This window comes from Larus michahellis, chromosome 24 (genome assembly GCF_964199755.1).
Source record: "Larus michahellis chromosome 24, bLarMic1.1, whole genome shotgun sequence".
Taxonomy (NCBI): Eukaryota; Metazoa; Chordata; class Aves; order Charadriiformes; family Laridae; genus Larus; species Larus michahellis.
The window spans coordinates 566020-633852 of NC_133919.1; the positions used below are offsets into that span (position 1 = coordinate 566020).

The 67833-nt window shown below is 57.6% G+C and overlaps 3 protein-coding genes across 6 annotated transcripts in view; 2 read left to right on the top strand and 1 right to left on the bottom strand.

Annotated features, from left to right (window-relative positions):
* LOC141734754 (sperm-associated antigen 4 protein-like) overlaps positions 1-7252 on the top strand; it is an 8219-nt gene extending 967 nt beyond the window's left edge. Inside the window, exons 2-9 of the mRNA XM_074566898.1 lie at positions 48-112; positions 706-751; positions 1005-1101; positions 1614-1698; positions 2271-2383; positions 2788-2955; positions 3325-3414; positions 4209-7252. Of these exons, the coding sequence (XP_074422999.1) occupies positions 48-112; positions 706-751; positions 1005-1101; positions 1614-1698; positions 2271-2383; positions 2788-2955; positions 3325-3414; positions 4209-4340 (796 nt within the window). The 3' untranslated portion in view covers positions 4341-7252. The remainder of the gene's footprint in view (positions 1-47; positions 113-705; positions 752-1004; positions 1102-1613; positions 1699-2270; positions 2384-2787; positions 2956-3324; positions 3415-4208) is intronic.
* A 3711-nt stretch (positions 7253-10963) lies between these two features.
* Positions 10964-32837, top strand: LOC141734576 (sperm-associated antigen 4 protein-like). 2 transcript variants are annotated; one of them, XM_074566471.1, is made up of 12 exons: positions 11450-11509; positions 11943-12096; positions 23573-23673; positions 24820-24904; positions 25635-25699; positions 26293-26338; positions 26592-26688; positions 27201-27285; positions 27858-27970; positions 28375-28542; positions 28912-29001; positions 29796-32837. In XM_074566471.1, exons 3-12 carry the CDS (start codon positions 23601-23603, stop codon positions 29925-29927), a joined length of 954 nt encoding a protein of 317 aa, XP_074422572.1. In that variant the 5' UTR covers positions 11450-11509; positions 11943-12096; positions 23573-23600; the 3' UTR covers positions 29928-32837. The 2 variants fall into 2 exon arrangements, with proteins under 2 accessions (XP_074422571.1, XP_074422572.1); XM_074566470.1 differs by lacking the exon at positions 23573-23673 and having other exon boundaries at positions 10964-11509.
* A 28215-nt stretch (positions 32838-61052) lies between these two features.
* LOC141734730 (sperm-associated antigen 4 protein-like) lies at positions 61053-66677 on the bottom strand. 3 transcript variants are annotated; one of them, XM_074566833.1, is made up of 9 exons: positions 66204-66352; positions 65409-65473; positions 64770-64815; positions 64420-64516; positions 63823-63907; positions 63138-63250; positions 62566-62733; positions 62107-62196; positions 61053-61312 (listed from the first exon to the last, which is right to left on the bottom strand). In XM_074566833.1, exons 1-9 carry the CDS (start codon positions 66218-66220, stop codon positions 61181-61183), a joined length of 813 nt encoding a protein of 270 aa, XP_074422934.1. In that variant the 5' UTR covers positions 66221-66352; the 3' UTR covers positions 61053-61180. The 3 variants fall into 3 exon arrangements, with proteins under 3 accessions (XP_074422934.1, XP_074422932.1, XP_074422933.1); XM_074566831.1 differs by lacking the exon at positions 64770-64815 and having other exon boundaries at positions 66204-66677; XM_074566832.1 differs by lacking the exons at positions 64420-64516; positions 64770-64815 and having other exon boundaries at positions 65409-66339.
* Positions 66678-67833: the final 1156 nt, after the last annotated feature.

Consider the following 67833-nt stretch of genomic DNA (forward strand, 5'->3'; position numbering starts at 1 on the left):
TGTCCAAGGCTTGGATCATGACAGCACCAGGACTCCCTCTTTTTCAGGCAAAAGATGGCCCTGCAGAAGAAGGCGTTCTTGCAAGTCTTCTTGTTGCTCCCCCTGGCTCTTGGTGAGTTTTCATGAGCAACCATCTGAGAGCGACAGCCTGGCTGGGCTGGACGCCACCTTTCCTTTTGGGCCAGTATGTGCGGAAACTCCCGTGGCCCAAGTGCTTCCCAAGCAAGTCCTTGAGTGGGACTGCCTTCTGGGCTCCCAGTAAGACTGGTAGCCTCCCAGTCACACTGCTGCCCTGCCTACCGGACCACAGGGCTCACTTAGTCGGCACCTCTGCGAGAGACGGGGGTAGCTCTTTGCAAGCCTGACCTGGGGATTCCCAGAGGGCAGGGGCCATGCAGGGGGACCGATGGAGAGGTACCTCTCCTCGCCCAGCAGCCTGGTCTCGGTGCTCACTGGGGCAGTGAGGGGAAATGGGGAATAGCTCTGGGGCACCGAGCACACCTGAAGATCACGGCTGCGCAGTCCGCTCAAGCCCGGGCTGATGGCCCCCGGTCAGAGGTGTGTCCTCTCCCTGCACCCCACGTCCCCCCGCCTCCTCAGCTCACCTGCTGCCCCAGCCCCAAGGCAACAGGGACAGACAACGCCACTGCAGGCATCGCCAGCACCCCCGGTAAAATAACTGTCTCTTGCTGATGTGAATTGCAGCTGCTGTTCACTGCGGGACCTCGCTGCCAGGCCTGAAGCCCCTGTGGTAAGCGATGTTTCCTGAGCTGGAATTGGGTCTGTGCAGAAGGGTCAGACGACCTCGTGTCCCTGCACCCATTTGCCTGAGAGCCGGGGCTCCCGCACGGCCCTTCCTGCCTTTGCCTCTTGCGCCAGCTGGTGCGGAAGGGAAGCGCTGGCAAAGCAGGGAACGCACGTGTGTCTCTCCTCCTTGCTGAGCTCAGAGGCTCCCAGTGGGGTGGGCAGCTCTCTGACAACATCTGCTTTCCTGGTTCCTGCAGGAACTGCCCGGTTTTAATGGCGCAGCAAACTCAAAAGATGCAGCTAATGCTGGAGGAGGTGGCTCGGCTGAGGGCAGAGATCAGCAGCATGAAGCAGGTGCTGCGGCGTGTTGGGGAAGGAGGCTTGGCTGGGCAGAAGCCCTTGGGGCTGTGGGTGTGTGGGACTGCTGACTGCAGTCAGCCAGCCTTTGCCCCAGGGGCCTCCTGGGCTGCACAGGCCCTTCTCCGGCCCCACTTTCACCGGCCGCTTCAGGCAGCGCAGGACTCCCTTGGCACGCCAGCACCTCTGGCTGCTCTGGCTGGGTTCCTCAGGCAGGGGTGGGACCCAGGCACGCTCACGGGGGGCCAGCCATCGCTGGCAGGGCTTGAGTCCACCTTCCACCTGCCCTGGAGAGTGTGGAGGATGGGGACGAGGGTGTGGGGACCCTCATCAACCCACCTCGGGGCCGTGGCCATGGCTGTGGACACAGACACTGTTCCTCAGTCCTGCAGCTCCGTGGAGAGGGTTTGCCTTGCCTTTCTGACAGTGGCCCTTTGCCGCTCCGGGCGCTAGTAGCCACGCTGAACGTTGATGTGCTCCTTTTCTCTGTTTGTTTATGGCGTTCCCAGGAAGTCGAGGAAATGAAGCAGGCAGCATCTGAGAGGGCTTTGGAAGCTTACGTGGAGATGTCTGACTGGGCCCTGCAAAGCTCTGGTATGGACACAAGCAGCCCCGTCTCCTTGCCCTGCGCTTGTCTGCAGCCCTCCCCAAAGGCGCCTGCGCTCCAGGCGCTGCTCTCCAAAGTGGGGGAGCTGAAATGCTTGGGGGGTCCCAGGGCAAGGCTGTGGCAGAGCAGCTCTCTCAGACTCCCTCCCAACCCTGCCCTCGGCATCCTCACGCTGCCTCTGGCGCTGCCCCCGCACGTGTTCCTGTGCGGACGGAGGGGCTCTCTTCCTCTCCTCAGCACTGGAAAAGGAGATGGCCGGGCCGTCCTTGGCTGCCCACGCAGCAAGCCCTCAGCTTGGGTCTGCTGCCATTCACATGGGCACCGTCTGTCTCCCAGAACCCTCAGACCTTCTCCTGCTGGCGCTGGGAGTGCAGCAGTCACCAGGCACGTGGCCGCTGTCATTCCCCTGCGCGGCTGGGCAGCTGGGCAGCCCACCAGCCTGGGACGAGGACAGGACTGACAGAGGCGCAGCTGGCCGGCGGTGTCAGAAATAGTGTCTGAGCACCAAGCCCTCCTCGTCTGTGGCCTCTTGCAGTCGTCTGCTTTCCCTTCCCTGCAGGTGCCAGCATTGACCTGCAGAGAACTTCGGAGACCTACACCTGCAAAAACGACTGGTTCTGGAGGTTTATTGAGTTCTTTTGCACTCCCCGCGGTCCCGATCGCATTTTGCAGGTATTGTAGCAGAAATCGAGAGGGAATTCTTTCCTTTCTTCCTGTGAAGTTGGAGACTGACCTCAGGGCTCTCCCTTCGGTCCAGTGTTGCGCCGTCTTGGGGGTGGGAGGCGAGAGGTGGGGGGTGCCCTGCAGAGCCCCTGGGCAGGGATGTGTTTCTGCAAGGCCCTGACTAGAATGGTTTCGTAACCGCTGTTCTCCTCTGCTCCATAATACTGACAGCCCTGGCAAAGGTCGGTCAGGGAAGGAGGCCTCCTGCTTCTGTCCACTTCCTCACACACACCTCATTTTCAAGCTGAAATAGACCCCACAGACACACCGGTGCCTACGCTTCAAGCTACGTGGGCAGTTGTCTTGGCCCCAACACTCTCTCACGCTTCATTGCTCTGGCTTTCTGGTTGCAGCCGGATGTTTCCCCAGGAAACTGCTGGGCTTTCCCAGGGCATCAGGGCCAGGTGGTCATCAGGTTGCCAGCGCGAGTCCACCTGACTGCCATCACTGTGCAGCACATCTCCAAAGAAGTCTCTCCATCTGGGACCGTCACCAGCGCCCCCAGGGACATCGCTGTCTTTGTAAGTCTCTGCTGGGTGCTTCTGGTGCGGATCTGGTCCTGGGGGAAAGCCATGACAGGGTCTTCCTTGCTTTTGTGCCTCCTCTGAGGTTGGAGTCCCGGTCTCCTGCGCACTGCAGGGCCCTGGTGAGGCTCTAGGAGTCTCCTCCTAAGGGCTCTAGAGGTCTCCTCCCTCTTAAGACTTGTTCTGGCCAAGCAGCTCAGGGTTCTTGACTAAAACTCAAGCGGAGCCTGAGCTCCACCGTAACCAGTGCTAGACTAGGGCTAGAGCCCCAGGGGAGGGTGGGTAGGTAACAGGGCTGACCCAGCACCTACGTTCCCTCTTTGTCGGGACGAGTCTGAGCTGCTCTCCTTGTGCTTTGCCCCACAGGGAGTGGATGTGGACGGAGAAGAGGAAACTCTCCTGGTGACCTTCATGTACGATGTGGCAAAAGAGGCCATTCAGACCTTCCCTCTGAAGGTGCGATGCACGCACGGTGTTGGGGGAAGATGCCAGGGAGCAAAGCAGGTTTGCCTGCAGGGCCATGGCAGGAGGAGCGTGAATGCTTTCTCCCTGGGCAGAGGGGGCCTGGGTCACTGCCAGGAGAGAGCTGGTGGGGTTGGGAGGGCTGAGTGGCACGCGGTGGTGCTAGCAAAAGGACAGTGAGGGCAAGGTCAGGCCCGTGGGAGCATGAGTCCCAAGAGATCCCTGGCTGCCTTCAGCAGAGCCCGCTGCACACGCAGCCACTGCACCCGAGCAACGTCTTTGTGCCATGGAGAAACCGAGACGCCCGCTGGAGAAAGCCGTCGGGCAGCACCCTGGCTCCATCCCGTGGCCTGCTGGCAGGCTGGACGGTGTCCTCTCCTCCCAGCATAGCATGCCCCTTCTCTCCCGCTGCTCTCACGCCTGCCCGCAGGAAAGCGGGCAGAGCAGACAGCGGGAGCTCGGGGGGGTGTCACACCAGCTGCCCCACGCAAAGGAGCACCTCCCCGGCCTCTCTGCCGGCACAGAGCGAGGCGCAGAGGGAAGGGGCAGAGGGGAGGGAGGCTGAGCCCCAGCCGGGCCCATGCAGAGGGTGCCAGGTGCCTTCCCCCTCCCCGTGTCCCCAGCCTCCCCAGCACCCCGCTACCAGAGCCAGCCTCAGGTTTCCACAGCCGCTCCCACCCACTGTCAGGAGCTTGTTCCTGAGCAGGAGCAGGGCTGGTGGGGGGAGATACCTTGACTGCATTGTGGCTCTTAACACCTCCGATTCCTCTTCCCTCTTTTCCTCGCAGAACGCCCCGCATCCCAGAGCCTTCTCCTATCTCAAACTCCTTGTGAAGAGCAACTGGGGAAAACCAAAGTACACATGCATTTACCGAGTGCAGGTTCATGGGAAGATGGCAAAACCAAACAGCCTCAACTGAAACCAGAGACAGAAAAAGGACAAACATAAAAAAGAAGAAAAAGAATAATGTTGCTGCGACTCAGATTGGTGTAGAAGATTTGTCTCCTAAGTTGGGTGCACAATAAGGTCCATTGCAGGGAGGGCAGTCGTGGGAAAGCAACAGAAGATCGGCGAGGAGGATTGTTAATACGCTCAAGTGACTCACAGCTGGGTGCTGGAAAACACATATATCACACTAATTGTTATTCAGTCTCGGACGCTTGCAAGAAAAACACTTGCACTTCGATAACATAAACCTGTGATGGACTCAGGGACACCTTATCCAGCCACTTGAGAATCCTGGCCTGGTGCTGAAGAAGATCAAAGCACAGTGGGAAAACGATGCCTGTTTGAACCCTTTAAATGCCAGGCAGAACAGGGAGTCCGTGCGTGCTCTTGCTCACAAGGACTCTCTCGCTGCCAAGGGCTCTTGCTAACAAGGACTCTCTCTCACTCCACGGTGCCCGCAGTCCCTGCTTCCGTGCCTCTGCCCGGGTGTTGCTTCGGAGATTCCCTGGTCTGTGAGGTATCGAGAAGAAACTTGTTCTTTGCCTTTCATCCGTGGTTTTGTGGTTGTTCCTGCGTCCTGCCCGCATCGGCTCACACAGCGGGGTTACAACCAGGGACTGAGTCTGGTAAATAGGTAAACGTAGCTCCTTGTGAAGAACAAACAGCGAAGAATACCACATCCCCGAAGAGACTGGAGGGACCGATAACAAGCTCGCAAAATAAATGGGGGAGTTGCAAAAGCTGCTGCATTTATCTTCCCCAGTCCACACAAAGAGATTCCTCTATTATCAGCTCAAACCAGCCACCGTACACCACTAGGAACCACCCAAGACCTACCATGAAGCCCCTAACAGAGTTAATGTGCATGTGCCAAGGGGATGTGAATATGGAGATGAGTTCTGGAAATGTAATGAACGTGGCAATGAGTGCTGAGACATGTAACGACCACGCATATTCTGTATGGATGTAAGTCTCTGTGAATCTCACATTCAGTGGACATGTCAGGTGGAGAGATCCCCCACGTCCCCGGTGCTGAATAAAAGAATGCCTGCTTCTTAAGACTACATCGGTGTTAAGAAGTTCATTCCCGATTTCGGTGACAGTTTCTGGCGACCCAGATGGGACTCTGCCTCTGAATCTCGACAGATCCTTGGAATTGCAGGGCCTCCATCCGGCACCGAGGGATTCTCAGGGAGAACCTCCGATCCCCGGACCAAAGAGCTCCGAGCAAGGCCCCTGGAAAGGTGAAGGCATTCTTTTCTTTAAGGGATATTAAGGGTTGCCTGTCCATAAGGCGAGGCATAAGCCTCGCAGGGTTGGGCTGTAAAGGTACCTAAGGGAAGGAGTTGGTCTCACTGGATGAAAGCCTGTGAGAAACGCGGCTGATAAGCGTAAAGGTATTGTCCTCAACACCAGGCGGGGAAGGGCCGCACCAAGAGCAAAGGTCTGGTATAAAAGGTTCAGGCCCTAAGGTTTTGTTATTTTGTCTTGTGTAATAAGTGCTATGTTCAGTTGTCATTTTCTTTGTGTTTTGTGTTGTTCGTTCTACTAGTACTATCCTATAATGGGTAGCAAGCCCTTGGCGGAAGGGGGAATTTTGAAAAAGTCTCCTTTAGGTTGTATACTCCTTTAGGTTGTATACTGAAGCGTTGGAAACAAATAGGAGGGGACCCGCTCACGAGAAAGCAGCTGATTGAATATTGTAACAATTGGTGGCCGTTATGTACTTCAGAAGATCAAGAAAAATGGACAAGAAATGGGACTTTAAAATAGAATACAATTTTACAGCTTATGTTATTTTGTAGCAGGGAAAACAAATGGGATGTATGTAGATTTGTTTTTCACTTTAAGAAACCACCCAGAGTGGCAGAAGGATTGTGGGCGATAACCAGATATCAGAGACGGTTATTCGGAATGAGACATGCTACGCCAAAAGCCATTAATTGGTCAAAATCATATGAGGTTAAACAAGAACCAAATGAATCGCCACCTGCATTTATGGAACGAGTAAAGAATACTGCTAGGAAATACACGAACGTGGACCCCGAGAGGAGGCTGGGCAATTGGCCTCTATTTTTATGGGACAATCTGCCCCGGATGTACAAAAGAAACTCCAAAAGTTAGAAGGAGAAGATTCGAGGGACTTGGGAACATTGGTGTAAGTAGCTTGGACCATCTAGAATAACAGAGAAAAGGAGAGGGAGAATCAAAGAGAAGGGAGATTAATTGCCGCATTGACGGGAGTTGCTCCGGGAAGAATGAACGGGGCCCGGGGAAGTAGAGGAGGCTACAGAAGAGTTGGGAAGGAACTCGTTTAGCAGAAGCTCAGTGCGCGATCTGCAAAGAGCGAGGACATTGGAAAAACGCGTGCCCTAGAGTCAGTAACCAAGGCTCGATCCTGCAGCCTGTCAAGGTGATGGCTTTAGGTGATGGTTTAGGGAAGCGTTGCAAAACAGGTAGTAGTAATAAGTCACCTACGTAAACAAATCAATAGCAGGCATGCATCGAGGATTGCTGAAGAGGAAAGTTCATCTGGAGGGCAACTGACGGAGAGGAAGATACGACCACCAGATGAAGTAAACGACCACCAGAACGACTGTGATTCGCGAAATGACTTGCCTCATGATTGTGCAATTGGTTCTGGGAGGGGGCGTGCTTATGTTAATGATTTAGGGAAAACGAATGAATACGTAACAATTTTGTAAATATAAATGGCTCAAAATAAGATCATTGTGGGAGCACTTATGGTGGAAAATCCCCAGTGCGACCGCAGCGCTGCTAATAAAGAATACCTGCTCTACAGGACCATCTGCTGTTGAGTTTATTTCTTTGCTTCAGCTCGTCTCTGTAATCCTGAAAGTTGAAAATATTATAACCATCTGATTTAGGTGAGACCCCCAAAGAGTGACCTTTGGAAGTCTCAAAGAGGGGAACTGTTACACCCAGGGACTGAGCGTCTGGTCAATGGTACTTGACTCCTCCCTGAGGAGGGGTTCAGAAAGCCCGGGGGGTCCTTTCTGAGCCCCGGGACCCAACGGGAAGGTCTCCCTGACGGCTGGTCTGACCCCGGCCCCTGTGCAGTAAATAACCAAGTGTGCCCTTCCAGCGTGTCACAGAGTCATGGAATGTGTTGGGTTGGAAGGGACCCTTAAAGGCCATCTCGTCCAACCCCCGGCAGTGAGCAGGGACGTCTTCAACTAGATCAGGTTGCTCAGAGCCTCATCCAGCCTGGCCTTGGATGTCTCCAGGGATGGGGCCTCCACCCTCTCTCTGGGCAACCTGGGCCGGTGTCTCACCACCCTCAGTGTAAAGAGCTTCTTCCTAATGTCTGATCTAAACCTGCCCTGCTCTAGTTTAAAGCCATTGCCCCTCGTGCTGTGGCTCTGTGCCCTCGCAAACAGCTCCTCCAGCTCTCCTGGAGCCCCTTCAGGGACTGGAAGGGGCTCTAAGGTCTCCCCGGGGCCTTCTCTTCTCCAGGCTGAACCCCCCCAGCTCTCTCAGCCTGTCCCCACAGCAGAGGGGCTCCCGCCCTCGGATCACCTCCGCGGCCTGTCTCGTAAAGCGCTGCCACATTCACCGCTGACTTTGTTAAATCGCTGGTTTATGTTAATAAATATTTCCCCACTTCTCTCCCACAAGTGAAGCCAATGGCTGCGCACGCCACAAATTGGCCCTTGGTGCCGGGCTCCTGAAATGCCCCTAATGCTGCCACCACTCCCGGAACGCTCCCAGTGGCCACTCCTGTGCTAAAGCGCCACCGCGCAGGGAGCGGGGCGCGGCGGGGAGGAGTTGGTGGGATCGGCGGTGTGTGTTTGGGAGACCCCGCTTTCTGCCCCCAGTGGAGGGCGCGGGGCTGGGGCAGCCGGCAGTGTGGGGCCTGCGAGGCTGCCTGCGCCCGGCCGGTGCCACTTCTGCCGGGACGAGCCCAAATTCGGGGGTCAGCAGCATCAGAAGCTCCGCTGGAGGCAGCGCCTGTGCTGGAGCCATGGTGGGTGCACTCCTGCTCTCACCAAACTAGCTTGTTCTGGCATCTCTCCCCATCTACTCTCCTCAAGGATACAACATCCCAAGACTTCCTTGTATCCAACTAAGCCCAGCAGATGTCTAACCCATCCGCTTACAAAGCGTTTCAAACTTAGCTACATTATTCCAGTAAGGAGGAACCAGATGTTCTTTTCAACTGGGTATCAGTAAGGCCTGAGGGGCTTTCCACCCCAGCCTTTTGTGCTGTTCAAGGCTACTGTATCACCAGCGACGGTATCACCCTGGCAGCAGCCATTGGCACCTGCTGTTCTGTAACCTTCAGCAGTCCCACCACAGAAGGGTCAGCTGAAAGACCGGGTAAGGCAGACAGCTGTGTAATGTCCTCAGTCCCTCCAGCTGCTATACCAACAGCCCACCGATACGCTTTCGGGTCTTTGAAATACCCTCTCTTGAGCAAGTCTACGCCAAGGATGCACGGAGCGTCTGGGCCACTCACAATGGAGCGCTTCCGCCATTTATTCCCAGTTCGGCTCACTTTGGCCGAAGTACAGTCAGTTCTTGAGACCTGTCACACCAGAATCAGCAACAGATTTTGTCCCTTTATGAGTCAATGGCAATAGGGTACACTGTGCACCGCTGTCCACCATGTCTTTATGCTTTTGTGGCTCTAATACACGAGGACATCGAATCCACACAGCCCAATAAACTCGGTTATCCCTCTCCCCCTCCTGGCTGGAGGCAGGGCACCTCTAATGTTGAGGACAACATCTACAGTTAGCAGATGAGTTCCGACCCGGACCAGAGAACTGCGCCCTGGGCACTGGAGCAGCCACCCTCCTGGAAGAATTCTTTCTTCTATCTGTTTTACCTTGCAACTAGTGCCTGTAGGGCCAAGGTAGGTCCTTCATCCCACTTACTCAGGTCCTCTCCATAGGCACCGAGGTAAAACCACAAGGTGTCTCGTAGTGTCTTCTTTTCCTTCCAAGTCGGTCTCGTAGGAGGGCATCTTCTCCTAATGGCTGCGACATGGGTCCATGCAGGGGAAAAGCGGGATGTTTCTTCCATCCTAGACAGTTTCTCAAACAGTGTCTCCTTTTTCTCAATCATCTTCTCAGTTTTATCAGCTTCCCCGCTGCTGAGCTGGCCGGGGGCGGCGGCCAGGGAGTGGGGCTGCCGAGGGCAGCAGGGCAGTGCGCGCTGCGGGGCTGAGCGGCACGCGCTCCCTGCCCGGCTGCGGCCCGAGGGCCCTGGGACAGGCGCCCCAGGAAGGACGGGTTTGGGGGTGGATGGAGAGGGCCAGAGGGGCTGGAGACCGTCCAGCAGCAGCCTCAGCAGCATCCTCAGCAGGTCGGCCAGGAGGCTGGGCTCACAGGACAGCGTGTTCCACGTGGCCCTGGCAGTGCTGCAGAGCCAGAGCACACTGTCAGCAGGGCCACCTCGGCCACCACCCCTTCTGCCTGGGCAGGCCCCGGAGGTCCTGAGCTGCCCCTGAGGCTGACGGGCCACGTACTTGTCACAGGGCCGGGAAACCCTCAGCAGGCCAGTGACCACCTCATAACTGTCGATGTCGGCCAGCCAGGGAAGGGTGAACGTCAGGATGTCCTGGAGCAGCATCCTGCTGACGCAGACCAGGTGCCTATCGATGACCTCCACGAGGTCGTTGACCTACTGGAGACAGCGGGCTGGAGCACAGCTACGGCCCCTGCTGACACCAAGAGCTGCTGCCCTCCTGCTGCCCTTTGCTGGCCTCAAGGGATGCCCGTCAGGTGCTGCAAGCCCTGGCCTCGGGGCGGGGGGAACGGCCCCCGCAGGGCACGCGCACAGGGCAACCCGGCTGCACACTGCCTACCCCGTATAGCTCTGAGCACGAACCTCTCAAGACCAGCTCCAGCACCCTGCCAACCAGCAGGGTGTCAGAGACCCTTGGGTCTGCCATGTTTTTCAAGATGGCAAGGACAAAGTCGTTCATCTCAGACGGGAAGAAGGGGCTCCCAAGTAGCTGAGGGAGAGAGGGAGGGAAAAAGCGTCACACTGAGCGCCCTGGCTGCAGGGACCGTGAGCTCTGCCGGCAACCAGAGCTCGCCGGTGGCCAGAATGGCCAGAGCTGCTGTGCTGACGCTGGGCTAAAGCCTTGGACTACTCCCTGCAGAGAGGTGGTGGCTCCCCGCAGCCTGATGGGCGGGAGGCCGTGCCATCCCCCGCCGCGGCTGATGGGCTGGTTCATCCCAAGCCTCCCGCCAGCCCCACGGCCAAGTAGCTGAGGGAGAGAGGGAGGGAAAAGGTGTCGCACTGAGTGCTCTGGCATGGGTAGCGCTGGCTCTGCCCCATCGAGAAGAGATACCATTTGCCTCGCCCTAAAAGAACGGCCCCATTCTCTCTGTCCCCGAAACAGCCTTCTTCGCCTTTGTTATTCAGGAGAGAACTGAAACTTTCTCTTAGAAATGTAGGTCTTTCTTCAGGAAAGATGCAATGTGTCCGGGAGGACTCCAAAGGACAACCATTTTACAGAAGTAAGATGTTCCACCCGTCGTCTTTTCATTTTTTGCTTCTTCCTGTTCTGCTCGTGGCTTTAGGCCGACACGCCTGTACGCAGGGAGGTCAAAGGCCTGGCAGGGGAATGGCCGCCCGCAGCCAAGGCAGACCGTCAGCCCCCGCCCGGACCTAACAGCGCAACCCCCGTCTTTCTGCTCGGGGCCGGCGCCGGGCGGTGCCGTGAGCGGAGCGGGCGGGGCCGGGCCTGGCGGCGGGAAGGGCCTCCCCTCAGGGAACGGCGGGCCCGCGGAGCGTTCTGGGAGCCGTAGTCTCCCCGGGGCCGTAGGCCGGGCGCCATCTTGTGCGCGGCGGCAGGCCCGGCGGCGCGGCTCCCACGCCAGCCCGCACCGGCGGTAGGGAGCGGCAGCATTCCCGGGGGGAGCGGGCGCTGTTCCCCGTCACCTGTCGGGACCGGGTGCCTGGGCAGCGGAGACCCTCCCGCCATGGCGACGCCCGCACGCCCAGCTCCTCCTCGACCTTCCTCCCGTCATGCACCGCGCGTCTCCGCCTGTTCCGGCCCAGCGCCGCGCGGTGATTGGCCTCTCGGGCGTCCTACCCGGAAGCGGGCGCCGCGGCAAGAGATTTGAACGGCAGCGGCCGCCCCGGGAGGCGGCTGCCGAGCCGGTGAGTGTAGCCTCCGGGCCCCGCTGCCCCGCAGCCCGTTAGCGGCTCCCGGCGGGTCTGCTGGCGGCAGGACTCTGGGGGGGCTGGGCGCCTTTCGCCGGGCGCCTTTCGCCGGGCCGCGCGGGCGGGCCCGCGAAAGGAGGCGGCCGCGGCGGCGGCGTCGTCGTCTCCTTGGGTCTCGTTCGTTGCCCCGCGGAGGATACCGCCGGGTCGGGCGTGCTTGCCTCTTCGGCAGCGCAGTCGCCCGCTCTCGCTGGCAAGCGTTAGCCAGGAGCCCCCGTCAGACGGTAGCCGCCTGTGCCCGGGGCCTGCGGGCGCTCGGGCTGCCCCGTCTGGTGAATTTCCCGCTGGGGGTGTAGCGCTTGGTCATCAGCGCAGGTCGCCCCCCGCCCCGGCCCGCGCTGGGCTGCAGTAAATGCGTTTTCCGTTCCAGAGTCTGCTCAGCGTGGAGAAGCCCAAAGGCCGGCTGCAGTTTCTCCTCGCAGGGGCTGAGAAGAATTGCCAGGTCCCCGTTGCTCTCAGAATGGCTTTAGGTGATTATGAGGAAATTCTCAAGTGCTACGAATCACATGAAAGGACTGGGACAGGTAGGCCTGATCCGTGGGCACAACCCGATGCGCGCGCCCTGTCTGACCGCTCTCGTGCTTCCCTAAGCACACGTTAACTGTTGCTGTCGAATGCACGGGGCACGTTTCTGTTGTGTGTTTTGCGTGGCAGAGCTCTGGCAGTGTCACTGGAGGTGGGTGTCAGTGGTCGCTTCTTGCTCTAGTGAAGACGCTGCCCGCTGTGCGCGTGACACATTCGCTGCCCCTGTGAGATTACAGGCAAGAAAACACGTCCTCACGCTGAGCTTTCAAGGTCTCTTTTTCCGGTTCTAGGTGTGTTTGCTGATTATTTCGATGTTCTTCGGTGGCTCGACTCATGGGTGTGTGGGCACCTACGTGATGTACTTTCACCACTAGTTTCCCCAGCGGGTCAGCAATATCTTGCCATACTTGAGCAGCCCAGAGGGGTTTACCTCTGGGTTTGCCTGTGCTGCCAGTTGCTCTGCTTCCAGTGCCTCTGGCCTTCTTGTGGGGCTGCCACCACTGGTGGGGCCACTCTCCACCCCTCCCGGCGCCCCGAGCGTGCCTGGGGGAGGAACTGCCGCTCTGCTCAGCAGCAGAAGGCCCCACTGGGCCTTCCGTGGGGCCCTGCGAGGCCCGGGAGAGGCCCTGGGGCTCTTGGTGGGGACCGCTTGGCCCAGCTCATGCTCCTGAGAGGACCGGAGAAGGCCTGGGGTTGCCTGGAGGGCAGCAGGGTCCTGCCTGTGCCCCAGACAAGCCCGGCTGCTGCGTCCGGGTATGGAATTGGCCATGTCCACCAGCTATCCCCAGGGTGTTCAGCCTCCTGAGCTGGGAGATAAGGATGGAGAGCAGAACAACCCACCCATAACCCAGGAGGAAGTAGCCCATGACCTGCTTCTGCACCCAGACGCACATAAGTGCGTCTATCATAATGATAGAGTTTTCAATTCTGCGAGAAGCAAGGAGAGGGGTCAGCAGAACTGCTACCTTGGACTTCCGGAGGGCGGACTTTGGGCTTTTCAGGAGCCTGGTTGACAAAGTCCCCTGGGAGGCAGTCCTCCAGGGCAAAGGAGCCCAGGAAGCCTGGATGATTTTCAAGAAGGAAGTCTTAAAGGCGCAGGAGCAGGCTGTCCCCATGTGCCAGAAGACAAGCCGTCGGGGAAAAAGGCCGGCCTGGCTAAACAGGGAGCTAGTGTTACAACTTAGGGAAAAAAAGAGGATCTATGGCCTCTGGAAGGAAGGGCAGGCCACTCAAGACGACTACAAAGAGGTAGTTAAGCTATGTAGGGAAAAAATCAGGAGGGCCAAAGCCCAGCTGGAGCTAAACCTGGCATCTGTTGTCAAGGACAACAAAAAAAGCTTCTATAAATATATTAGCAATAGGAAGAGGACTAAGGATTATCTCTGTCCTCTAGTAGATGGGGCCGGCAACATAGTGACCAAGGATGAGGAAAAGGCTGAGGTACTTAATGAAGTCTTTGCCTCGGTCTTCAGCAGTAGGACCAGTTGTTCCCTGAGCACCCAGACCCCTGAACTAGAAGACAGGGATGGGGAGCAGAATGAAGCCCCTCTAATCCAAAGGGAAATGGTGAGGGACCTGCTTCAGCACCTGGATGTGCACAAATCTATGGGGCCGGATGGGATCCACCCAAGGGTATTGAAAGAGCTGGCGGAGGTGCTCGCCAGGCCACTTGGTATCATTTATGAGCAGTCCTGGACAACCGGGGAGGTCCCAGCTGACTGGAGGTTAGCAAATGTGACACCCATCCACAAGAAGGGCCGGAAGGAGGATCCGGGGAACTACAGGCCAGTCAGTCTGACCTCGGTGCCTGGGAAGGTCATGGAACAGATCCTCCTCAGTGCCATTACACAGCACATGCAGGAGAACAGGGTGATCAGGCCCAGTCAGCATGGGTTTGTGAAGGGCAGGTCATGCCTATCAAACCTAATATCCTTCTATGATAAGGTGACCCACTTAGTGGATGAGGGAAAAGCTGTGGATGTTATCTACTTGGATTTTTGCAAAGCTTTTGACACCGTTTCCCACAGCATTCTCCTGGAGAAACTGGCTGCTCATGGCCTGGACAGGTGTACTCTTCGCTGGGTAAAAAACTGGCTGGATGGCCGTGCCCAGAGAGTGGTGGTAAATGGAGTTAAATCCAGTTGGTGTCCAGTCACAAGTGGTGTCCCCCAGGGTTCGGTGCTGGGGCCGGTTCTCTTTAATATCTTTATCAATGATCTGGATGAAGGGATTGAATGCACCCTCAGTAAGTTCGCAGATGACACTAAACTGGGCGGGCGTGTTGATCTGCTTGAGGGTAGGTTGGCTCTGCAGAGGGATCTGGACAGGCTGGACCGATGGGCTGTGACCAATGGTATGAGGTTCAACAAGGCCAAGTGCCGGGTCCTGCACTTGGGTCACAACAACCCCATGCAGTGCTACAGGATTGGGGCAGAATGGCTTGAAAGCAGCTCGACAGAAAAGGACTTGGGAGTGTTGGTTGACAGCCGGCTGAATATGAGCCAGCAGTGTGCCCAGGTGGCCAAGAAGGCCAACAGCATCCTGGCCTGTATCAGGAATAGTGTGGTGAGCCGGACTAGGGAAGTGATCATCCCCCTGTACTCGGCACTGGTGAGGCCCCACCTCGAGTACTGCGTTCAGTTTTGGGCCCCTCGCTACAAGAGGGACATTGAGGTGTTGGAGCGTGTCCAGAGAAGGGCTACAAAGCTGGTGAGGGGCCTGGAGGACAAACCTTATGAGGAACGACTGAGGGAGCTGGGGTTGTTTAGCCTGGAGAAGAGGAGGCTGAGGGGAGACCTTATCACCCTCTACAACTACCTGAAAGGAGGTTGTAGAGAGATGGGGGCTGACCTCTTCTCCCTGGTGACAAGTGATAGGACGAGGGGAAACGGGTTCAAGTTACGTCAGGGGAGGTTTAGATTAGATATTAGGAGACATTTTTTCACTGAAAGGGTTATTAAACATTGGAATAGGCTGCCCAGGGAGGTGGTGGATTCACGATCTCTGGAGGTGTTTAAAAAAAGGGTAGATGGGGCACTGAGGGACATGGTTTAGAAGTGGCTCTTGTCAGGGTAGGCTAAAGGTTGGACTCGATGATCTTAAAGGTCCCTTCCAACCTCAACAATTCTATGATTCTATGATAAGTCTATGGGGCCGGATGGGATTCACCCAAGAGTACTCAGGGAGCTGGCGGGAGAGCTCACCAAGCCTCTCTCCATCATTTATCAACAATCCTGGTCAACAGGGCAGGTACCAGATGCCTGGAGGGTGGCTAATGTGACGCCCATCTACAAGAAGGGTCGGAAGGAGGATCCGGGGAACTACAGGCCTGTCAGCCTGACCTCGGTACCAGGAAAGATCATGGAGAGGATCATCTCGAGTGAGCTCTCACGGCAAGCGCAGGGCAGCCAAGGGATCGGGGCCAGCCAGCATGGCTTTAGGAAAGGGAGGTGCTGCTTAACCAACCTGATCTCTTTCTATGACCATGTCACCCGCCTTCTGGATGCGGGGAAGGCTGTGGACGTTGTCTATCTGGACTTTGGCAAGGCCTTTGACACCGTCCCCCACAGCATTCTCCTGGAGAAGCTGGCGATCCATGGCATAGACGAGTGTACTCTTTGCTGGGTTAAAAACTGTCTGGCTGGCCGTGCCCAGAGAGTTGGGATTAATGGGGTGAAATCCTCTTGGCGGCCGGTCACCAGTGGTGTCCCTCAGGGCTCAGTTTTGGGGCCGGTTTTGTTTAATGTCTTTATCAATGATGTGGATGAGGGGATTGAGTGCACCCTCAGTAAGTTTGCAGATGACACCAGACTGGGTGGGGGTGTTGATCTGCTTGAGGGTAGGAAGGCTCTCCAGAGGGACCTGGACAGGCTGGATCGATGGGCCAAGGCCAACTGTATGAGGTTTAATAAGGCCAAGTGCCGGGTCCTGCATTTCGGTCACAACAACCCACAGCAACGCTACAGGCTTGGGGCAGAGTGGCTGGAAAGCTGCCCGGCAGAAAAGGACCTGGGGGTGCTGGTGGACGGCCAGCTTAACATGAGCCAGCAGTGTGCCCAGGTGGCCAAGAGGGCCAACAGCATTCTGGCTTCTACCAGGAATAGCGTGGCCAGCAGGAGCAGGGAAGTGATGGTGCCTCTGTACTGGGCACTGGTGAGGCCCCACCTCGAGTGCTGTGTTCAGTTCTGGGCCCCTCTGTACAAGAGGGACATTGAGGTGCTGGAGCGTGTCCAGAGGAGAGCGACCAGGCTGGTGAGGGGTCTGGAGACCAGGGCATATGAGGAGAGGCTGCGGGAGCTGGGCATGTTTAGCTTGGAGAAGAGGAGGCTGAGGGGAGACCTCATTGCCCTCTACAACTCCCTGAAAGGAGGGTGCAGAGAGGTGGGGGTTGGCCTCTTCTCCCAGGGGAATAATGACAGGACCAGAGGAAATGGCCTGAAGTTGCGGCAGGGGAGGTTTAGGTTAGATATTAGGAAGAATGACTTTACTGCAAGAGTGGTCAGGCACTGGAACAGCCTGCCCGGGGAGGTGGTTGAGTCACCATCCCTAGAGGTGTTTAAGAAATGTCTAGATGTGGCACTTCAGGGCATGCGCTAGTGTGGAGATTGTAGGTTGTTTGGTTGGACTCGATGATCTACAAGGTCTTTTCCAACCATGAAGATTCTGTGATTCTAAGATCAGGAGGGGGATGCCCTCAGCGTAGGAGCTTCCTTGGGGAATGGAGATCCTCTAGGGGTCGGGCAGCAGATTCGGTGAGCCCTTTTGGGTGAGGGGACACTGCAGGGTTCAAACAGACCCAGAAGTTTCTGTGGGTTCCTGGGGCCGGCTTCTGAGCACAGCTGCCAGATGTGCCAACAGAGGTGATGCTCACCTGGATCTCCTACATGCAATCAGGGAAAAAAGGATCAGGGCTGTGATAACGGAGTGGCAGCCTTGGCTGCAGTGTCCATGAAGTAGTGGGTTCTCAGCTCCCCAGGGGAGCAAGCAAGGAGAGACACAGAGTGCAGACAGCAGGTCTCAGAGGGGAAGACTCTGAAGTAACAACCGAAAGGCCGCAAGAAGGTCTCCCCGGAGCCTTCTCTGCTCCAGACGGAACAGCCCCAACTCTCTCAGCCCGTCCTCACAGCAGAGGGGTTCCATCCCTCCGATCATTTCTGTGGCATTCCTCTGGCCCGTTCTGTGAGGCAGCAGCAGGAATGCAGGGAGCTCTGCCTGGGGACAGACAGACTCGGCTGGGAGCTGAGGCGTCAACAGGAGAGGACAGAACAACCTGGGAAACTGGCAGCTTTGTGGCGGGTGAACGTCTGCTCCAGACTTCATACCAACAAACAAGCAACAGCTAGTCAGGGATGTAAAAGCCAGGGCTAAGAAGGTAGAGTTGAGGCTCCTGAGAGAAAGGAAAAAGGCCGAGAGCAGGAGACGTCTGGAGAGCAGGCTTTGGCCTGCTGGGGGACTGGCTTGGAAGAATCCTGTGGGATACGGCCCTGCGGAGAAGCAGGGTGCGGAGGGCTGCTTGAGGATCTCCTCTTCACGCTCCACAATGGCCCGCCTTGACATTCAGAAAGGACGGCGTGGATGAGAAAGAAGCTGCTGACAAAACCCAAGCCTGAAGAGGAAGCACAGAGGAGGTGGAAGCTGGCTGCCTGCCAGCCTCAGGGGTTTTGTGTTTCCATACCGGAGACAGGCAGTTGTGTGTGCGTGTGCTTGTTTATGTGGGGGGGAACTGAGGGATGAGGAGATCCTGGGGCCGGCTTCTGGATAGAGGATGTAAAACCAGCTCCTGGAGGGATCCATTTTCTCTGTGTGTCTCTACAGGTCTATATTTCCCACTGACGTAGTCTGCCATACAGGCAGCGCACCGTACCAATACCCTCCCTGGTATTTTGGTGATGGTTGTCACGGTACTTCCTACTTGAGTCGGAAATTCTATTGAACTAGTACCTCCTTTAATTGTCTATCGTGGCCTGCAACTCCTCAGGTTATCTTGTGAGAGACAGCACCACCAGGGTGAGCCATCAGCATAGAAACATTGACAGCTGAGCAAATGGATCTTCATTCCAGGGCAATGGAGCTTCACTTCAGGGGAACCGTGAGAAACTCTGGGATATGGCCAAGAGAAACCTCCAGAAGTTTACAAGGAGAAGTGTCCGGTCCTGCACTGAGGGGGAGGAAGGTGCATCAGAGCCCGCTGGGACCTAACGTGCTGAGCAGTGGTCCTGAGGAGAAGGTGCTGGGAACTGGAGTGGCCCCCCAAAGAAAAGTGTCCCCCTGCGTGCAGCTCCCCATTTTGGAGGAGTGGGGAGGAACTGGAGAGTGCCCAGAGGAGGTCTGCCCAGGTGTGGTTCAGCGTATAGTGCACATGCGCTGCGTGGGGAGGCTGAGGAATGTGGGCTTCTTTGCCCCTTTGGCCCCATGGTGGAGAGGCTCTGGGCAGGACAGGGGTTGCTCGAAGGACGGTTTCAGAGATGATGGGGCTTTTCTTCTTCGTGGGAGACCGCATGAGAAAGAAAGAATGCCAGAACTTGTAGCTTGGGAGGTTTAAACAGGAAACGGGAGAAAGAAACGTCACTCCAAGGGCAGTGCTGTGGAAAAGGCGGCCATCCAGAAAGAATGTGGATCAGCCCGTGGCTTTGTGTCTAAAGACATATCCCCGAAGGATGGCGAGACTTCAGAAAGCTTAGTGAGTTGCTCAGGCGAGAGCAAGGTGGAGAAGCAGGGGAGATGTCTGCAGCCTGCAGGGAACATGCCCAGGTGTGGAACACAATAGGACAGCCTGCGGTGGTTTCAACAGTGTGGGGCTGTTGAAATGTGAAAAGCCCCCAAGAGATCCAAGGTCTTAATCTCCGTGTCTGTGACTGTTACCTCTGCCACTGATGCCTATAAGGAGTACAAGAGCCTGATGGCCTCCTCGTCCCCACCTGGGAGCCTGGGAGGTGTCCTGCTGTCATTCTGCACGTGTCATTGCACCTCCCTTCCCACATCATCCGCATGGAAGAGCAACTTGGAAGACATCATCCTGATTATGGAACAGGTCATCCTGAGTGCCATTATGTGGCACATGAAGAACAACCAGGCGATCAGGCACAGTCAGCATGGGTTCATGAAAGGCAGGTCGTGCTTGACAATCCTGATCCCCTTCTAAAACAAGGTGACCCGCTGAGTGGATAAGGGAAAGGCTGTGGATGTTGTTTACCTGGAGTTTAGTAAAGCTTCTTGACACAGTTTCCCACAGCGTTCTCCTGGAGAAATTGGCTGCCCATGGCTTGGATGGGCGTACGCTTCGCTGGGTGAAAAACTGCTGGGACAGCCGGGCCCAATGAGTGGTGGTGAATGGAGCTCAATCCAGTGGGCGGCCGGTCACAAGTGGTGTTCCCCAGGGCTCAGTACGGGGGCCGATTCTCTTTAAAATCTTTATCAATGATCTGGACGATGGGATCGATTGCACCCTCAGTACGACACCAAGTTGGGTGTGAGTGTCGACCTGCCCAAGGGTAGGAAGGCAGGAGAAGAGGAAACGGCATCAAGTTGCACCAGGGGACATTTAGATTGGACGTCAGGAAAATTTTTTACACTGAAAGGGTTATTAAGCATTGGAACAGGCTGCCCAGGGAAGTGGTGGAATCACCATCCCTGGAGGTATTTAAAATTAGACGGGTAGACGTAGTGCTTAGCGACATGGTTTAGTGATGGTTTTTGTCAGTGTTAGGTGGATGGTTGGACTGGATGATGTGAAAGGTCCCTTCTAACCTAAGCAATTCTATGATTCTGTGACCCCCCAGTTTCTCTAGGAGGCGGTCTGGGCTACCTTCTTCCTCCAGTACCCAACTTGCAGACGTTCTGGTCTCTCTAGCGTCCAGTCCAGACTTAGGCCCTCAAAAATGACTTGCTCGCAGGTGTGTTTTACTCTCTGGTTTCTCTTGTTTGGTGTTTGCTTGTGATTAAACCACTACCATACACACCAATCTTAAGTGCACACCCGCCAGTCTCACCAGCTGCTGGTCCCCCAAAGTACAAAAGAACTTAGGACTTGTGGTTCCCACTCCGGTTGCTGGCACTTGAACCTCCATCTGTGCATAGAGCAGAGATCTCCCTTGCCCCACAAAGCTCTTGGAAAGGGAGGTATTAAGAAAACAGGGCAGGCTGCGGTGATCCGTTGCAGGGCACAGCCAGGGAAGTGTCCTGACCAGCCATCTGGTTACACATGACCATCTCCTTTCAGCCCTTTTCTCTCTATTTTCCCATGGTCGTTCGTCTACAAACCTTTGATCCTTTCCTAGACATCCCATGGCAAGTCTTGCACAGTCCCCAAATGCACTTTCTGGCGTCCCAACATGAGTCTCAGACCCCGAAAGAAAAAAAACCCTCTTCCGTTGGCAAGGTCACTGTGCAAGGCTCTCCCATTGGCTCACTTAACTAACTGAATTGATGCAACTATGCCAGGACTTTCTTGGAAGGATTTTTTTTCCTTTTGGGTTTTGAATTTTTCCTCTGAAAACATGGCAACTTCTGTCCTAGAAATGGCAATCCTTTCTTTTTTATCTAAGGGTTGGAGACTAGGTCAGGTGAAAATCCCTATATGGTGTATGTAGGTGTTTGCAGCCTTGTGCAGGAGGAGTTGGGCATATTAGAATCCAAGCATCATAGAATGGTTCAGGTTGGAAGGAACCTAAAAGATCATCTAGTCCAACCCCCTGCCGTGAGGAGGGACGTCTTTCACTAGTTCAGGTTGCTCCAAGCTCCTGACCTTGGACACGTCCAGGGATGGGGCATCCACAACTGCTCTGGGCAACCTGTTCCAAGGTCTCACCACGCTCATCATAAAGCATTTCTTCCTTATGGCCAACCTAAATATAACCTCTTCCAGTGTAAAGCCATTGCCCCTTGTTCTGCTATTAAAGGCCCTGGTAAAAAGTCTCACTCCATCTTTCTTGGCCTATGACCACTGCGATTTCATCTGCAAACACTGTGGAGAGAGCCCAGAGATCTCCCAAGACAGGGTTTGGAGGCCTCAAGCACTTGACCAGTATCTAGAGGCTGAGAGCCCTGGGCTCAGTGGTTTGGAGACTGGGGACGGTATAGGAGGAGCCTGAGCGTGCTGGAAGGGTGCTTTCAGAGCTGGTGGAGCTTTTCTTCCTAGTGGAAAACAGCCTGAGAAAGAAAGAACTCCCCAACATGCAGGTGGGGAGGTGCAGCCTGGCCACGAGGAGAAAGAAACGTCACTCCAAGTGCAGTGCTGTGGTGCAACACGCCACCCAGAAGGAGTCTGGATCAGCCCAAGGCTTTGTGTTTCAAGGAAGAGCCAGGGAGGATGGAGAGATCTCAGCAAAGGAAGGTGACAGCAAGATGGGGCAGCCGGGTGGATGACTGCAGCCTGCAGGGAAAGAGGCAGAGGTGATGGGACACCGTAGGACAGCCTGTGGTGGAGAAGATAGAGGGATGTGGCAAAGCTGGAAGTCCCCTAACAGAGCCAGCCTCTTCATGTCTTGGGCTACGGCTGTTGTCTCTGCCACTGATGCCTCTGAGACAACCAGTCCTTCCAGCACTGGGGTCTCGTTGCCTCCTTGTCCATACTCAGGAGCCTGGGAGGTGTCGTACCATAGTCCTGCCCTTGGCATTGCACATCTCCACATCCCACTGTCCCAGGAAGAGCCCTGAGGAAGGAGTGAGGGAGAGGATCTCCCTTCCTGGGGGCTGGGGGTCAGGCCTTGGCCCTTTGGGCGATGGAGTCAGGGCTTGGCCCTTTGCATTAATGAAACACATCCAGGTTTACCCAGCATCAGAGTCACCTTCAACTTGCTTTTCCCGGCCTGCCATCGCTGCCTCCAGTTTTCTGCTGTAACCGGACCCTGGGGGCAATTCCTCAGTGGTGTCCCTCAGTGGGACCCATCAACACCACAAGAAACTTTGGAGTTTGAACCCGACTTTGACTCCTTGAGAGGTTCCTTCAACTTCCTCGCAGCGTCGGAGGTTCACGGACTGGGCCTCGAACCCACCAGAGGGGTCATTAAAACTCCTTGGGCTGGTCCTCTGCGTCTGAGCTGGGCTGGGCTCCTGGGATGGAGGGAGCTCACGGCAAGCGGGCAGCGCTGCAGAGAGACAGCTCTGCCCGGGAGCAGCTCCTCTGCCAAGCGCAGCAGGGCTGAGGGCACTGCCAGGGTGTCGCAGGGAGATGAGCAAGGCAGAGAGAGAGCTTGAAGGTGTCAGGATTGGGAGGACGACTGAGAGCTCACTGGAGGAGAAATCTTTGCAGCCCTTGACAGGGTAAGTCTGCGGGTGCAGGGCACTGCAGGCGGAGTTGCTGGAGGCATCTCCTAAAGCCGGCACAGCCACAGCTTACGGGATCTGTACATGTGGGAGCTCTTGTCAGGCACTTTGAATAGCTGTGAAGGTGGGTGTGCAGCCAGGGGTGCCCAGGGCTGTCCTTCAGAGCAGGCTCCCTGCACCCCAGGGGTCTGTGTGCCGGGGCAGGGACTCCGCCACCTGCCAGGGTCAGCTCTCAGCCTGCCTGGGAAGCCCACCACATCACTGTGGGGAGAAGTTCTGCATGGAAGGAGCATCCCCCGGCGGGGCAAGGTCCTGCTGCTGAGAGGGTTCTGCGTGGCTGAGGGCTGCTCACAGCTGCAGATCACTGCAGGACATTCCCTGGAGACTTCCAGAAGCACAGCAAGGAGGGGGCCAATGGTGATGATTTTTGGTCTGGTGTCTTCTAACATCTCATTGGATTCTTTTCCAGCCTAAAGGTTTCAGCAAATCCAGCACCTCATGCTAAGTAGAGCTAAGCAAGCAGCACAAATCACACCGAATGATAATCCTAAATCATTTATTCTACTTAAAACGTATGTATTTATGCTGAACAATTAATATCCCGCAAGGAGAAGGAAGGAGCACAGGGTCTCCCCGCCCTGCTCAGCCCTGGGCAGCCCCAGCATGACGTCAGAGGTGACACCACTGTGAGGTCACAGCTGGCTGCCTGCACAGCGCTGTGGCGTGTGGGGCAGGAGCCCACAGTTGCCCTGTGGCTGCGGCCCTGGACAGGCTCCTGCTGGCTGCGGCGAGAGGCTGCTGCTGGAGCTGGTTTTGGGGACAGGACACGCTGCTGGGGCTCAGCGGGGAGCCTGCCTTTGCCCGAGATGGCGAGGAGAAAGGCCCCCCAGACAAGACGCCCAGGGGCCTCCAAAGGCTCCTGGGGGACCAAGGGAAACCAACGGCCGGCAGGGTGAGAACGGGGCTGCGCTGCCGGGCGGGCTTCCCGGGGCGGGGGACTGCTGCTGCCAGCTCGCCTCCTCTTCTCCCGGGGCAGGCCTGTCCCGCAAAGGGTGGGGAAAGGAGGGGGACCCCAGCCCTGCTGCCCGCTCTCGCTGCTGCTGGGACAGCCCTTCCTCTGGCAGGGGCCTCCGCTCAGGCTACTCCTCCCCGCCTCCGCTCCCGCGGCCTGGGGACGGTGGGCAGCCGGCATTTGTCTTTGTCCTCCCACAGGGACCCGAGCGCTGGCGTGGAGCTGGTGATGCGCCCTTCACCTGCCGGCTCAGCCGCTCAAGGGCCTGCCGAGGGGCGCGACAAGGCCACAGAAATCGCAAGTAAGCTCAGCACTGCTGCTTGCTCCAAAGTCCTCCGGGGTGAACGTGGAGAGCTGCGCTGTGCCAGAGCTCGGGCCAGTTGTCACAAGTGGCAGGAGAATCGTAGAATCATAGAATTGCCTAGGTTGGAAGGGACCTTTCAGACCATCTAGTCCAACCATCAACCTAACTGTGACAAAATTCATCACTAAGCACTATGTCTACGCGTCTTTTAAACACCTCCAGGGATGGTGCCTCAACCACTCCCCTGAGCAGCCTGTTCCAATGCTTAATAACCCCTTCTGTGTAAAAATTTTTCCTAATGTCCAGTTTAAACCTCCCTTGGCACAACTTGATGCCGTTTCCTCTTGTCCTATGGCCTGTTACTTGGGAGAAGAGACCGACCCCCACCTCTCTACACCCTCCTTTCAGGGAGTTGCAGAGAGCGAGGTCTCCCCTCAGCCTCCTTTTCTCCAGGCTAAACAGCCCCAGCTCCCTCAGCCGCCCCTCACAAGACTTGTGCTCCAGACCCCTCACCGGCTCCGTTGCCCTTCTCTGTGCCTCAATGTCTTTTTTGTGGGGAGGGGCCCAAAACTGGCCACAGCACTTGAGGTGGGGCCTCACCAGTGCTGAGTACAGGGGAATGTTCACTGCCCTAGTCGTACTCACCACACTGCTCCTGATACAGGCCAGGATGCTGTTGTCCTTCTTGGCCACCTGGGCACACTGCTGGCTCATAGTCAGCCGTCTGTCGACCAACACCCCCAGGTCCTTTTTTGCCGGGCAGCTTTCGAGCCACTCCTCCCCAGGCCTGTAGTGCTGCATGGGGTTGTTGTGACCCAAGTGCAGGACCTGGCACTTGGCCTTGTTGAACCTCATGCCATTGGCCTTCAGCCCATCGATCCAGCCTGTCCAGATCCCTCTGCAACGCCTTTCTACCCTCAAGCAGGTCGACACTCCCCCCCAACTTGGTGTCACCTGCAAACTTAGTGAGGGTGCATTCCATCCCCTTGTCCAGTGTAGGCTGCCCTGCTCTTTGCCCCGGGGAGGGCGTGCCTGGGACTCGGTGCCCACCTCCCCACAGGGAGCTGAAATATGCCTGGCTGGGCATCCTAGAGAAGAGATCTCAAGGGGCAGGCTTAACTTTTCTCTGGTTTCTTTGCCCAGGGACGGTCTTCAGCCTTCCTTGCCTTCTGGCTGTTGCCCTGGTCTCTCTGTGGAGACATCTGCTGAGCATGTGCCTCTTGGCCGCGTACGTACGACATGTTTCTGCTGCGGATGGGGGGTAGAACGGGGGTGTCTGAGGGCCGGTGCCAGCAAAGGGCAGAGCAGAGGGTGCTCCCCAGCCAGCAGCCCGGGGCTCCCAGTGGGGCGCCTCAGCTTGGGCGCTGCTCGTGCTGTGGCCATTCTCAGGGGAGCCAAGAGCAAAGCCCCTCGGCAGCCATTTGCTGCAGCCCCAAGCTTTGGCTGCGGCAGGACAAACTGCCCCGTAGCCAGACGCTCGGGTGCAGAGCCAAGCCTCCGCAGGGCAAGGGTTTTCCCCAGCTCAGGCGAGAGACCACGCCGGTCTGTGGAGGCCTCTGGGAGGAAAGGCGGACAAGGCTCCTGCGCTTCCCAGCTCTGCGGGAAAACACTTGCCCTAAGAGGGATGTGTGTGATGGCAAGGGAGAACAGGCCTGCCTCCTCAGCCAGAGGGAGAGCAAGGTCCGCACCAGAAAGACTGCTGGAAAGCACTCTTCGTGTGCTCGACGTCTTTGCTTCCTGGGATGATCTTCCTGGAGACCTTCCTTTGGGGAAGAGCTGCCGGCAGCGTTGAACGATGTGGACAGAAATCGTGTTCCTGCTGGACGCTGCTCTGTCAGTTCTCTGTCAGCAGCAGGCTTCCAAAACGGTGTCTGTTTGGCCTGAAAAGGGAAATCCGCCTGTGAAGGGGTTTGTCCAAGGCTTGGATCATGACAGCACCAGGACTCCCTCTTTTTCAGGCAAAAGATGGCCCTGCAGAAGAAGGCGTTCTTGCAAGTCTTCTTGTTGCTCCCCCTGGCTCTTGGTGAGTTTTCATGAGCAACCATCTGAGAGCGACAGCCTGGCTGGGCTGGACGCCACCTTTCCTTTTGGGCCAGTATGTGCGGAAACTCCCGTGGCCCAAGTGCTTCCCAAGCAAGTCCTTGAGTGGGACTGCCTTCTGGGCTCCCAGTAAGACTGGTAGCCTCCCAGTCACACTGCTGCCCTGCCTACCGGACCACAGGGCTCACTTAGTCGGCACCTCTGCGAGAGACGGGGGTAGCTCTTTGCAAGCCTGACCTGGGGATTCCCAGAGGGCAGGGGCCATGCAGGGGGACCGATGGAGAGGTACCTCTCCTCGCCCAGCAGCCTGGTCTCGGTGCTCACTGGGGCAGTGAGGGGAAATGGGGAATAGCTCTGGGGCACCGAGCACACCTGAAGATCACGGCTGCGCAGTCCGCTCAAGCCCGGGCTGATGGCCCCCGGTCAGAGGTGTGTCCTCTCCCTGCACCCCACGTCCCCCCGCCTCCTCAGCTCACCTGCTGCCCCAGCCCCAAGGCAACAGGGACAGACAACGCCACTGCAGGCATCGCCAGCACCCCCGGTAAAATAACTGTCTCTTGCTGATGTGAATTGCAGCTGCTGTTCACTGCGGGACCTCGCTGCCAGGCCTGAAGCCCCTGTGGTAAGCGATGTTTCCTGAGCTGGAATTGGGTCTGTGCAGAAGGGTCAGACGACCTCGTGTCCCTGCACCCATTTGCCTGAGAGCCGGGGCTCCCGCACGGCCCTTCCTGCCTTTGCCTCTTGCGCCAGCTGGTGCGGAAGGGAAGCGCTGGCAAAGCAGGGAACGCACGTGTGTCTCTCCTCCTTGCTGAGCTCAGAGGCTCCCAGTGGGGTGGGCAGCTCTCTGACAACATCTGCTTTCCTGGTTCCTGCAGGAACTGCCCGGTTTTAATGGCGCAGCAAACTGAAAAGATGCAGCTAATGCTGGAGGAGGTGGCTCGGCTGAGGGCAGAGATCAGCAGCATGAAGCAGGTGCTGCGGCGTGTTGGGGAAGGAGGCTTGGCTGGGCAGAAGCCCTTGGGGCTGTGGGTGTGTGGGACTGCTGACTGCAGTCAGCCAGCCTTTGCCCCAGGGGCCTCCTGGGCTGCACAGGCCCTTCTCCGGCCCCACTTTCACCGGCCGCTTCAGGCAGCGCAGGACTCCCTTGGCACGCCAGCACCTCTGGCTGCTCTGGCTGGGCTCCTCAGGCAGGGGTGGGACCCAGGCACGCTCACGGGGGGCCAGCCATCGCTGGCAGGGCTTGAGTCCACCTTCCACCTGCCCTGGAGAGTGTGGAGGATGGGGACGAGGGTGTGGGGACCCTCATCAACCCACCTCGGGGCCGTGGCCATGGCTGTGGACACAGACACTGTTCCTCAGTCCTGCAGCTCCGTGGAGAGGGTTTGCCTTGCCTTTCTGACAGTGGCCCTTTGCCGCTCCGGGCGCTAGTAGCCACGCTGAACGTTGATGTGCTCCTTTTCTCTGTTTGTTTATGGCGTTCCCAGGAAGTCGAGGAAATGAAGCAGGCAGCATCTGAGAGGGCTTTGGAAGCCTACGTGGAGATGTCTGACTGGGCCCTGCAAAGCTCTGGTATGGACACAAGCAGCCCCGTCTCCTTGCCCTGCGCTTGTCTGCAGCCCTCCCCAAAGGCGCCTGCGCTCCAGGCGCTGCTCTCCAAAGTGGGGGAGCTGAAATGCTTGGGGGGTCCCAGGGCAAGGCTGTGGCAGAGCAGCTCTCTCAGACTCCCTCCCAACCCTGCCCTCGGCATCCTCACGCTGCCTCTGGCGCTGCCCCCGCACGTGTTCCTGTGCGGACGGAGGGGCTCTCTTCCTCTCCTCAGCATTGGAAAAGGAGATGGCCGGGCCGTCCTTGGCTGCCCACGCAGCAAGCCCTCAGCTTGGGTCTGCTGCCATTCACATGGGCACCGTCTGTCTCCCAGAACCCTCAGACCTTCTCCTGCTGGCGCTGGGAGTGCAGCAGTCACCAGGCACGTGGCCGCCCTCATTCCCCTGCGCGGCTGGGCAGCTGGGCAGCCCACCAGCCTGGGACGAGGACAGGACTGACAGAGGCGCAGCTGGCCGGCGGTGTCAGAAATAGTGTCTGAGCACCAAGCCCTCCTCGTCTGTGGCCTCTTGCAGTCGTCTGCTTTCCCTTCCCTGCAGGTGCCAGCATTGACCTGCAGAGAACTTCGGAGACCTACACCTGCAAAAACGACTGGTTCTGGAGGTTTATTGAGTTCTTTTGCACTCCCCGCGGTCCCGATCGCATTTTGCAGGTATTGTAGCAGAAATCGAGAGGGAATTCTTTCCTTTCTTCCTGTGAAGTTGGAGACTGACCTCAGGGCTCTCCCTTCGGTCCAGTGTTGCGCCGTCTTGGGGGTGGGAGGCGAGAGGTGGGGGGTGCCCTGCAGAGCCCCTGGGCAGGGATGTGTTTCTGCAAGGCCCTGACTAGAATGGTTTCGTAACCGCTGTTCTCCTCTGCTCCATAATACTGACAGCCCTGGCAAAGGTCGGTCAGGGAAGGAGGCCTCCTGCTTCTGTCCACTTCCTCACACACACCTCATTTTCAAGCTGAAATAGACCCCACAGACACACCGGTGCCTACGCTTCAAGCTACGTGGGCAGTTGTCTTGGCCCCAACACTCTCTCACGCTTCATTGCTCTGGCTTTCTGGTTGCAGCCGGATGTTTCCCCAGGAAACTGCTGGGCTTTCCCAGGGCATCAGGGCCAGGTGGTCATCAGGTTGCCAGCGCGAGTCCACCTGACTGCCATCACTGTGCAGCACATCTCCAAAGAAGTCTCTCCATCTGGGACCGTCACCAGCGCCCCCAGGGACATCGCTGTCTTTGTAAGTCTCTGCTGGGTGCTTCTGGTGCGGATCTGGTCCTGGGGGAAAGCCATGACAGGGTCTTCCTTGCTTTTGTGCCTCCTCTGAGGTTGGAGTCCCGGTCTCCTGCGCACTGCAGGGCCCTGGTGAGGCTCTAGGAGTCTCCTCCTAAGGGCTCTAGAGGTCTCCTCCCTCTTAAGACTTGTTCTGGCCAAGCAGCTCAGGGTTCTTGACTAAAACTCAAGCGGAGCCTGAGCTCCACCGTAACCAGTGCTAGACTAGGGCTAGAGCCCCAGGGGAGGGTGGGTAGGTAACAGGGCTGACCCAGCACCTACGTTCCCTCTTTGTCGGGACGAGTCTGAGCTGCTCTCCTTGTGCTTTGCCCCACAGGGAGTGGATGTGGACGGAGAAGAGGAAACTCTCCTGGTGACCTTCATGTACGATGTGGCAAAAGAGGCCATTCAGACCTTCCCTCTGAAGGTGCGATGCACGCACGGTGTTGGGGGAAGATGCCAGGGAGCAAAGCAGGTTTGCCTGCAGGGCCATGGCAGGAGGAGCGTGAATGCTTTCTCCCTGGGCAGAGGGGGCCTGGGTCACCGCCAGGAGAGAGCTGGTGGGGTTGGGAGGGCTGAGTGGCACGCGGTGGTGCTAGCAAAAGGACAGTGAGGGCAAGGTCAGGCCCGTGGGAGCATGAGTCCCAAGAGATCCCTGGCTGCCTTCAGCAGAGCCCGCTGCACACGCAGCCACTGCACCCGAGCAACGTCTTTGTGCCATGGAGAAACCGAGACGCCCGCTGGAGAAAGCCGTCGGGCAGCACCCTGGCTCCATCCCGTGGCCTGCTGGCAGGCTGGACGGTGTCCTCTCCTCCCAGCATAGCATGCCCCTTCTCTCCCGCTGCTCTCACGCCTGCCCGCAGGAAAGCGGGCAGAGCAGACAGCAGGAGCTCGGGGGGGTGTCACACCAGCTGCCCCACGCAAAGGAGCACCTCCCCGGCCTCTCTGCCGGCACAGAGCGAGGCGCAGAGGGAAGGGGCAGAGGGGAGGGAGGCTGAGCCCCAGCCGGGCCCATGCAGAGGGTGCCGGGTGCCTTCCCCCTCCCCGTGTCCCCAGCCTCCCCAGCACCCCGCTACCAGAGCCAGCCTCAGGTTTCCACAGCCGCTCCCACCCACTGTCAGGAGCTTGTTCCTGAGCAGGAGCAGGGCTGGTGGGGGGAGATACCTTGACTGCATTGTGGCTCTTAACACCTCCGATTCCTCTTCCCTCTTTTCCTCGCAGAACGCCCCGCATCCCAGAGCCTTCTCCTATCTCAAACTCCTTGTGAAGAGCAACTGGGGAAAACCAAAGTACACATGCATTTACCGAGTGCAGGTTCATGGGAAGATGGCAAAACCAAACAGCCTCAACTGAAACCAGAGACAGAAAAAGGACAAACATAAAAAAGAAGAAAAAGAATAATGTTGCTGCGACTCAGATTGGTGTAGAAGATTTGTCTCCTAAGTTGGGTGCACAATAAGGTCCATTGCAGGGAGGGCAGTCGTGGGAAAGCAACAGAAGATCGGCGAGGAGGATTGTTAATACGCTCAAGTGACTCACAGCTGGGTGCTGGAAAACACATATATCACACTAATTGTTATTCAGTCTCGGACGCTTGCAAGAAAAACACTTGCACTTCGATAACATAAACCTGTGATGGACTCAGGGACACCTTATCCAGCCACTTGAGAATCCTGGCCTGGTGCTGAAGAAGATCAAAGCACAGTGGGAAAACGATGCCTGTTTGAACCCTTTAAATGCCAGGCAGAACAGGGAGTCCGTGCGTGCTCTTGCTCACAAGGACTCTCTCGCTGCCAAGGGCTCTTGCTAACAAGGACTCTCTCTCACTCCACGGTGCCCGCAGTCCCTGCTTCCGTGCCTCTGCCCGGGTGTTGCTTCGGAGATTCCCTGGTCTGTGAGGTATCGAGAAGAAACTTGTTCTTTGCCTTTCATCCGTGGTTTTGTGGTTGTTCCTGCGTCCTGCCCGCATCGGCTCACACAGCGGGGTTACAACCAGGGACTGAGTCTGGTAAATAGGTAAACGTAGCTCCTTGTGAAGAACAAACAGCGAAGAATACCACATCCCCGAAGAGACTGGAGGGACCGATAACAAGCTCGCAAAATAAATGGGGGAGTTGCAAAAGCTGCTGCATTTATCTTCCCCAGTCCACACAAAGAGATTCCTCTATTATCAGCTCAAACCAGCCACCGTACACCACTAGGAACCACCCAAGACCTACCGTGAAGCCCCTAACAGAGTTAATGTGCATGTGCCAAGGGGATGTGAATATGGAGATGAGTTCTGGAAATGTAATGAACGTGGCAATGAGTGCTGAGACATGTAACGACCACGCATATTCTGTATGGATGTAAGTCTCTGTGAATCTCACATTCAGTGGACATGTCAGGTGGAGAGATCCCCCACGTCCCCGGTGCTGAATAAAAGAATGCCTGCTTCTTAAGACTACATCGGTGTTAAGAAGTTCATTCCCGATTTCGGTGACGGTTTCTGGCGACCCAGATGGGACTCTGCCTCTGAATCTCGACAGATCCTTGGAATTGCAGGGCCTCCATCCGGCACCGAGAGATTCTCAGGGAGAACCTCCGATCCCCGGACCAAAGAGCTCCGAGCAAGGCCCCTGGAAAGGTGAAGGCATTCTTTTCTTTAAGGGATATTAAGGGTTGCCTGTCCATAAGGCGAGGCATAAGCCTCGCAGGGTTGGGCTGTAAAGGTACCTAAGGGAAGGAGTTGGTCTCACTGGATGAAAGCCTGTGAGAAACGCGGCTGATAAGCGTAAAGGTATTGTCCTCAACACCAGGTGGGGAAGGGCCGCACCAAGAGCAAAGGTCTGGTATAAAAGGTTCAGGCCCTAAGGTTTTGTTATTTTGTCTTGTGTAATAAGTGCTATGTTCAGTTGTCATTTTCTTTGTGTTTTGTGTTGTTCGTTCTACTAGTACTATCCTATAATGGGTAGCAAGCCCTTGGCGGAAGGGGGAATTTTGAAAAAGTCTCCTTTAGGTTGTATACTCCTTTAGGTTGTATACTGAAGCGTTGGAAACAAATAGGAGGGGACCCGCTCACGAGAAAGCAGCTGATTGAATATTGTAACAATTGGTGGCCGTTATGTACTTCAGAAGATCAAGAAAAATGGACAAGAAATGGGACTTTAAAATAGAATACAATTTTACAGCTTATGTTATTTTGTAGCAGGGAAAACAAATGGGATGTATGTAGATTTGTTTTTCACTTTAAGAAACCACCCAGAGTGGCAGAAGGATTGTGGGCGATAACCAGATATCAGAGACGGTTATTCGGAATGAGACATGCTACGCCAAAAGCCATTAATTGGTCAAAATCGTATGAGGTTAAACAAGAACCAAATGAATCGCCACCTGCATTTATGGAACGAGTAAAGAATACTGCTAGGAAATACACGAACGTGGACCCCGAGAGGAGGCTGGGCAATTGGCCTCTATTTTTATGGGACAATCTGCCCCGGATGTACAAAAGAAACTCCAAAAGTTAGAAGGAGAAGATTCGAGGGACTTGGGAACATTGGTGTAAGTAGCTTGGACCATCTAGAATAACAGAGAAAAGGTGAGGGAGAATCAAAGAGAAGGGAGATTAATTGCCGCATTGACGGGAGTTGCTCCGGGAAGAATGAACGGGGCCCGGGGAAGTAGAGGAGGCTACAGAAGAGTTGGGAAGGAACTCGTTTAGCAGAAGCTCAGTGCGCGATCTGCAAAGAGCGAGGACATTGGAAAAACGCGTGCCCTAGAGTCAGTAACCAAGGCTCGATCCTGCAGCCTGTCAAGGTGATGGCTTTAGGTGATGGTTTAGGGAAGCGTTGCAAAACAGGTAGTAGTAATAAGTCACCTACGTAAACAAATCAATAGCAGGCATGCATCGAGGATTGCTGAAGAGGAAAGTTCATCTGGAGGGCAACTGACGGAGAGGAAGATACGACCACCAGATGAAGTAAACGACCACCAGAACGACTGTGATTCGCGAAATGACTTGCCTCATGATTGTGCAATTGGTTCTGGGAGGGGGCGTGCTTATGTTAATGATTTAGGGAAAACGAATGAATACGTAACAATTTTGTAAATATAAATGGCTCAAAATAAGATCATTGTGGGAGCACTTATGGTGGAAAATCCCCAGTGCGACCGCAGCGCTGCTAATAAAGAATACCTGCTCTACAGGACCATCTGCTGTTGAGTTTATTTCTTTGCTTCAGCTCGTCTCTGTAATCCTGAAAGTTGAAAATATTATAACCATCTGATTTAGGTGAGACCCCCAAAGAGTGACCTTTGGAAGTCTCAAAGAGGGGAACTGTTACACCCAGGGACTGAGCGTCTGGTCAATGGTACTTGACTCCTCCCTGAGGAGGGGTTCAGAAAGCCCGGGGGGTCCTTTCTGAGCCCCGGGACCCAACGGGAAGGTCTCCCTGACGGCTGGTCTGACCCCGGCCCCTGTGCAGTAAATAACCAAGTGTGCCCTTCCAGCGTGTCACAGAGTCATGGAATGTGTTGGGTTGGAAGGGACCCTTAAAGGCCATCTCGTCCAACCCCCGGCAGTGAGCAGGGACGTCTTCAACTAGATCAGGTTGCTCAGAGCCTCATCCAGCCTGGCCTTGGATGTCTCCAGGGATGGGGCCTCCACCCTCTCTCTGGGCAACCTGGGCCGGTGTCTCACCACCCTCAGTGTAAAGAGCTTCTTCCTAATGTCTGATCTAAACCTGCCCTGCTCTAGTTTAAAGCCATTGCCCCTCGTGCTGTGGCTCTGTGCCCTCGCAAACAGCTCCTCCAGCTCTCCTGGAGCCCCTTCAGGGACTGGAAGGGGCTCTAAGGTCTCCCCAGGGCCTTCTCTTCTCCAGGCTGAACCCCCCCAGCTCTCTCAGCCTGTCCCCACAGCAGAGGGGCTCCCGCCCTCGGATCACCTCCGCGGCCTGTCTCGTAAAGCGCTGCCACATTCACCGCTGACTTTGTTAAATCGCTGGTTTATGTTAATAAATATTTCCCCACTTCTCTCCCACAAGTGAAGCCAATGGCTGCGCGCGCCACAAATTGGCCCTTGGTGCCAGGCTCCTGAAATGCCCCTAATGCTGCCACCACTCCCGGAACGCTCCCAGTGGCCACTCCTGTGCTAAAGCGCCACCGCGCAGGGAGCGGGGCGCGGCGGGGAGGAGTTGGTGGGATCGGCGGTGTGTGTTTGGGAGACCCCGCTTTCTGCCCCCAGTGGAGGGCGCGGGGCTGGGGCAGCCGGCAGTGTGGGGCCTGCGAGGCTGCCTGCGCCCGGCCGGTGCCACTTCTGCCGGGACGAGCCCAAATTCGGGGGTCAGCAGCATCAGAAGCTCCGCTGGAGGCAGCGCCTGTGCTGGAGCCATGGTGGGTGCACTCCTGCTCTCACCAAACTAGCTTGTTCTGGCATCTCTCCCCATCTACTCTCCTCAAGGATACAACATCCCAAGACTTCCTTGTATCCAACTAAGCCCAGCAGATGTCTAACCCATCCGCTTACAAAGCGTTTCAAACTTAGCTACATTATTCCAGTAAGGAGGAACCAGATGTTCTTTTCAACTGGGTATCAGTAAGGCCTGAGGGGCTTTCCACCCCAGCCTTTTGTGCTGTTCAAGGCTACTGTATCACCAGCGACGGTATCACCCTGGCAGCAGCCATTGGCACCTGCTGTTCTGTAACCTTCAGCAGTCCCACCACAGAAGGGTCAGCTGAAAGACCGGGTAAGGCAGACAGCTGTGTAATGTCCTCAGTCCCTCCAGCTGCTATACCAACAGCCCACCGATACGCTTTCGGGTCTTTGAAATACCCTCTCTTGAGCAAGTCTACGCCAAGGATGCACGGAGCGTCTGGGCCACTCACAATGGAGCGCTTCCGCCATTTATTCCCAGTTCGGCTCACTTTGGCCGAAGTACAGTCAGTTCTTGAGACCTGTCACACCAGAATCAGCAACAGATTTTGTCCCTTTATGAGTCAATGGCAATAGGGTACACTGTGCACCGCTGTCCACCATGTCTTTATGCTTTTGTGGCTCTAATACACGAGGACATCGAATCCACACAGCCCAATAAACTCGGTTATCCCTCTCCCCCTCCTGGCTGGAGGCAGGGCACCTCTAATGTTGAGGACAACATCTACAGTTAGCAGATGAGTTCCGACCCGGACCAGAGAACTGCGCCCTGGGCACTGGAGCAGCCACCCTCCTGGAAGAATTCTTTCTTCTATCTGTTTTACCTTGCAACTAGTGCCTGTAGGGCCAAGGTAGGTCCTTCATCCCACTTACTCAGGTCCTCTCCATAGGCACCGAGGTAAAACCACAAGGTGTCTCGTAGTGTCTTCTTTTCCTTCCAAGTCGGTCTCGTAGGAGGGCATCTTCTCCTAATGGCTGCGACATGGGTCCATGCAGGGGAAAAGCGGGATGTTTCTTCCATCCTAGACAGTTTCTCAAACAGTGTCTCCTTTTTCTCAATCATCTTCTCAGTTTTACCAGCTTCCCCGCTGCTGAGCTGGCCGGGGGCGGCGGCCAGGGAGTGGGGCTGCCGAGGGCAGCAGGGCAGTGCGCGCTGCGGGGCTGAGCGGCACGCGCTCCCTGCCCGGCTGCGGCCCGAGGGCCCTGGGACAGGCGCCCCAGGAAGGACGGGTTTGGGGGTGGATGGAGAGGGCCAGAGGGGCTGGAGACCGTCCAGCAGCAGCCTCAGCAGCATCCTCAGCAGGTCGGCCAGGAGGCTGGGCTCACAGGACAGCGTGTTCCACGTGGCCCTGGCAGTGCTGCAGAGCCAGAGCACACTGTCAGCAGGGCCACCTCGGCCACCACCCCTTCTGCCTGGGCAGGCCCCGGAGGTCCTGAGCTGCCCCTGAGGCTGACGGGCCACGTACTTGTCACAGGGCCGGGAAACCCTCAGCAGGCCAGTGACCACTTCATAACTGTCGATGTCGGCCAGCCAGGGAAGGGTGAACGTCAGGATGTCCTGGAGCAGCATCCTGCTGACGCAGACCAGGTGCCTATCGATGACCTCCACGAGGTCGTTGACCTACTGGAGACAGCGGGCTGGAGCACAGCTACGGCCCCTGCTGACACCAAGAGCTGCTGCCCTCCTGCTGCCCTTTGCTGGCCTCAAGGGATGCCCGTCAGGTGCTGCAAGCCCTGGCCTCGGGGCGGGGGGAACGGCCCCCGCAGGGCACGCGCACAGGGCAACCCGGCTGCACACTGCCTACCCCGTATAGCTCTGAGCACGAGCCTCTCAAGACCAGCTCCAGCACCCTGCCAACCAGCAGGGTGTCAGAGACCCTTGGGTCTGCCATGTTTTTCAAGATGGCAAGGACAAAGTCGTTCGTCTCAGACGGGAAGAAGGGGCTCCCAAGTAGCTGAGGGAGAGAGGGAGGGAAAAAGCGTCACACTGGGCGCCCTGGCTGCAGGGACCGTAAGCTCTGCCGGCAACCAGAGCTCGCCGGTGGCCAGAATGGCCAGAGCTGCTGTGCTGACGCTGGGCTAAAGCCTTGGACTACTCCCTGCAGAGAGGTGGTGGCTCCCCGCAGCCTGATGGGCGGGAGGCCGTGCCATCCCCCGCCGCGGCTGATGGGCTGGTTCATCCCAAGCCTCCCGCCAGCCCCACGGCCAAGTAGCTGAGGGAGAGAGGGAGGGAAAAGGTGTCGCACTGAGTGCTCTGGCATGGGTAGCGCTGGCTCTGCCCCATCGAGAAGAGATACCATTTGCCTCGCCCTAAAAGAACGGCCCCATTCTCTCTGTCCCCGAAACAGCCTTCTTCGCCTTTGTTATTCAGGAGAGAACTGAAACTTTCTCTTAGAAATGTAGGTCTTTCTTCAGGAAAGATGCAATGTGTCCGGGAGGACTCCAAAGGACAACCATTTTACAGAAGTAAGATGTTCCACCCGTCGTCTTTTCATTTTTTGCTTCTTCCTGTTCTGCTCGTGGCTTTAGGCCGACACGCCTGTACGCAGGGAGGTCAAAGGCCTGGCAGGGGAATGGCCGCCCGCAGCCAAGGCAGACCGTCAGCCCCCGCCCGGACCTAACAGCGCAACCCCCGTCTTTCTGCTCGGGGCCGGCGCCGGGCGGTGCCGTGAGCGGAGCGGGCGGGGCCGGGCCTGGCGGCGGGAAGGGCCTCCCCTCAGGGAACGGCGGGCCCGCGGAGCGTTCTGGGAGCCGTAGTCTCCCCGGGGCCGTAGGCCGGGCGCCATCTTGTGCGCGGCGGCAGGCCCGGCGGCGCGGCTCCCACGCCAGCCCGCACCGGCGGTAGGGAGCGGCAGCATTCCCGGGGGGAGCGGGCGCTGTTCCCCGTCACCTGTCGGGACCGGGTGCCTGGGCGGCGGAGACCCTCCCGCCATGGCGACGCCCGCACGCCCAGCTCCTCCTCGACCTTCCTCCCGTCATGCACCGCGCGTCTCCGCCTGTTCCGGCCCAGCGCCGCGCGGTGATTGGCCTCTCGGGCGTCCTACCCGGAAGCGGGCGCCGCGGCAAGAGATTTGAACGGCAGCGGCCGCCCCGGGAGGCGGCTGCCGAGCCGGTGAGTGTAGCCTCCGGGCCCCGCTGCCCCGCAGCCCGTTAGCGGCTCCCGGCGGGTCTGCTGGCGGCAGGACTCTGGGGGGGCTGGGCGCCTTTCGCCGGGCGCCTTTCGCCGGGCCGCGCGGGCGGGCCCGCGAAAGGAGGCGGCCGCGGCGGCGGCGGCGGCGTCTCCTTGGGTCTCGTTCGTTGCCCCGCGGAGGATACCGCCGGGTCGGGCGTGCTTGCCTCTTCGGCAGCGCAGTCGCCCGCTCTCGCTGGCAAGCGTTAGCCAGGAGCCCCCGTCAGACGGTAGCCGCCTGTGCCCGGGGCCTGCGGGCGCTCGGGCTGCCCCGTCTGGTGAATTTCCCGCTGGGGGTGTAGCGCTTGGTCATCAGCGCAGGTCGCCCCCCGCCCCGGCCCGCGCTGGGCTGCAGTAAATGCGTTTTCCGTTCCAGAGTCTGCTCAGCGTGGAGAAGCCCAAAGGCCGGCTGCAGTTTCTCCTCGCAGGGGCTGAGAAGAATTGCCAGGTCCCCGTTGCTCTCAGAATGGCTTTAGGTGATTATGAGGAAATTCTCAAGTGCTACGAATCACATGAAAGGACTGGGACAGGTAGGCCTGATCCGTGGGCACAACCCGATGCGCGCGCCCTGTCTGACCGCTCTCGTGCTTCCCTAAGCACACGTTAACTGTTGCTGTCGAATGCACGGGGCACGTTTCTGTTGTGTGTTTTGCGTGGCAGAGCTCTGGCAGTGTCACTGGAGGTGGGTGTCAGTGGTCGCTTCTTGCTCTAGTGAAGACGCTGCCCGCTGTGCGCGTGACACATTCGCTGCCCCTGTGAGATTACAGGCAAGAAAACACGTCCTCACGCTGAGCTTTCAAGGTCTCTTTTTCCGGTTCTAGGTGTGTTTGCTGATTATTTCGATGTTCTTCGGTGGCTCGACTCATGGGTGTGTGGGCACCTACGTGATGTACTTTCACCACTAGTTTCCCCAGCGGGTCAGCAATATCTTGCCATACTTGAGCAGCCCAGAGGGGTTTACCTCTGGGTTTGCCTGTGCTGCCAGTTGCTCTGCTTCCAGTGCCTCTGGCCTTCTTGTGGGGCTGCCACCACTGGTGGGGCCACTCTCCACCCCTCCCGGCGCCCCGAGCGTGCCTGGGGGAGGAACTGCCGCTCTGCTCAGCAGCAGAAGGCCCCACTGGGCCTTCCGTGGGGCCCTGCGAGGCCCGGGAGAGGCCCTGGGGCTCTTGGTGGGGACCGCTTGGCCCAGCTCATGCTCCTGAGAGGACCGGAGAAGGCCTGGGGTTGCCTGGAGGGCAGCAGGGCCCTGCCCGTGCCCCAGACAAGCCCGGCTGCTGCGTCCGGGTATGGAATTGGCCATGTCCACCAGCTATCCCCAGGGTGTTCAGCCTCCTGAGCTGGGAGATAAGGATGGAGAGCAGAACAACCCACCCATAACCCAGGAGGAAGTAGCCCATGACCTGCTTCTGCACCCAGACGCACATAAGTCTATGGGGCTGGATGGGATTCACCCAAGAGTACTCAGGGAGCTGGCGGGAGAGCTCACCAAGCCTCTCTCCATCATTTATCAACAATCCTGGTCAACAGGGCAGGTACCAGATGCCTGGAGGGTGGCTAATGTGACGCCCATCTACAAGAAGGGTCGGAAGGAGGATCCGGGGAACTACAGGCCTGTCAGCCTGACCTCGGTACCAGGAAAGATCATGGAGAGGATCATCTCGAGTGAGCTCTCACGGCAAGCGCAGGGCAGCCAAGGGATCGGGGCCAGCCAGCATGGCTTTAGGAAAGGGAGGTGCTGCTTAACCAACCTGATCTCTTTCTATGACCATGTCACCCGCCTTTTGGATGCGGGGAAGGCTGTGGACGTTGTCTATCTGGACTTTGGCAAGGCCTTTGACACCGTACCCCACAGCATTCTCCTGGAGAAGCTGGCGATCCATGGCATAGACGAGTGTACTCTTTGCTGGGTTAAAAACTGTCTGGCTGGCCGTGCCCAGAGAGTTGGGATTAATGGGGTGAAATCCTCTTGGCGGCCGGTCACCAGTGGTGTCCCTCAGGGCTCAGTTTTGGGGCCGGCTTTGTTTAATGTCTTTATCAATGATGTGGATGAGGGGATTGAGTGCACCCTCAGTAAGTTTGCAGATGACACCAAGTTGGGTGGGGGTGTTGATCTGCTTGAGGGTAGGAAGGCTCTCCAGAGGGACCTGGACAGGCTGGATCGATGGGCCAAGGCCAACTGTATGAGGTTTAATAAGGCCAAGTGCCGGGTCCTGCATTTCGGTCACAACAACCCACAGCAACGCTACAGGCTTGGGGCAGAGTGGCTGGAAAGCTGCCCGGCAGAAAAGGACCTGGGGGTGCTGGTGGACGGCCAGCTTAACATGAGCCAGCAGTGTGCCCAGGTGGCCAAGAGGGCCAACAGCATTCTGGCTTCTACCAGGAATAGCGTGGCCAGCAGGAGCAGGGAAGTGATGGTGCCTCTGTACTGGGCACTGGTGAGGCCCCACCTCGAGTGCTGTGTTCAGTTCTGGGCCCCTCTGTACAAGAGGGACATTGAGGTGCTGGAGCGTGTCCAGAGGAGAGCGACCAGGCTGGTGTGGAATAAATACTAAATTGGCTAAAAAATACAAAAGTACAGCATTGTTCACACATTAAGGAAAAGTATAAAATCAAGAGGCTTCTGAGGTAGAAAATAGCTGCAGCTGGCATGAAGGACACAACATCTGTGGTTCCCTGATAAGCTACATGAGGTACGGGACGGGATGCAATTATTCCGTGGCTTTACCTTATGATGTATAGCGGATACAGGAATGGGATGATACCATGAAACAGATAAGCTGCCAATTAGCTGCCCGCTAGATGCTCAGAGCCAACTTTTTGTCAAATTTTGATGAAATGCTGTCCTTTGTGCGAACTTTGCTCATTATAATGTCATTATAATACCAAAACACACCTCCATCCCGAAGGCTACCCGCCTTCAAGGTGTGACCACTCCTTCTTGAGTCTGCGCCCTGAATTTCTCGTAAACTATACCTTTAATTGTGAAGCGAGAGAAATTTACACCAATCATGATAAAAGTATGTATGACTAAAGTCACTCAAACTCCACCTTGAAGATAACAAATAGTATAAAAATAGCCCGAGAGAGGGGGGATACCCAGGGAAGACACCATCACAAAGAATTACATCACTGACTTCTGGGATCAGTCGATGGGCTGAGCCTCTCTTCCCCCCCCATAGGGACGCCTTTGGGTAAGACTTAGATTATACCGAGTGCTTCCTCGGGAAACTTAGAAATTTCTCTAGAGACTCTCTTTTCCTACATTTAAAGCCAGGCTGTATCGTTTATAACTGTGTCGCGCGTTTTGTATATGTAACAATACTTTCATTTGCACGTGCTTTGCAGACAGTGTATTTATCACCGGCAATCCTAAGAACCTATATATCTGTTGTTTAAATAAACTGCACTTTTTTAAGTAGCTAGTCGTTTTGGTTTCTCACTGAACGCGACCAAAGACTCGAGAGTGGCCGTGTTAGTTCATGAGCACGACTAGACTGAAGGTGCAGTCCACTATTAGTGTATCCAAATCGTAATAGTTTAATACATATTAAACGCGATTGGACTGATAGTGCTGAATTGGGCATCACTCAGAATTTAAACCTAGCCGCACCTAGCCTCCCACCTCAGTGAGGAGTGTTAGAACGCAAGGGGGTTTATCTTCTGCTAAAACCGCTTGGCCCCTTTTCACGCAACAGAAGGTGAGGGGTCTGGAGACCAGGGCATATGAGGAGAGGCTGTGGGAGCTGGGCATGTTTAGCTTGGAGAAGAGGAGGCTGAGGGGAGACCTCATTGCCCTCTACAACTCCCTGAAAGGAGGGTGCAGAGAGGTGGGGGTTGGCCTCTTCTCCCAGGGGAATAATGACAGGACCAGAGGAAATGGCCTGAAGTTGCGGCAGGGGAGGTTTAGGTTAGATATTAGGAAGAATGACTTTACTGCAAGAGTGGTCAGGCACTGGAACAGCCTGCCCGGGGAGGTGGTTGAGTCACCATCCCTAGAGGTGTTTAAGAAATGTCTAGATGTGGCACTTCAGGGCATGCGCTAGTGTGGAGATTGTAGGGCTTTTTTTCGTGTGTGTATGGTTGGACTCGATGATCTTAGAGGTCCCTTCCAACCATGAAGATTCTATGATTATAATCCCCCTTGACGCAGCACTGGTGTGGCCACATCTGGCCTAGTGTGTCTGTGTGTGGGGCTCTCTGTTCTGAAGGAAGGAGGAGGAACTGGAGAAGCTCCAAAGGACACTGGCCAGGATGGGGCTTGGGGCCTGTGTGGAGAAGCTGAGGGAGCTGGGCTTCTGTACCTTTTGAAGTGGAGGCCCAGGGCTCTCTAGCAGTAGCCTGCACCTGCTTGAAGGGTGGCTTCGGAGATCATGGAGCTTTTCTTGGTAGTGGGAAGAGAAGGAAACCTCAACAAAGCGCAGCTTGGAAGGGTCGGACTGCATGTGAGGAAAAAGAAATCTCAGTCAAATGGTTGCACTGTGGTGCAAGAGGTCACCCAGAGGGAGTCTGTATTAGCCCATGGCTTTGTGTTTCAAGGAACAGCCGGTGAGAGTGGAGAGACATCAGCACAGGTATAGAAATGCCGGGGTGAGAGCGATGTGGGAAAGCACGATGGGTGTCTGCGGCCTGCAAGGAAAGAGGCGCAGGCATGGGGCAGTGATGGACAGCCTGCAGTGGAGGTGGCCCAGGGCTCTGGCAAGGCTACAAAGCCCAACAGCACCAAGGTCTTTGTCCCCTTGGCTATGGCAGTTTTGTTTTACTTTACTTTTCAGTCTAGAGAAGAGGTGATAGAAATCTTCTGCAACTGATATTGATCCAGAGGGTCTCCTCAGGAGGTCTGGCTGGCTAGGAAAAGCAGTCCCTTGAGGTCTGACACTGTATGGACAACGCTACTCCTCACCGCCCCCACCCCAACCCCACCATCTCTGTCATTGCCCAGTTGGGATTTACATCGGTGTCCTTCCATCAAACTTCTCCACTGGTCTCTGCAGCTGGATGTTACAGCTCCATTGCACCAGCTCCCACCTGAGCTCCTTAGAGACCTGGCTGCGCCCAGGCACAGAAGGGTTTCTCCTCTTTGCAAGCAAAGAAAAGTAAAGCCTGATCATGTCGGATCATGTTTGATAAACAATAAAACACCCTCTGCGGCCATATGCTAAGTCCATGCTGCCTCTAATGAGGTTGCTTTTCTGCAAGGGGTAATCTTATGAGACATGCTTTAGATAGGTAGGTACAGAAAGGTTGATATAAACACAGTTAAAGAGTTGGCTACAGGAGATAATTAGACTACTGAAAGACGGGGAAACTTTTAACCATGTGAAGCTCAAAGCAGCAGCTGGATGGGTGACAGGAACCTGAATGAAGAAAGAGTAAGGGAAGGAGAAAACGGGAGTATAATAGAAAAGGCCCCTGTCTAGACAGTCTGCACCTGGAAAGATGACTTTAGAAATGGTCATTGTATTTGGACAGGTGAAAATGTATGAAAGATTAGAGAAATTATGTACGTAGGATTACAGGCAAAATAGTGGTAATGAAGTTACAGGGGAAGATTGACATTTCTTTGGAATATCCCTTTTGAAAAGTCATTGGGTTAGCAGAGGTCTCTTGTGAGAGAGGACAAGCAAGTGTTGCACCCAGCTTTGAACGAGGCCAAAAATGCAACTCAGGGAACAACTCACTGGCTGTACAAGCTCACATTGGTGAGGAGCGTGCCACCAGTTAGAGTCCTCTTGGGTGATATTTCTGGGCACCAAAAAGAAAAAATTGTCTTCAAATGCAGTCAGCATGGACTTACTGAGGGTACGTACTGGGACATACTGGGGCATTGTGGGGCAGCACAGGGATGCTGGCTCCTGGGCCCTGTTCAGTTTAGCACCTGTGTCCGTGACCCAGAGAAGGCAACTCTCAGCATGTTTAACAAGAACAACCGCTGCATTCTACACCTGGGATGAAATAATGGTGGCCACAAGTATAGGCTGGAAGAGGAGTGGCTGGAAAGCAGCCCCACAGAAAGGGATCTGGGGACGCTGGTTGGCAGCTGGGTTAATGTGAGTCAGGAGAGTGCCCTGGCAGCCAAGAGGGCAACCTGCATTCTGGGGTGCATAGAATCATAGCATTGCCTAAGTTGGAAGAGACCTTTCAGATCATCGAGTCCAACCACCAACCTAACTCTGACAAAAACCATCACTAAAGCATATCTCTAAGCACTGCGTCTACCCGTCTTTGAAATACCTCCAGGGATGGTTGCACTTCCCTGGGCAGCCTCGTCCAATGCTTAATAACCCTTTCAGAGTAAACTTTTTTCCTAATATCCAGTCTAAACCTCCCCTGGTGCAACTCGAGGCTGTTTCCTCTTTTCCTATTGCCTGTTACTTGGGAGAAGAGACCCACCCCCACCTCTCTACATCTCCTTTCAGGTGGCTGTAGAGAGTGATAAGGTCTCCCTCAGCCTCCTTTTCTCCAGACTAAACAATCCCAGATCCCTCAGACACTCCTCATAAGACTTGTTTGTCTCGGAGTTTCCTCTGCCCTCTCTGGCATCCCTACCCACCACCAATCACTGCCTAACCACTAACTGAAACGTTAAGAAGCTCTCAGGGGATGACCATGTTTCTCCATTTACCACTCAGGCGTCCTAAAGACACCAGTTGAGGAAGCTTATCTCGGGAAGAGGAGGACCTCCTAGAGGCACCTCTCTGCTCTTTGAGGTCTAAGTGCTTGTCAAAGGCCCCAGGAGGAGTTCATCTGGTGCCCACATTTATATTGCAGATGGTTGGTCTGCAATGGACAGGGAAGGAGACAGAGATGCGACCAGGAATGACATGGAAGGGGAGATTCAGTGCATTGGGGATGGCTGGGGTGGAGATAATCCCCGTGGATAAAGCCTTGAGCAATGTGATGGCTGAGTAGAGACCTGCTGGTCAAACTAAAGGGCAAGAAGGAAATGCACAGGCAGTGGAAGCAGGGAGAGGTATCCTGGGAAGAGCATGGGGATGTTGCCCAGGTGTGTAGGGATGGGGTCAGGAAGGCCAAGGTGCAGCTCAAGATGAACTTGGCAAGGGAGGCAAAAAATAGTAAGAAGGGCTTCTATAGATACGTCAGCCAGAAAAAGAAGCTCAAAGAAAGCGTACCCCTCCTGATGAGCAAGACTGGCAAACTGGTAAGAATGGACGAGGAGAAGGCTGAGGTACTCAACAACAGTTTTGCCTCAATCTTCCCTGGCAACCTCGCTTCCCACACCTTTTGAGTGGATTAACTTCAAGGCAGGGACTGGAGGAAAAAAGTCCCCCCGACTGTGGCAAAAGATGAGGTTTGTGACCACCTGAGGAACCTGAGCATGCAGAAGTCCATGGGGGCTGACAAGATGCCTCCCAGAGTCCTGAGGGAACTGGCTGGTGGAGTTGCCAAGCCACTCTCCATGATATTTGAAAAGCCATGGCAGTCAGGTGAAGTCCCCAGTGACTGGAAAAAGGCAAACATTGCACCAGAGTCCACCAGAGCTTCACACTCCCATGGGGTTGATGTGCCAGGCGTTGACCCCAGACAGACTCGCTCCCGCCTCCATCCCCGGGGAAGATCCATCTCCAGCCAGCCGAGGGGAGAGCTGGGGTCGTGGCTCAGGCTCCAGCGCCATCCGAGTGTGCACGATGAGCACCGAACCAAGCGTTCCCACCAAAGAAGACGCGGTACATGCACTTTCCCTCCCCTTTCCCTCTGTAAAACAGCGGGACGCCTCACTGCGGGTCAGAGCCTGAGGAGAGCAACCCTGATAAAAATTTATTTGGAAAATAAATGTGGTAAAACTCCCCCTGCCTCCCAGAAGGGACTGTAGGAAAAAGAGAGAAAGGTACAGACGAGCTCTTGGCCCCACGGGAGGTTCCCTCTGGGTGCTGCCCTCAACGGTGGTCCACTCGTTTGGGGATTGGCAAGACCTTTCCTTGACGGGACACTTCTTCGCGCTCAACGGGAGTCACCTCCAGATCTGTGCCCTGCGCCCCTTTTTGTTGGGTTTGTTAAAAGCCGGTTTGTGTTGGCACTTTGGGGCGCTCGGAAGTGTCGGTGGGGTTTTGTCTGGGACACGAACTGTCGAAGCCACAGGCCTTGCGCTCCCCCTGAGGAGGCGGCGGGGGGACAGCGCAGGTAGGATCAGCCACCCTTCAGAGCGACCTTGAGGAGGCTCTTGTCCAGCCCTTGGTCAAACCGGCCAACTGCTGACATTTACCTTTTTCAATGCGCGGCTCGCGATCGCAACCACCCGAGCGCGTCGTCGTCCCCACCACTGAGCCAGCCTAGGGGACTTCCCCGAACACCACCGTGAATGTCAAGGGGCATCCAGTGCCGCCCGCTGGTTTGTGTTTCTCTCATCAGCCGCTCCTAATCCCATATTCCTCAATGGTGGCAGCACCTACGATTCGTCGATTCTTTTCAAAACAGGCCCGGAACGCAAAAAGCACCCCAGCGTGTTTAAATGCGGTGCATGATTCCGCGCCGGGTGACTTGTCTGTCCAACAGATAACGCAGAAAGCAGAAGCTGTCAAAATGAGAATCTGCCAGGTGGCTGCCTGCTCTTTGGGCATTTCCAAAGCAAATATTCCAGTCAGGCGCCTTCAATCTTTTTGCGACCGAGCCACAAGAGATCCCTTATTTAGAGTTAGTGTCTCGTGAAGACACGACCTTATCCCTAACCCTCGGAAATGCCATCTAATGTCAACGAGGGCCCTGAGCCGTTGACGGTTCTCGTGTCTGACTTCTCAGCGCACCCTCGTTTCCCTCTTCTCGGGCAGATGACCCCAGACAGGGTTTCTTCCGAGCCGGGACAGGAGCCTGTCCCGTCATGGGGACGCGACCAGCGACACCTCAGTTTCGCTGAAACTCGGGCAAACCTCCCAGCTGACTTCCAAAGCCCCGTCCAGATTTTTCCCACCGGCCTTTGACTCCCACCCCGCGTCTCCTACAAACACAAACCACCCCCCCGACCCCAGGGGCCACGGACTCCAATCGAGCGCTGTTTTACTTTCAGCCGTGGGCCGCTGGGTGGGTTAGGGGGCGAACGGCCCTTGGGCAGCGCAGCGCGGTGGCTGGAATTCCTGTGGCAGGGAACAGAGGACGAGCTTACAGAGGAACGCGCCGGCCTTACGGAGCACCCGCGGGTTTGCCGGGATAACGCCGACGTCCCGGGAACTCAGCGCAGGCGGCGAGTCCAAGGCGTTCGGTGCCGCCGTTGCTCGGCGCGGCCGGTGGAGTTGCTGGTCGTTACGGGCGGTTCCTTCTGCCACCCAGAGAGACCCGTCGATCCGTGCTGCGCCTCCCGATGGAGACCTTGCCGGTCCCATGTCCTCCCAGCGGTGGCTCACGCCATCGAAGGGCTGGTCTCCTTGTTATGCAGAAGCCAATCAGTCGCTCTCTGTGCCGCTCTTTGTCTCCCCTGAGAGCTGTGTGCGTCTGCAGGGGGGAAAACCCGGGGTGCCTGAGCTCCTCGAGCCAAAAATGCCCACGTCCGCCCTGAAGCCGTCCCCGCTGGGAGAGGTCCCGGCCGTTCCCTCTGCCCTTCGGGGCACTTGCGCCCTTGAAGAGAGCAGCCGGGGCCGATTGCGGGAGCGTCACGACGGCAGAGAGCAGCTCTGTTGGCGCCGGCTTGCTGGAAAAGGTCTGGCTTGGCTTGTGCGGCTTCCCCCGGCGGCTCTCCCTGCTGGGAGCGGAGCCCCGCACCGCTTGCGACCAGCCCCACGCCATCCCTGCCCCACAGCGCCCCAAGGGGGCTGCCCAGGGCCCCCGGGGTGGCGGTGGTCGGGCTGGGGGTGAAGGAAACCAGGCTGGAGAGCCAGGCCCAGCGCGGGGCAGGCGGGGGAGAGGGAAGAGGACGTGGCGCCCCTGGGGAGGCAGCTCCATCACCCCGGCTGCTCGGACCCCCAGGCTCCCCCAAGGAGAGCAGCCCCCCCGGCTGTCCGGCTGCTCCCCCGGCACCACCCCGTCCCCGGCGGAGGGATGAGCTTCACTCGTAAGAGAGCAGCAGTGAAATAGTGATGAACAGCAAACACCATTTACCAAAGCCAGCAGTGAAGGTGACAGTGTTTTACGGGATTCGATGGCAAGGGGCACCCGGTTATTTACCGCACGGGGGCCAGGGCCAGGCGAGCCGCGAGGGAGACCCTCCCGTTGGGTCCTGGGGCTGGGAAGGACCCCCCGGCTTTCCAAATTCCTTCTCCGAGAGGAGTCAAGGTGCAGCTGGATCCAATCCGAGCCCCAGGCTTGGCCAAGGGTTCACGTCTAAGGGATTATAGCCGCGCCATCAACCCTTACGTCACTTAGCCAAGACTTCAGGGGTCAGCACGCCGCCGAGAGCCTCTTGCGGCGAGGAACCTGCTGGCCCGGAGGAGCAGAACCTCAAGCGAGCGTCCCCGCTCCAGGGGAGATCCTGGGGCGCAGGTGCCGCCGCGCAGGAGAGCCCCGAGGGCTCCTGGGCTGTGCGCTCTTCACGGGGTAGGAGAAGTGACCCACGGCCATATTCGCAAGGGGACAAAACCCCTCGGTCCCCGCCCCAGACAGCGCTCGGGTGCGGGCAGCCCCCCCCCCCCCCCCCCAAGGCCAGGGTGCGCCTCAGGACACCTCCCGCTGATGGTCGTGGCTGGGGCAGGAGCCAGGGGGAAGGAAGGGGGAAAGGGAGATCCCCCGCCTCTGGGCGCCGGCCTGTCCCCGGGGAAGGAGGGACCACGGCGCTGGGGCGCCCCAGGACCCGCTGCTCCCCGCTCCCCCCAGCACCGCCCTCCTGAGGGGGCTCTGCCCGCTGGCGGGGCTGGAGGGCGCCCCGGCTGCCGTCGCCCCCGCCGTTCTGCCCCCGAGCGGGTTCTGGGGAAGCCCCGGGGGGGCTGGAGGGCCCTGTGTGCCGCGGGGCGCGGGCAGGTGTCAGAGGTGCCGCGGGACAGACGTCCCTCCTCTCGCCAGGGGGGCTCCGTGCCCGCCATCAGCGCCGAGGGGCTGCCCGAGGATGAGCCGAGGCTTCGTCGCGTCCCTCTGAACGGCCGCGTCCGGGGCCAGCAGAGGCCAAGGACACCGGAGGGGACGAGGGCCTTTGGCGAGCGGTGGCCGAGCCCCAGCGGGGAGCGGAGCCAGCGCCGCACCGGGGCCGGGGCGCTGGGACCCGCTCTCGGGGCCGGCTCTGCCCGGGGGACCCCGGGGATGAGGGGGGACGGGGTGTCCCCAGGCGGCGGCGGGGCGAGGGCCAGGGCAGGGGCCAGTCCCCTCTGCCGGGGGGGCCGTGGCTGGGAACGGCACCGGTTTGGGTCCCGCGGAGCCTGGGGAACGGGGGGGGCTGGAGCCGGGCACGGCCGCCCCCCGGCACGTCCCCCATGCCAAGCCCCCCCCTCCCCACGCCCAGCACCCACCAGTGTCCCCCAGTGCCCGAAGGCCCCGGTCTCCTGCCGGCCCCGTGGCCCCTGCCCCCGGCCGTCCTCCCCCCTCCCACGTTCCCTCCTCCCGGGGTCCCTGGCGCCGAAGAAGAGGGGTCGGTCCCAGCCCCCCCTTTACCCGAGGGGCTGGGGAGGAGGCAGAGGTATTTCTGCCCTGAGAGCCCTGGTTGGAGGGTGCTGTCACCCCTGGGGGGCCCTGGAGGGAAAGGCTGGTCTGGGGGTGAGGGGTACGGGGAGATGGGGGTCTGGGGGTGAGGGACACCGGGAGCTGGGGGTCTGGGGGTGAGGGACGTGGGGAGCTGGGGGTCTGGGGGTGAGGGATGTGGGGAGATGGGGGTCTGGGGGTGAGGGGAACGGGGAGATGGGGGTCTGGGGGTGAGGGATGTGGGGAGAGGGGTTCTGGGGGAGAGGGATGTGGGGAGATGGGGGTCTGGGGGAGAGGGACGTGGGGAGATGGGGGTCTGGGGGTGAGGGACCCGGGGAGCTGGGGGGTTCTGGCTTTGGGGGCTGTTGGAGGCCGGTCTCATGATGGAGCAGTGGGTCACGGCTGTCGGGCGTCCAGCTGTCAGGAGGCTCCGGCCGCCCCCCGGTGCCGGGGCCCTTCCCTGCCCAGCTGCCCCGTGCCCACGCTGGACCGGTGCCGGGACGGAGGTGACTCCGTGCCGGGGCTGGGCTGGTGGCCAGGGCCCGCGTCTCTGCCAAGGCCAGCTTTGCCCCGGGGGCTCTCGGGGCGGGGAGGGACGAGCAGGAGTCCCAGGGGGGATAAATCTGCCCTTTCGCCTTCCCCAGTTGCAGCCGGGACTCGACCCCCAGCAGCCCCAGGGCCCCCCCCAAAGCCCCCTTCAGCCTGCGGGGACACAGGGGGGGTCGGGGGGGGGCACGGGGACCCCTCCCCGTGGGGAACACGGCAGGCACCGAGATACACAGCGGGGGGGGGGGGGGGGGGGGCAGGAGCAGACCCTTTCGGGGGGGGACACACGGAGGGGGGGACAAACACAGGGACCCCTACTGGGGACACGGGGGGCACCAAGATACTCGGCGGGGGGGGCAGGGATACACCCTAGTGGGGGGGGGACAGGAGGCGCAGAGGGGGACACACGGAGATCCCCCACAGTGGGGACACGGGTGGGTCGGGGAAGGGGCCACCCCACGGGGGACAGGAGGGGATGTTGGGGGGCACCAAGATGGTGGGGGGGGGTCGGTCTGAGGCGTGTGGAGGCGTGTGAACATGTGTGTGGCCACACACGGTGGGGTGTGGAGGCATCTGGAGGTGTGTGGGCACGTGTGGAGACAGGAGCGGAAGCCTGTGGGGGTGTGTGGACACGCATGTGGACACGTGTGGAGGCGTGTGGTTGGGAGGGGATGCGTGTGGAGGCGTATGGACACGTGTGCAGAGATGCGTGGAAGCCTGCGGGGGTGTGTGGACACATGTAGACAGGCGGGGAGGTGAATGGACACGCGTGTGGACACGAGCGGAGGGGGAGGTGCTGATCTGCTCTCTCTGGTGACCAGCAGCAGGACACGAAGAAACGGAACGAAGCTGCATTGGGGGAAATTCCGCCTGGACGTGAGACAAAGGCTCTTCACTGAGAGGGTGGTCGGTTGCTGGCTCCCCAGGGGAGTGGTCCCGGCACCCAGCCTGCCAGAGGTCAGGGAGCATCCGACATCGGTCTCTGTCATATGGTTCAGTTTTAGGTGCTTCCGTGAGGAGCAGGGAGTTGGACTTGAGCCTTGTGGGTCCCTTCCAACTCGACATCTGTGATTCTCTGGGGGGGGCAGCAACTGGAGAGACCCCCTCCAGTGGGTTCGAGGCCCAGTCCGTGAACGTCAGACGCTGCGAGGAAGTTGAAGGAACCTCTCAAGGAGTCAAAGTCGGGTTCAAACTCCAAAGTTTCTTGTGGTGTTGATGGGTCCCACTGAGGGACACCACTGAGGAATTGCCCCCAGGGTCCGGTTACAGCAGAAAACTGGAGGCAGCGATGGCAGGTCGGGAAAAGCAAGTTGAAGGTGACTCTGATGCTGGGTAAACGTGGATGTGTTTCATTAATGCAAAGGGCCAAGCCCTGACTCCATCGCCCAAAGGGCCAAGGCCTGACCCCCAGCCCCCAGGAAGGGAGATCCTCTCCCTCACTCCTTCCTCAGGGCTCTTCCTGGGACAGTGGGATGTGGAGATGTGCAATGCCAAGGGCAGGACTATGGTACGACACCTCCCAGGCTCCTGAGTATGGACAAGGAGGCAACGAGACCCCAGTGCTGGAAGGACTGGTTGTCTCAGAGGCATCAGTGGCAGAGACAACAGCCGTAGCCCAAGACATGAAGAGGCTGGCTCTGTTAGGGGACTTCCAGCTTTGCCACATCCCTCTATCTTCTCCACCACAGGCTGTCCTACGGTGTCCCATCGCCTCTGCCTCTTTCCCTGCAGGCTGCAGTCATCCACCCGGCTGCCCCATCTTGCTGTCACCTTCCTTTGCTGAGATCTCTCCATCCTCCCTGGCTCTTCCTTGAAACACAAAGCCTTGGGCTGATCCAGACTCCTTCTGGGTGGCATGTTGCACCACAGCACTGCCCTTGGAGTGACGTTTCTTTCTCCTCGTGGCCAGGCTGCACCTCCCCACCTGCATGTTGGGGAGTTCTTTCTTTCTCAGGCTGTTTTCCACTAGGAAGAAAAGCTCCACCAGCTCTGAAAGCACCCTTCCAGCACGCTCAGGCTCCTCCTATACCGTCCTCAGTCTCCAAAACACTGAGCCCAGGGCTCTCAGCCTCTAGATACTGGTCAAGTGCTTGAGGCCTCCAAACTCTGTCTTGGGAGATCTCTGGGCTCTCTCCACAGTGTTTGCAGATGAAATCGCAGTGGTCATAGGCCAAGAAAGATGGAGTGAGACTTTTTACCAGGGCCTGTAATAGCAGAACAAGGGGCAATGGCTTGCAGTTGTGGGTGCCCCATCCCTGGACGTGTCCAAGGTCAGGAGCTTGGAGCAACCTGAACTAGTGACTAGGGACGATCACTTCCACGGTCCAATTCACCACACTGTTCCTGATACAGGCCAGGATACTGTTGGCCGCCTTGGCCACCTGGGCACACTGCTGGTTCATAGTCAGATGCCTGTCAACCAAAAAACTCCCAGGTCCTTTCCTGCCAGGCAGCTCTCCAGCCACTCCTCCCCAGGCCTGTAGTGCTGCATGGGGTTGTTGTGACCCAAGTGCAGGACCTGGCACTTGGCCTTGTTGAACCTCATGCCCTTGGCCTCGGCCCATCGATCCAGCCTGTCCAGGGCCCTCTGCAACGTCCTCCTACCCTCGAGTAGGTCGACACTCGCACCCAACTTGGTGTCATCTGTGAACTTACTGAGGGTGCACTCAATCCCCTCATCCACATCATTGATAAAGACATTAAACAAAACCGGCCCCAAAACTGAGCCCTGAGGGACACCACTGGTGACCGGCCGCCAAGAGGATTTCACCCCATTAATCCCAACTCTCTGGGCACGGCCAGCCAGACAGTTTTTAACCCAGCAAAGAGTACACTCGTCTATGCCATGGATCGCCAGCTTCTCCAGGAGAATGCTGTGGGGTACGGTGTCAAAGGCCTTGCCAAAGTCCAGATAGACAACGTCCACAGCCTTCCCCGCATCCAGAAGGCGGGTGACATGGTCATAGAAAGAGATCAGGTTGGTTAAGCAGCACCTCCCTTTCCTAAAGCCATGCTGGCTGGCCCCGATCCCTTGGCTGCCCTGCGCTTGCCGTGAGAGCTCACTCGAGATGATCCTCTCCATGATCTTTCCTGGTACCGAGGTCAGGCTGACAGGCCTGTAGTTCCCCGGATCCTCCTTCCGACCCTTCTTGTAGATGGGCGTCACATTAGCCACCCTCCAGGCATCTGGTACCTGCCCTGTTGACCAGGATTGTTGATAAATGATGGAGAGAGGCTTGGTGAGCTCTCCCGCCAGCTCCCTGAGTACTCTTGGGTGAATCCCATCCGGCCCCATAGACTTATGTGCGTCTGGGTGCAGAAGCAGCTCATTGGCTACTTCCTCCTGGGTTATGGGTGGGTTGTTCTGCTCTCCATCCTTATCTCCCAGCTCAGGAGGCTGAACACCCTGGGGATAGCTGGTGGACATGGCCAATTCCATACCCGGACGCAGCAGCCGGGCTTGTCTGGGGCACGGGCAGGGCCCTGCTGCCCTCCAGGCAACCCCAGGCCTTCTCCGGCCCTCTCAGGAGCATGAGCTGGGCCAAGCGGTCCCCACCAAGAGCCCCAGGGCCTCTCCCGGGCCTCGCAGGGCCCCACGGAAGGCCCAGTGGGGCCTTCTGCTGCTGAGCAGAGCGGCAGTTCCTCCCCCAGGCACGCTCGGGGCGCCGGGAGGGGTGGAGAGTGGCCCCACCAGTGGTGGCAGCCCCACAAGAAGGCCAGAGGCACTGGAAGCAGAGCAACTGGCAGCACAGGCAAACCCAGAGGTAAACCCCTCTGGGCTGCTCAAGTATGGCAAGATATTGCTGACCCGCTGGGGAAACTAGTGGTGAAAGTACATCACGTAGGTGCCCACACACCCATGAGTCGAGCCACCGAAGAACATCGAAATAATCAGCAAACACACCTAGAACCGGAAAAAGAGACCTTGAAAGCTCAGCGTGAGGACGTGTTTTCTTGCCTGTAATCTCACAGGGGCAGCGAATGTGTCACGCGCACAGCGGGCAGCGTCTTCACTAGAGCAAGAAGCGACCACTGACACCCACCTCCAGTGACACTGCCAGAGCTCTGCCACGCAAAACACACAACAGAAACGTGCCCCGTGCATTCGACAGCAACAGTTAACGTGTGCTTAGGGAAGCACGAGAGCGGTCAGACAGGGCGCGCGCATCGGGTTGTGCCCACGGATCAGGCCTACCTGTCCCAGTCCTTTCATGTGATTCGTAGCACTTGAGAATTTCCTCATAATCACCTAAAGCCATTCTGAGAGCAACGGGGACCTGGCAATTCTTCTCAGCCCCTGCGAGGAGAAACTGCAGCCGGCCTTTGGGCTTCTCCACGCTGAGCAGACTCTGGAACGGAAAACGCATTTACTGCAGCCCAGCGCGGGCCGGGGCGGGGGGCGACCTGCGCTGATGACCAAGCGCTACACCCCCAGCGGGAAATTCACCAGACGGGGCAGCCCGAGCGCCCGCAGGCCCCGGGCACAGGCGGCTACCGTCTGACGGGGGCTCCTGGCTAACGCTTGCCAGCGAGAGCGGGCGACTGCGCTGCCGAAGAGGCAAGCACGCCCGACCCGGCGGTATCCTCCGCGGGGCAACGAACGAGACCCAAGGAGACGCCGCCGCGGCCGCCTCCTTTCGCGAGCCCGCCCGCGCGGCCCGGCGAAAGGCGCCCAGCCCCCCCAGAGTCCTGCCGCCAGCAGACCCGCCGGGAGCCGCTAACGGGCTGCGGGGCAGCGGGGCCCGGAGGCTACACTCACCGGCTCGGCAGCCGCCTCCCGGGGCGGCCGCTGCCGTTCAAATCTCTTGCCGCGGCGCCCGCTTCCGGGTAGGACGCCCGAGAGGCCAATCACCGCGCGGCGCTGGGCCGGAACAGGCGGAGACGCGCGGTGCATGACGGGAGGAAGGTCGAGGAGGAGCTGGGCGTGCGGGCGTCGCCATGGCGGGAGGGTCTCCGCCGCCCAGGCACCCGGTCCCGACAGGTGACGGGGAACAGCGCCCGCTCCCCCCGGGAATGCTGCCGCTCCCTACCGCCGGTGCGGGCTGGCGTGGGAGCCGCGCCGCCGGGCCTGCCGCCGCGCACAAGATGGCGCCCGGCCTACGGCCCCGGGGAGACTACGGCTCCCAGAACGCTCCGCGGGCCCGCCGTTCCCTGAGGGGAGGCCCTTCCCGCCGCCAGGCCCGGCCCCGCCCGCTCCGCTCACGGCACCGCCCGGCGCCGGCCCCGAGCAGAAAGACGGGGGTTGCGCTGTTAGGTCCGGGCGGGGGCTGACGGTCTGCCTTGGCTGCGGGCGGCCATTCCCCTGCCAGGCCTTTGACCTCCCTGCGTACAGGCGTGTCGGCCTAAAGCCACGAGCAGAACAGGAAGAAGCAAAAAATGAAAAGACGACGGGTGGAACATCTTACTTCTGTAAAATGGTTGTCCTTTGGAGTCCTCCCGGACACATTGCATCTTTCCTGAAGAAAGACCTACATTTCTAAGAGAAAGTTTCAGTTCTCTCCTGAATAACAAAGGCGAAGAAGGCTGTTTCGGGGACAGAGAGAATGGGGCCGTTCTTTTAGGGCGAGGCAAATGGTATCTCTTCTCGATGGGGCAGAGCCAGCGCTACCCATGCCAGAGCACTCAGTGCGACACCTTTTCCCTCCCTCTCTCCCTCAGCTACTTGGCCGTGGGGCTGGCGGGAGGCTTGGGATGAACCAGCCCATCAGCCGCGGCGGGGGATGGCACGGCCTCCCGCCCATCAGGCTGCGGGGAGCCACCACCTCTCTGCAGGGAGTAGTCCAAGGCTTTAGCCCAGCGTCAGCACAGCAGCTCTGGCCATTCTGGCCACCGGCGAGCTCTGGTTGCCGGCAGAGCTCACGGTCCCTGCAGCCAGGGCGCTCAGTGTGACGCTTTTTCCCTCCCTCTCTCCCTCAGCTACTTGGGAGCCCCTTCTTCCCGTCTGAGATGAACGACTTTGTCCTTGCCATCTTGAAAAACATGGCAGACCCAAGGGTCTCTGACACCCTGCTGGTTGGCAGGGTGCTGGAGCTGGTCTTGAGAGGCTCGTGCTCAGAGCTATACGGGGTAGGCAGTGTGCAGCCGGGTTGCCCTGTGCGCGTGCCCTGCGGGGGCCGTTCCCCTGCCCCGAGGCCAGGGCTTGCAGCACCTGACGGGCATCCCTTGAGGCCAGCAAAGGGCAGCAGGAGGGCAGCAGCTCTTGGTGTCAGCAGGGGCCGTAGCTGTGCTCCAGCCCGCTGTCTCCAGTAGGTCAACGACCTCGTGGAGGTCATCGATAGGCACCTGGTCTGCGTCAGCAGGATGCTGCTCCAGGACATCCTGACGTTCACCCTTCCCTGGCTGGCCGACATCGACAGTTATGAGGTGGTCACTGGCCTGCTGAGGGTTTCCCGGCCCTGTGACAAGTACGTGGCCCGTCAGCCTCAGGGGCAGCTCAGGACCTCCGGGGCCTGCCCAGGCAGAAGGGGTGGTGGCCGAGGTGGCCCTGCTGACAGTGTGCTCTGGCTCTGCAGCACTGCCAGGGCCACGTGGAACACGCTGTCCTGTGAGCCCAGCCTCCTGGCCGACCTGCTGAGGATGCTGCTGAGGCTGCTGCTGGACGGTCTCCAGCCCCTCTGGCCCTCTCCATCCACCCCCAAACCCGTCCTTCCTGGGGCGCCTGTCCCAGGGCCCTCGGGCCGCAGCCGGGCAGGGAGCGCGTGCCGCTCAGCCCCGCAGCGCGCACTGCCCTGCTGCCCTCGGCAGCCCCACTCCCTGGCCGCCACCCCCGGCCAGCTCAGCAGCGGGGAAGCTGGTAAAACTGAGAAGATGATTGAGAAAAAGGAGACACTGTTTGAGAAACTGTCTAGGATGGAAGAAACATCCCGCTTTTCCCCTGCATGGACCCATGTCGCAGCCATTAGGAGAAGATGCCCTCCTACGAGACCGACTTGGAAGGAAAAGAAGACACTACGAGACACCTTGTGGTTTTACCTCGGTGCCTATGGAGAGGACCTGAGTAAGTGGGATGAAGGACCTACCTTGGCCCTACAGGCACTAGTTGCAAGGTAAAACAGATAGAAGAAAGAATTCTTCCAGGAGGGTGGCTGCTCCAGTGCCCAGGGCGCAGTTCTCTGGTCCGGGTCGGAACTCATCTGCTAACTGTAGATGTTGTCCTCAACATTAGAGGTGCCCTGCCTCCAGCCAGGAGGGGGAGAGGGATAACCGAGTTTATTGGGCTGTGTGGATTCGATGTCCTCGTGTATTAGAGCCACAAAAGCATAAAGACATGGTGGACAGCGGTGCACAGTGTACCCTATTGCCATTGACTCATAAAGGGACAAAATCTGTTGCTGATTCTGGTGTGACAGGTCTCAAGAACTGACTGTACTTCGGCCAAAGTGAGCCGAACTGGGAATAAATGGCGGAAGCGCTCCATTGTGAGTGGCCCAGACGCTCCGTGCATCCTTGGCGTAGACTTGCTCAAGAGAGGGTATTTCAAAGACCCGAAAGCGTATCGGTGGGCTGTTGGTATAGCAGCTGGAGGGACTGAGGACATTACACAGCTGTCTGCCTTACCCGGTCTTTCAGCTGACCCTTCTGTGGTGGGACTGCTGAAGGTTACAGAACAGCAGGTGCCAATGGCTGCTGCCAGGGTGATACCGTCGCTGGTGATACAGTAGCCTTGAACAGCACAAAAGGCTGGGGTGGAAAGCCCCTCAGGCCTTACTGATACCCAGTTGAAAAGAACATCTGGTTCCTCCTTACTGGAATAATGTAGCTAAGTTTGAAACGCTTTGTAAGCGGATGGGTTAGACATCTGCTGGGCTTAGTTGGATACAAGGAAGTCTTGGGATGTTGTATCCTTGAGGAGAGTAGATGGGGAGAGATGCCAGAACAAGCTAGTTTGGTGAGAGCAGGAGTGCACCCACCATGGCTCCAGCACAGGCGCTGCCTCCAGCGGAGCTTCTGATGCTGCTGACCCCCGAATTTGGGCTCGTCCCGGCAGAAGTGGCACCGGCCGGGCGCAGGCAGCCTCGCAGGCCCCACACTGCCGGCTGCCCCAGCCCCGCGCCCTCCACTGGGGGCAGAAAGCGGGGTCTCCCAAACACACACCGCCGATCCCACCAACTCCTCCCCGCCGCGCCCCGCTCCCTGCGCGGTGGCGCTTTAGCACAGGAGTGGCCACTGGGAGCGTTCCGGGAGTGGTGGCAGCATTAGGGGCATTTCAGGAGCCCGGCACCAAGGGCCAATTTGTGGCGCGCGCAGCCATTGGCTTCACTTGTGGGAGAGAAGTGGGGAAATATTTATTAACATAAACCAGCGATTTAACAAAGTCAGCGGTGAATGTGGCAGCGCTTTACGAGACAGGCCGCGGAGGTGATCCGAGGGCGGGAGCCCCTCTGCTGTGGGGACAGGCTGAGAGAGCTGGGGGGGTTCAGCCTGGAGAAGAGAAGGCCCCGGGGAGACCTTAGAGCCCCTTCCAGTCCCTGAAGGGGCTCCAGGAGAGCTGGAGGAGCTGTTTGCGAGGGCACAGAGCCACAGCACGAGGGGCAATGGCTTTAAACTAGAGCAGGGCAGGTTTAGATCAGACATTAGGAAGAAGCTCTTTACACTGAGGGTGGTGAGACACCGGCCCAGGTTGCCCAGAGAGAGGGTGGAGGCCCCATCCCTGGAGACATCCAAGGCCAGGCTGGATGAGGCTCTGAGCAACCTGATCTAGTTGAAGACGTCCCTGCTCACTGCCGGGGGTTGGACGAGATGGCCTTTAAGGGTCCCTTCCAACCCAACACATTCCATGACTCTGTGACGCGCTGGAAGGGCACACTTGGTTATTTACTGCACAGGGGCCGGGGTCAGACCAGCCGTCAGGGAGACCTTCCCGTTGGGTCCCGGGGCTCAGAAAGGACCCCCCGGGCTTTCTGAACCCCTCCTCAGGGAGGAGTCGAGTACCATTGACCAGACGCTCAGTCCCTGGGTGTAACAGTTCCCCTCTTTGAGACTTCCAAAGGTCACTCTTTGGGGGTCTCACCTAAATCAGATGGTTATAATATTTTCAACTTTCAGGATTACAGAGACGAGCTGAAGCAAAGAAATAAACTCAACAGCAGATGGTCCTGTAGAGCAGGTATTCTTTATTAGCAGCGCTGCGGTCGCACTGGGGATTTTCCACCATAAGTGCTCCCACAATGATCTTATTTTGAGCCATTTATATTTACAAAATTGTTACGTATTCATTCGTTTTCCCTAAATCATTAACATAAGCACGCCCCCTCCCAGAACCAATTGCACAATCATGAGGCAAGTCATTTCGCGAATCACAGTCGTTCTGGTGGTTGTTTACTTCATCTGGTGGTCGTATCTTCCTCTCCGTCAGTTGCCCTCCAGATGAACTTTCCTCTTCAGCAATCCTCGATGCATGCCTGCTATTGATTTGTTTACGTAGGTGACTTATTACTACCTGTTTTGCAACGCTTCCCTAAACCATCACCTAAAGCCATCACCTTGACAGGCTGCAGGATCGAGCCTTGGTTACTGACTCTAGGGCACACGTTTTTCCAATGTCCTCGCTCTTTGCAGATCGCGCACTGAGCTTCTGCTAAACGAGTTCCTTCCCAACTCTTCTGTAGCCTCCTCTACTTCCCCGGGCCCCGTTCATTCTTCCCGGAGCAACTCCCGTCAATGCGGCAATTAATCTCCCTTCTCTTTGATTCTCCCTCTCCTTTTCTCTGTTATTCTAGATGGTCCAAGCTACTTACACCAATGTTCCCAAGTCCCTCGAATCTTCTCCTTCTAACTTTTGGAGTTTCTTTTGTACATCCGGGGCAGATTGTCCCATAAAAATAGAGGCCAATTGCCCAGCCTCCTCCGACTTCTCGGGGTCCACGTTCGTGTATTTCCTAGCAGTATTCTTTACTCGTTCCATAAATGCAGGTGGCGATTCATTTGGTTCTTGTTTAACCTCATATGATTTTGACCAATTAATGGCTTTTGGCGTAGCATGTCTCATTCCGAATAACCGTCTCTGATATCTGGTTATCGCCCACAATCCTTCTGCCACTCTGGGTGGTTTCTTAAAGTGAAAAACAAATCTACATACATCCCATTTGTTTTCCCTGCTACAAAATAACATAAGCTGTAAAATTGTATTCTATTTTAAAGTCCCATTTCTTGTCCATTTTTCTTGATCTTCTGAAGTACATAACGGCCACCAATTGTTACAATATTCAATCAGCTGCTTTCTCGTGAGCGGGTCCCCTCCTATTTGTTTCCAACGCTTCAGTATACAACCTAAAGGAGTATACAACCTAAAGGAGACTTTTTCAAAATTCCCCCTTCCGCCAAGGGCTTGCTACCCATTATAGGATAGTACTAGTAGAACGAACAACACAAAACACAAAGAAAATGACAACTGAACATAGCACTTATTACACAAGACAAAATAACAAAACCTTAGGGCCTGAACCTTTTATACCAGACCTTTGCTCTTGGTGCGGCCCTTCCCCGCCTGGTGTTGAGGACAATACCTTTACGCTTATCAGCCGCGTTTCTCACAGGCTTTCATCCAGTGAGACCAACTCCTTCCCTTAGGTACCTTTACAGCCCAACCCTGCGAGGCTTATGCCTCGCCTTATGGACAGGCAACCCTTAATATCCCTTAAAGAAAAGAATGCCTTCACCTTTCCAGGGGCCTTGCTCGGAGCTCTTTGGTCCGGGGATCGGAGGTTCTCCCTGAGAATCTCTCGGTGCCGGATGGAGGCCCTGCAATTCCAAGGATCTGTCGAGATTCAGAGGCAGAGTCCCATCTGGGTCGCCAGAAACCGTCACCGAAATCGGGAATGAACTTCTTAACACCGATGTAGTCTTAAGAAGCAGGCATTCTTTTATTCAGCACCGGGGACGTGGGGGATCTCTCCACCTGACATGTCCACTGAATGTGAGATTCACAGAGACTTACATCCATACAGAATATGCGTGGTCGTTACATGTCTCAGCACTCATTGCCACGTTCATTACATTTCCAGAACTCATCTCCATATTCACATCCCCTTGGCACATGCACATTAACTCTGTTAGGGGCTTCACGGTAGGTCTTGGGTGGTTCCTAGTGGTGTACGGTGGCTGGTTTGAGCTGATAATAGAGGAATCTCTTTGTGTGGACTGGGGAAGATAAATGCAGCAGCTTTTGCAACTCCCCCATTTATTTTGCGAGCTTGTTATCGGTCCCTCCAGTCTCTTCGGGGATGTGGTATTCTTCGCTGTTTGTTCTTCACAAGGAGCTACGTTTACCTATTTACCAGACTCAGTCCCTGGTTGTAACCCCGCTGTGTGAGCCGATGCGGGCAGGACGCAGGAACAACCACAAAACCACGGATGAAAGGCAAAGAACAAGTTTCTTCTCGATACCTCACAGACCAGGGAATCTCCGAAGCAACACCCGGGCAGAGGCACGGAAGCAGGGACTGCGGGCACCGTGGAGTGAGAGAGAGTCCTTGTTAGCAAGAGCCCTTGGCAGCGAGAGAGTCCTTGTGAGCAAGAGCACGCACGGACTCCCTGTTCTGCCTGGCATTTAAAGGGTTCAAAGAGGCATCGTTTTCCCACTGTGCTTTGATCTTCTTCAGCACCAGGCCAGGATTCTCAAGTGGCTGGATAAGGTGTCCCTGAGTCCATCACAGGTTTATGTTATCGAAGTGCAAGTGTTTTTCTTGCAAGCGTCCGAGACTGAATAACAATTAGTGTGATATATGTGTTTTCCAGCACCCAGCTGTGAGTCACTTGAGCGTATTAACAATCCTCCTCGCCGATCTTCTGTTGCTTTCCCATGACTGCCCTCCCTGCAATGGACCTTATTGTGCACCCAACTTAGGAGACAAATCTTCTACACCAATCTGAGTCGCAGCAACATTATTCTTTTTCTTCTTTTTTATGTTTGTCCTTTTTCTGTCTCTGGTTTCAGTTGAGGCTGTTTGGTTTTGCCATCTTCCCATGAACCTGCACTCGGTAAATGCATGTGTACTTTGGTTTTCCCCAGTTGCTCTTCACAAGGAGTTTGAGATAGGAGAAGGCTCTGGGATGCGGGGCGTTCTGCGAGGAAAAGAGGGAAGAGGAATCGGAGGTGTTAAGAGCCACAATGCAGTCAAGGTATCTCCCCCCACCAGCCCTGCTCCTGCTCAGGAACAAGCTCCTGACAGTGGGTGGGAGCGGCTGTGGAAACCTGAGGCTGGCTCTGGTAGCGGGGTGCTGGGGAGGCTGGGGACACGGGGAGGGGGAAGGCACCTGGCACCCTCTGCATGGGCCCGGCTGGGGCTCAGCCTCCCTCCCCTCTGCCCCTTCCCTCTGCGCCTCGCTCTGTGCCGGCAGAGAGGCCGGGGAGGTGCTCCTTTGCGTGGGGCAGCTGGTGTGACACCCCCCCGAGCTCCCGCTGTCTGCTCTGCCCGCTTTCCTGCGGGCAGGCGTGAGAGCAGCGGGAGAGAAGGGGCATGCTATGCTGGGAGGAGAGGACACCGTCCAGCCTGCCAGCAGGCCACGGGATGGAGCCAGGGTGCTGCCCGACGGCTTTCTCCAGCGGGCGTCCCTGTTTCTCCATGGCACAAAGACGTTGCTCGGGTGCAGTGGCTGCGTGTGCAGCGGGCTCTGCTGAAGGCAGCCAGGGATCTCTTGGGACTCATGCTCCCACGGGCCTGACCTTGCCCTCACTGTCCTTTTGCTAGCACCACCGCGTGCCACTCAGCCCTCCCAACCCCACCAGCTCTCTCCTGGCGGTGACCCAGGCCCCCTCTGCCCAGGGAGAAAGCATTCACGCTCCTCCTGCCATGGCCCTGCAGGCAAACCTGCTTTGCTCCCTGGCATCTTCCCCCAACACCATGCGTGCATCGCACCTTCAGAGGGAAGGTCTGAATGGCCTCTTTTGCCACATCGTACATGAAGGTCACCAGGAGAGTTTCCTCTTCTCCGTCCACATCCACTCCCTGTGGGGCAAAGCACAAGGAGAGCAGCTCAGACTCGTCCCGACAAAGAGGGAACGTAGGTGCTGGGTCAGCCCTGTTACCTACCCACCCTCCCCTGGGGCTCTAGCCCTAGTCTAGCACTGGTTACGGTGGAGCTCAGGCTCCGCTTGAGTTTTAGTCAAGAACCCTGAGCTGCTTGGCCAGAACAAGTCTTAAGAGGGAGGAGACCTCTAGAGCCCTTAGGAGGAGACTCCTAGAGCCTCACCAGGGCCCTGCAGTGCGCAGGAGACCGGGACTCCAACCTCAGAGGAGGCACAAAAGCAAGGAAGACCCTGTCATGGCTTTCCCCCAGGACCAGATCCGCACCAGAAGCACCCAGCAGAGACTTACAAAGACAGCGATGTCCCTGGGGGCGCTGGTGACGGTCCCAGATGGAGAGACTTCTTTGGAGATGTGCTGCACAGTGATGGCAGTCAGGTGGACTCGCGCTGGCAACCTGATGACCACCTGGCCCTGATGCCCTGGGAAAGCCCAGCAGTTTCCTGGGGAAACATCCGGCTGCAACCAGAAAGCCAGAGCAATGAAGCGTGAGAGAGTGTTGGGGCCAAGACAACTGCCCACGTAGCTTGAAGCGTAGGCACCGGTGTGTCTGTGGGGTCTATTTCAGCTTGAAAATGAGGTGTGTGTGAGGAAGTGGACAGAAGCAGGAGGCCTCCTTCCCTGACCGACCTTTGCCAGGGCTGTCAGTATTATGGAGCAGAGGAGAACAGCGGTTACGAAACCATTCTAGTCAGGGCCTTGCAGAAACACATCCCTGCCCAGGGGCTCTGCACGGCACCCCCCACCTCTCGCCTCCCACCCCCAAGACGGCGCAACACTGGACCGAAGGGAGAGCCCTGAGGTCAGTCTCCAACTTCACAGGAAGAAAGGAAAGAATTCCCTCTCGATTTCTGCTACAATACCTGCAAAATGCGATCGGGACCGCGGGGAGTGCAAAAGAACTCAATAAACCTCCAGAACCAGTCGTTTTTGCAGGTGTAGGTCTCCGAAGTTCTCTGCAGGTCAATGCTGGCACCTGCAGGGAAGGGAAAGCAGACGACTGCAAGAGGCCACAGACGAGGAGGGCTTGGTGCTCAGACACTATTTCTGACACCGCCGGCCAGCTGCGCCTCTGTCAGTCCTGTCCTCGTCCCAGGCTGGTGGACTGCCCAGCTGCCCAGCCGCGCAGGGGAATGAGGGCGGCCACGTGCCTGGTGACTGCTGCACTCCCAGCGCCAGCAGGAGAAGGTCTGAGGGTTCTGGGAGACAGACGGTGCCCATGTGAATGGCAGCAGACCCAAGCTGAGGGCTTGCTGCGTGGGCAGCCAAGGACGGCCCGGCCATCTCCTTTTCCAATGCTGAGGAGAGGAAGAGAGCCCCTCCGTCCGCACAGGAACACGTGCGGGGGCAGCGCCAGAGGCAGCGTGAGGATGCCGAGGGCAGGGTTGGGAGGGAGTCTGAGAGAGCTGCTCTGCCACAGCCTTGCCCTGGGACCCCCCAAGCATTTCAGCTCCCCCACTTTGGAGAGCAGCGCCTGGAGCGCAGGCGCCTTTGGGGAGGGCTGCAGACAAGCGCAGGGCAAGGAGACGGGGCTGCTTGTGTCCATACCAGAGCTTTGCAGGGCCCAGTCAGACATCTCCACGTAGGCTTCCAAAGCCCTCTCAGATGCTGCCTGCTTCATTTCCTCGACTTCCTGGGAACGCCATAAACAAACAGAGAAAAGGAGCACATCAACGTTCAGCGTGGCTACTAGCGCCCGGAGCGGCAAAGGGCCACTGTCAGAAAGGCAAGGCAAACCCTCTCCACGGAGCTGCAGGACTGAGGAACAGTGTCTGTGCCCACAGCCATGGCCACGGCCCCGAGGTGGGTTGATGAGGGTCCCCACACCCTTGTCCCCATCCTCCACACTCTCCAGGGCAGGTGGAAGGTGGACTCAAGCCCTGCCAGCGATGGCTGGCCCCCCGTGAGCGTGCCTGGGTCCCACCCCTGCCTGAGGAGCCTAGCCAGAGCAGCCAGAGGTGCTGGCGTGCCAAGGGAGTCCTGCGCTGCCTGAAGCGGCCGGTGAAAGTGGGGCCGGAGAAGGGCCTGTGCAGCCCAGGAGGCCCCTGGGGCAAAGGCTGGCTGACTGCAGTCAGCAGTCCCACACACCCACAGCCCCAAGGGCTTCTGCCCAGCCAAGCCTCCTTCCCCAACACGCCGCAGCACCTGCTTCATGCTGCTGATCTCTGCCCTCAGCCGAGCCACCTCCTCCAGCATTAGCTGCATCTTTTGAGTTTGCTGCGCCATTAAAACCGGGCAGTTCCTGCAGGAACCAGGAAAGCAGATGTTGTCAGAGAGCTGCCCACCCCACTGGGAGCCTCTGAGCTCAGCAAGGAGGAGAGACACGCGTGCGTTCCCTGCTTTGCCAGCGCTTCCCTTCCGCACCAGCTGGCGCAAGAGGCAAAGGCAGGAAGGGCCGTGCGGGAGCCCCGGCTCTCAGGCAAATGGGTGCAGGGACACGAGGTCGTCTGACCCTTCTGCACAGACCCAATTCCAGCTCAGGAAACATCGCTTACCACAGGGGCTTCAGGCCTGGCAGCGAGGTCCCGCAGTGAACAGCAGCTGCAATTCACATCAGCAAGAGACAGTTATTTTACCGGGGGTGCTGGCGATGCCTGCAGTGGCGTTGTCTGTCCCTGTTGCCTTGGGGCTGGGGCAGCAGGTGAGCTGAGGAGGCGGGGGGACGTGGGGTGCAGGGAGAGGACACACCTCTGACCGGGGGCCATCAGCCCGGGCTTGAGCGGACTGCGCAGCCGTGATCTTCAGGTGTGCTCGGTGCCCCAGAGCTATTCCCCATTTCCCCTCACTGCCCCAGTGAGCACCGAGACCAGGCTGCTGGGCGAGGAGAGGTACCTCTCCATCGGTCCCCCTGCATGGCCCCTGCCCTCTGGGAATCCCCAGGTCAGGCTTGCAAAGAGCTACCCCCGTCTCTCGCAGAGGTGCCGACTAAGTGAGCCCTGTGGTCCGGTAGGCAGGGCAGCAGTGTGACTGGGAGGCTACCAGTCTTACTGGGAGCCCAGAAGGCAGTCCCACTCAAGGACTTGCTTGGGAAGCACTTGGGCCACGGGAGTTTCCGCACATACTGGCCCAAAAGGAAAGGTGGCGTCCAGCCCAGCCAGGCTGTCGCTCTCAGATGGTTGCTCATGAAAACTCACCAAGAGCCAGGGGGAGCAACAAGAAGACTTGCAAGAACGCCTTCTTCTGCAGGGCCATCTTTTGCCTGAAAAAGAGGGAGTCCTGGTGCTGTCATGATCCAAGCCTTGGACAAACCCCTTCACAGGCGGATTTCCCTTTTCAGGCCAAACAGACACCGTTTTGGAAGCCTGCTGCTGACAGAGAACTGACAGAGCAGCGTCCAGCAGGAACACGATTTCTGTCCACATCGTTCAACGCTGCCGGCAGCTCTTCCCCAAAGGAAGGTCTCCAGGAAGATCATCCCAGGAAGCAAAGACGTCGAGCACACGAAGAGTGCTTTCCAGCAGTCTTTCTGGTGCGGACCTTGCTCTCCCTCTGGCTGAGGAGGCAGGCCTGTTCTCCCTTGCCATCACACACATCCCTCTTAGGGCAAGTGTTTTCCCGCAGAGCTGGGAAGCGCAGGAGCCTTGTCCGCCTTTCCTCCCAGAGGCCTCCACAGACCGGCGTGGTCTCTCGCCTGAGCTGGGGAAAACCCTTGCCCTGTGGAGGCTTGGCTCTGCACCCGAGCGTCTGGCTACGGGGCAGTTTGTCCTGCCGCAGCCAAAGCTTGGGGCTGCAGCAAATGGCTGCCGAGGGGCTTTGCTCTTGGCTCCCCTGAGAATGGCCACAGCACGAGCAGCGCCCAAGCTGAGGCGCCCCACTGGGAGCCCCGGGCTGCTGGCTGGGGAGCACCCTCTGCTCTGCCCTTTGCTGGCACCGGCCCTCAGACACCCCCGTTCTACCCCCCATCCGCAGCAGAAACATGTCGTACGTACGCGGCCAAGAGGCACATGCTCAGCAGATGTCTCCACAGAGAGACCAGGGCAACAGCCAGAAGGCAAGGAAGGCTGAAGACCGTCCCTGGGCAAAGAAACCAGAGAAAAGTTAAGCCTGCCCCTTGAGATCTCTTCTCTAGGATGCCCAGCCAGGCATATTTCAGCTCCCTGTGGGGAGGTGGGCACCGAGTCCCAGGCACGCCCTCCCCGGGGCAAAGAGCAGGGCAGCCTACACTGGACAAGGGGATGGAATGCACCCTCACTAAGTTTGCAGGTGACACCAAGTTGGGTGGGAGTGTCGACCTGCTTGAGGGTAGAAAGGCGTTGCAGAGGGATCTGGACAGGCTGGATCGATGGGCTGAAGGCCAATGGCATGAGGTTCAACAAGGCCAAGTGCCAGGTCCTGCACTTGGGTCACAACAACCCCATGCAGCACTACAGGCCTGGGGAGGAGTGGCTCGAAAGCTGCCCGGCAAAAAAGGACCTGGGGGTGTTGGTCGACAGACGGCTGACTATGAGCCAGCAGTGTGCCCAGGTGGCCAAGAAGGACAACAGCATCCTGGCCTGTATCAGGAGCAGTGTGGTGAGTACGACTAGGGCAGTGAACATTCCCCTGTACTCAGCACTGGTGAGGCCCCACCTCAAGTGCTGTGGCCAGTTTTGGGCCCCTCCCCACAAAAAAGACATTGAGGCACAGAGAAGGGCAACGGAGCCGGTGAGGGGTCTGGAGCACAAGTCTTGTGAGGGGCGGCTGAGGGAGCTGGGGCTGTTTAGCCTGGAGAAAAGGAGGCTGAGGGGAGACCTCGCTCTCTGCAACTCCCTGAAAGGAGGGTGTAGAGAGGTGGGGGTCGGTCTCTTCTCCCAAGTAACAGGCCATAGGACAAGAGGAAACGGCATCAAGTTGTGCCAAGGGAGGTTTAAACTGGACATTAGGAAAAATTTTTACACAGAAGGGGTTATTAAGCATTGGAACAGGCTGCTCAGGGGAGTGGTTGAGGCACCATCCCTGGAGGTGTTTAAAAGACGCGTAGACATAGTGCTTAGTGATGAATTTTGTCACAGTTAGGTTGATGGTTGGACTAGATGGTCTGAAAGGTCCCTTCCAACCTAGGCAATTCTATGATTCTACGATTCTCCTGCCACTTGTGACAACTGGCCCGAGCTCTGGCACAGCGCGGCTCTCCACGTTCACCCCGGAGGACTTTGGAGCAAGCAGCAGTGCTGAGCTTACTTGCGATTTCTGTGGCCTTGTCGCACCCCTCGGCAGGCCCTTGAGCGGCTGAGCCGGCAGGTGAAGGGCGCATCACCAGCTCCACGCCAGCGCTCGGGTCCCTGTGGGAGGACAAAGACAAATGCCGGCTGCCCACCGTCCCCAGGCCGCGGGAGCGGAGGCGGGGAGGAGTAGCCTGAGCGGAGGCCCCTGCCAGAGGAAGGGCTGTCCCAGCAGCAGCGAGAGCGGGCAGCAGGGCTGGGGTCCCCCTCCTTTCCCCACCCTTTGCGGGACAGGCCTGCCCCGGGAGAAGAGGAGGCGAGCTGGCAGCAGCAGTCCCCCGCCCCGGGAAGCCCGCCCGGCAGCGCAGCCCCGTTCTCACCCTGCCGGCCGTTGGTTTCCCTTGGTCCCCAAGGAGCC

Excerpts from the sequence above, each read along its gene's own strand:
- LOC141734576 (XM_074566470.1), top strand. The coding sequence starts at position 11,375 with ATGCACCGCGCGTCTCCGCCTGTTCCGGCCCAGCGCCGCGCGGTGATT. Across the intron at positions 24,905-25,634 it reads AGCATGTGCCTCTTGGCCGC|GCAAAAGATGGCCCTGCAGA; the intron begins GTACGTACGACA and ends CCTCTTTTTCAG. Across the intron at positions 27,286-27,857 it reads CTGGGCCCTGCAAAGCTCTG|GTGCCAGCATTGACCTGCAG; the intron begins GTATGGACACAA and ends CCTTCCCTGCAG.
- LOC141734730 (XM_074566831.1), bottom strand. The coding sequence starts at position 66,578 with ATGCCATTGGCCTTCAGCCCATCGATCCAGCCTGTCCAGATCCCTCTG. Across the intron at positions 63,908-64,419 it reads AGATCAGCAGCATGAAGCAG|GAAGTCGAGGAAATGAAGCA; the intron begins GTGCTGCGGCGT and ends TGGCGTTCCCAG. Across the intron at positions 62,197-62,565 it reads CCAGGGACATCGCTGTCTTT|GGAGTGGATGTGGACGGAGA; the intron begins GTAAGTCTCTGC and ends TTTGCCCCACAG.